Genomic DNA, 72089 nt, shown 5'->3' with positions numbered 1-72089 from the left:
AAGGACCAATCATTTCATCAATGGAGTTAACCAATTATCAACAAGTTCCGAAAAATATACAAAAGGTAGTAAAGTATTACCTCGATCTTCGTGCTCCATCGATCGAACATTTAAACTCCAATCGATCACTCTCGAACTTAAATTCAACATCAAATAATTCATCAGATACATAACAACCGAATTTACATCAGAACTAAACTTAATTGAAAAACCAAATTGAATTCGAAGATAAAACACTGAAAAAGGGCTTACTGAGTGCAAATTTGGCAAAACGGACTTCAGAATCAGACTCAGGACATTGTAAAAACATAAAATAAGACTTTACTTTTTTTTGTCAAAGTCAACGAGTTGACTCAGTTCAAGTTTACTCGATCAGGTCTAACAGACCCGATTCAGATCGGGTTGACCGGTTCAGGCCGGTCCAGACCGATTGGACTAGTTCTAGAAGTTTTCCAGGGCAGGGGAAGAAGCCACACGCATGTGGAGGCGCGTGGCGGTGGCGACGGGGTCGGGGTCGGGGTCGGGGTGGTCTGCCAATTACTCTACTAGCATCTACACACCATTTCAGACCAAAATCAAACCAAAAACATCAACCAAACCATGACAAAATAACCGAAAACATCTGGGACTTACCCATGCCGGTGATGAAGGGAAATCGGCGCTGTTTACGCAACCCATTGGTCGATATTTTAGTGGAACAGGCTGGGGAACACATTGGTGATAGCGGTGAGACGAGACAGTCATTAGATCGACAGGAATCGAGAAAAAAAAGATGCGACATGGAAGGCTTCTCAACAGTGCTTCTTTGACTCTTCCACAGCGATTGGCGGTCGATCTCAAAGAGGAAAACGAGGGGTTATGGTTGCATGAGATTGTCGGTCACGATTGTAGGGTCAGGGCACGACGACAGCCGGATCAGAGCAAAACGCGGTGGAGAGGAGATGGCTAGGGTTGGAGTATTGGGAATTAATTTGGGGAATTTTGCTTCCGATCGGGGGAATATATATTTTTCTCTGTTAACACAAAATGGAAAAATTTGAGGTTAAGTCCCTGAACTTCTCAAAGTTTCAACCCAAGATGCAAGTTTCTAAAACTTACAATTTAGTCCATTAAATTTACTTAAATCAATAAAATTTAGCCCCTAAATTGGGGTGTGACAAGTTCACTTCCTTCCAATTCTACCACCCTTCTCCTTAAAGCTTTATTCTCTTGTCTAAGACTTGTACCATCCTCATTGTGCTGCTCATGGAAAGCTTTCTCTAGATCGATGATTTGTTCCTCTAACTACTATATTTGTGATTGCCTTTGCCCCAATTCAAGACTGATCTCATCATGTTGTTTAGTCAGCTCATTAATTCGTAGAACAACATGATTTTTCTTCTTCATTCTTCTTTGCATGATTTTCAACTCCATCAAGCTTTATCTTTAAACCCTTAGTTGTATGGTGGAGACCCCGAGCCTTCAAATTCTTTTCCAACTCCCTGTAATCCCTATCCATAACATTAAAGTTTTCTTGAATCATTCGCTTTTCTCTAGTTAACTGCTTTAGAATCCCTTCATGCTTTATCACCTCAAGATCTCACATCAATTTTTCATCCAAGAACTTTCGTTGTTCAATCTCTCTATCAGTAGTAATTTTCCTCATCTCTTCTCTTAGCAACTCGACTTCGATTAGACTTCTTAATCGTTCAACCATGGTTAAACCATCCCCCAGATTCGGCTTGGGAACATTATCATTCACTCGACTGTTTCTCCATATCTCATAAACTGGTGTGAATGCTGGTTCAATAATCTTGAAATTGAGGAGGCGAGGATTCTTCCAAGCATTTTATATTTTTGAGATACGATCCCTGTAATTCGGTATTGAGAAAGCAAAATTATACTCATTCAATCCTCAGGAAGCTGGGATGAATTGGCGAGCGTTGAACAATCTAAGAACTATCAGAGGGGTATGACCAAACGCATCCCATAATCCATAACAAAGTTTTTGTTTCCACATCTATATAACACGTCCTCCTTAGGCAACTAATATGCCTTCCCAGCCACTTCAGTGTCCTTCATGTTCCTCAGAGCTTCGACCCACTCCTTCCTTTTACGAGGATCAGGGATCCTACAATTTTTTAGAAAATCTCCTAGGGGAAAGAAATCTGATTTCCAACTTCGAGCTCATCCTTTTCCCACTACCCAAGAATGGCTCCACCACCAAACTACTAGCAGTGACACACATCCTCGAATTGGCCTCCACCAGACCATCTACACTCGTTTAAAGCGCTGAACATATCTGCCAAGATAGTTGGAGCTAGATTTACCTTCTTTCCTATAACCTCAAGGAAATCTATTATTGTGATACCAATATGATCCACGTCTCTGGCGAAGATTGCCAACCCATATATTGCTAACGCGGATAAATCTGTTTTCCTCTTTGATGATGTTTTCTCGTAAATCACACTCTTTAGCTTTTCCCAAGAAATTCCATTATTCTGAGCATGCTCAGCCACCCACTCTTTTGGTTTCCCAATGAATAGCGCAATATTTGTTACAAAACCTTTGGATCGAATTGTTTCGGTGTAAATCGAGCATCTTTCAACGTTTGGTACATTTAGTAGGGTAGTGTATTCTTCAATGGTAAGAGTCATATCCACTTTACCAATTGTGAAGCATCAATAAGCAAGATTCCAGCATTCTGAAATAGCTCAGACAACGACAGTATCAATCGGGATCTTCAGCAATTCAACCATATCCCCATAAGTTGCCCGAGTATTAAATCGAACTTTATGTAAACATTACTATTGAACATAATAATTAAACTAGTATTGTCCTTTCTTTGTGTACTGTTTCTTTCTTATATTGTTCCTATTTTCTATATTGTTTACTTCACCTTCTTATTTCTTTTATTATACTATTTCTCTTATTGTACTTTTCCTTTTACTGATTCTTTTATTGTTCTATATTTTTTGTTATATTGCATCTTTTACTACACTTTTACTTTCACTGTATTATATTTTTTAGTTTCATTTTTACAGGCCAATGTATAATCATGAGAATACAAGGCAGGCGAGTCAGAAACGAGTTCTCTGTACGGTACGTAGTATAAACTGTTAGTAACTATCTGGCACATTAGTGCCCTGTGTGCAGTATAATAACTGCCTATATTTGTATGAAACATTAGTGCCATGTATGTAGCATAGCTTCCTGTGATATGTAATCGTATTGCACATTCAGTGCCTTGTGATTGCACCGTAGATGTGGCACATTAGTGCCTTGTGATTGCACCATAGGTGTGGAACATTCGATGCCATGTGAATGTACATGTACTGTAGAATACAACAACACTGTATCTATGATCTTGAATACATAAATCTATCTGGAAACTATCCTATACACGAATGTAAGAGATCACAATCAAAATGACTCCATCTCATGTATCATTGACTCTCAAGACTTATACACTAGGCTTTTATTTAAATATATCCTTTTTCATATAAAACATTTATAGGAAGATTATCTAAAAATATCATTTATCTATATCCGATACTAAATTCTTTGCCAAATCAAAAACTAACTTGATTCTACCAAATTAACCTTCCAAGTCCCTAAGATTTATTTATTTAAACTCCACATATCATCTCATACTAAATTTCTTCTTTAATTCATAATATCTTCATATTTACCATTTAGTCCTTTAACTTCTACATTATACCAAATCTGTACCAGTAAATTTATATTCAACTTCAATATAGTACTTAAATAATTTCACATTTTCCATTTAAGTTCCCACCCTTTTTCCTATTTTGCGATTTAGCCTTTACACTCTACAACCATCCTAATATTTTGATTATAAATCCATAATACCATAATTTTAACCATAGGATAAATTGTTTTAGAATTTCATCTCAATTTTTCTATTTATTTCACTATAGTCCTTTATGTCATTAGATCCTAAATTCAATCATCATAAAAAATTCAAATATTCCATAAATTTTAAATAAGTCCTTCTAATTTCGTAAGTTTTCAATTTGATCCAAATTATCATCCAATTATAAAATTTAGCAATCCAACATTCAATTTCAACATAATAAATCAATTATTAAACAATTACACATTAATATTCATATTTCTCAATTTATACTATTAAGTCCCTATACTTCCACAATTTTCCGAATTTGTCCAAATCACATTTTAAGCATGTAGAATCACTCATACATCATTTCTATCCCTTGTATAATTTTCCAAAAAAATTTCCTTATTTCTTTCACTTTGGTCGAATACCTTTAACTTTTCCTAGCATTGGTTAAATTTTGATTCAAGCATGAATTCATCCTCTAAACAAAATTTCCATGAAACTCTCATAATTTCATCATATGATGAATGCCATAATTATCATGCTAAGATAATAGACTTGGATCATTTTAAATAATTAAGATAACATATAACATAAGAGCATCATAAAATGCATAATTTGCCTCAATTTCATATTCTGACAGTTTGCACTACCCTCAAAGAAATATTATTCTATATTAATTTAGGCACTTAAACATTATTCTGTTTATACCATTAGAAACTATACTCAAATAAAAATCTAACCATATAAGGCAATTTTTATAGTTCAGCTAGTACAATTTATGAAGAATTTTCTAATCTAGCTTACAAAATATGTTTTTAGCAGAATCTGACCTATCATCTGTTAAAAATTCATTTTTTTATACACTTCTAAATCTGTAACCTTTTTTTAAAAAAACAAAACTAGACTAATTTAAAAACTCAACGGTATAAAAATCAACTTCTACTAATTCTTGTAGAATTTACGGTGATTTTATAAACTTACTAGTTGGGATTGTGAAGAGGCTCAAATTGACCACCGAAAAAGTGCAAAAGGGGTAATTGGCAATAATTTTGATAAGGGAGTAAGGAGAGAAAAAGATATAAAGATAAGGCATGATGATTTAAAGTGTTTCGACTTATCGACCAAGTCTACATCTCTACCTGCTCCTCACTAAGGATTTTCTAACAAATTCACTAATTTGTTCTTTCTTTTTAAAGGATCAAGAGATAACCTTTACAACTCCCTATCTTTTGAATTGGCTAAGATAGAACCAAAAACCCTTTTACAAAAGGAAAATGAATATAAACAAGAAAACCCTTACAAGGTAGGTGTTTACAAATTTAAGCTCACTAAAACACAATATTTACAAGAAAATATAAAAATAAGAATGAAAAATTCTTCTCTTTGTTTGATTTGCTTGGATAGGTGTTCTAAATATTCTTCAAGTGCCCTCAACTTGTATTTATATGTTGGAATTTTGTTGTGGCCGTTTCTAGCCGCTGGAGGATGTTTGGAGCCGTTGGGGATCAATTTCGTGCAAAATAAAGCTACCCAAACCAAGGGGTATCGATACTCCTAAAGGGAGTATCGGTACTACCTTTGTTAATATTTAAATTAACTAGTTGTTACTATCCGTTGGGGCCTTTGGGTTTCGATACTATGCCTTTTTCTATCGATACCTTTTTTGCATTATGGAATTTGAGCAATGCTGGTGGTATCAGTACTACCTAGTGAGTATCAATACTTCCCTTACTTTGGTATCGATACCATATGAACAGTAACAATACTTGTTCAATTGGTATCGATACTGTAAGAACAATATCGATACTACTTGTCAGAAAAGTGTTTTGTGCTCAATTCCAAGTTTTAAGGACTTTGAATTATTTTTGAAAAACTTTGAATAAATTCAATTCAAGTCCAAAAACATTTTGCCTTAAATTATTATATCAAAATATAGTTCAACAATCTCCCTCTTTTTGATATAACAAAACATTTGAAAAATTGTTTTTGGCAAAACTCCTCCTTACAAAAATGTTTAATGAAAAAGATATCAATTGTTGTAAAATATGTGAAAATGTTCAACACCCCTTTTTCATTAAGAAATTTAATTTTTCAAACCATACTTCTCCCCCTTTTTGTTATATAAAAAAGAATTCAACTTTAAAGTTCTAAAATAAATTTGGAGAGTAAGTGGTAAATTTGACATTAAAAGCATTTGAAAAATGTTTAGCTTTGAAATTAGCTTTGAAATTTTGAGACTTAAACAAAATTGAATTTCAACAAAGTTTAACAAACATGTTAGTTGCATATGAAATTCAATATATCCAAGTCTAAAATACTTTAAGCAATATCAATAATTGAAATTAAGTACGTATGCAGAAAGCTTTCAAAAATGTTGTGCATTTGAAGAATTTGATATCAATTGTTAGAGAGATATTTTTAACATTTAAAACACATGCATAAACATTTAAAATTTGTAAAATCAAAGCATTTGAAAAGTTGATATCAATTGTTAGAGAGATATCATTTGCATTGAAAATCAATTTTGACCAAAATTCATTATGATGAACTAAAAATTATGAAAAATCATTAAAATTTTAAAATGTTCATCATAAAACATTTTTACCATACATGAGATGAAAAACATCAATGAGGAACATTTTACATCATTTTCAACTTTAAATTTTGAAATTTACCTCTCCTAAAGAAGAAATTATCATTAAAGAAAAAGGAATTTGTGGCGGCTTGGAGTGATGAAGATGACTCCAATGAGGAAGATAAAGTAGTCAACCTATGCCTCATGGCCATCAAAGGAGATTCTGAGGTATCTTCTAACTCAAATGATTTAAATTCACATTCTTTTGATGAGTTACAAGATGCATAAACTTTTAATGATCCTTTGTTCTTTAGGAGAGGGCATTCATACTTGACATGCCCATTTCTTTGACAATTGAAGCACAACGGGGGACCTTTCTTCTTGGTTGATTCATGTTTCACTTCCTTGGAAGACATGAATCTCTTGAACTTTTTGAAGAGTTTGGTCATGTCTTCTTCTTCATCATTGTCGTCTTCATCCACCTCTTAACTTGAATCTTGATAGCTCTCATTGGTGGACTTAAAGGCAAAGCCTACCTCCTTCTTTTTCTTGTTTTGCTTCTCTTCATCTTCTTCCTCTTCCTTCACAATCAACTCATGGGTGAGAAGAGAACCAATCAATTCATCAAGAGTAGGAGACTTTAGGTCTCTAGCTTCGATAATCGTCGTCTTCTTCGATTGCCAAGACTTTGAAAGATAGTATATCATCTTCCTCACAAGCTTCTCATTAGGGATTACTTCTCCAAATCCCTTGAGACCGTTGACAATCACGCAAAAACTATCCGTCATAGCTTTGACGTCTTTATCGGGTTTCATCTTGAAATTCTCGTAGATATGATTGAGAAGACTTATCTTTGTTTATCTCACTTCATCGGTTCTATCATGAGTGACTTGGAGCTTATCCTATATTTCCTTGGCAGTGGGACAAGAGGAGACTCTTCCATATTCATCCGGGCCTAATGCACAAAAGATTATGTGCATAGCCTTGGCATTGAGCTGGAACTTCTTCTTCTCTCCATCACTCTAATCGACTATCTCACCAGTTGGAATGGTGTATCCTTTAATGATCGAATTCCAAGCTCCTAGATCGTTGGCTTGAATGAAGAGCATCATTATATTCTACCAATAGGCATAATTTACTCAATTGAAGTAGTGTGGCTTGTTGACCGGTTGTGAATCTTCAATGTAGTAGGCACCAGAGGTTGAAGCCATTTCTTTGTTTGTTACTTTGGGAATCAGTAGAGCTTCTTCTAGAAACGTCTCAAGGTGGTTAAACCTTGTAAAGAGTTGGGCTCTGATATCAATTGTTGGGATTATAAAGAAGCTCAAATTGACAACCGAAAAAGTGTAAAGGGGGTCATTGGCAATAATTTTGATAAGGGGGTAAAGAGAGCAAAATATATAAATATAAGGAACAATGATTTAAAGTGGTTCGACTTATCAACCAAGTCTGCATCCACTACCTTAGCTCCTCACTAAGGATTTTTGAACAAATTCACTAATTTGTTCTTTCTTTTTAAAAGATCAAAAGATAACCTTTACAACTCCCTATCTTTTGAATTGGCTAAGATAGAATCAAAACCCTTTTTATAAAAGGAAAAGAAATATAAAAAAGAAAACCTTTACAAGGTATATGTTTAAAAATTTAAGCTCACTAAAACACAATATTTACAAGAGAATAGAAAAATAAGAATGAAAAATTCTTCTCTTGTGTTTGATTTGCTTGGATAGGTGTTCTAAACCTTATTCAAGTGTCCTCAACTTTTATTTATATGTTGGAATGTTTTTGTGGCCGTTTCTAGCCACTGGTATTCCTAAAGGAAGTATCGGTACTACCTTTATTAATATTTAAATTAACTAGTCATTACTAGCCGTTGGGGCCTTTGGGTATCGATACTATGCCTATGATATTGATACTACTATACATAGTAGTATTGGTACCCATTTGGGTATTTGGAACCATTTTTGTATTATGGAATTTGAGCAATGCTGGTAGTATCGATACTACCTAGTGAGTATCGATACTTCCCTTACTTTGGTATCGATATCATATGAATAGTATCAGTACTTGTTCAATTGGTATCGATACTGTATGAACAATATCGATACTGTTTGTCAGAAAATTGTTTTGTGCTCAATTCAAAGTTTTAAAGACTTTGAATTATTTTTGAAAAACTTTGAACAAATTCAATTCAAGTCCAAAAACATTTTGCCTTAAATTGTTATATCAAAATATAGTTCAACAATTCATATTACCAATTTAGGTCGATTTCACTAATTTGCATCCTTAGCTTATTCATTAATTCTATTAGCTTATCAATTACCAATTTAGGTCGATTTCACTAATTTGCATCCTTAGCTTATTCACTAATTCCGTTAGCTTATCAATTACCAATTTAGGTCGATTTCACTAATTTGCATCCTTAGCTTATTCACTAATTCTATTAGCTTATCAAATGAACACATTTGCATGAATTCAAATTCTTATCATCATTTCCATGCAATCTGAATCAATTCCATATAAAAAAATCAAAATTCAATCTTTTCCATAAACCTCAACCTTAACTAAATTCATCTTTAAACATTTCCAATTGATTTTTAATCATTATTCAAACTTGAAAACAACTCTATAATATTAACAACGCAAAAATATATCCTTAAGTCATTAAAATCCAACTTACTCATCATCCAGTCTAACAATCAAACCAATGATTCAAGCATGGAAACAATGAATATTATCACCAAATGATAGAGAATTTGACATGAATCATTTTTCTATTTTATAACTTAATCCAAAAATCAAAGGAAAATGGACTAAAATGAAGAAAAAGAAGAAAACATACCTTACCCTATTTAAAGGGAGAATAAGCTTTCTTGATTTTTCTCCCAAAATATCTATGTACACATGGCTTAATTCTAATTAAAATGAATTTTAAATTCATTTTATTCCCAAAAGTCAAATATACCCTTAATGAATCTTAATATTTAACTTCATACCATCATTTCATCACCATTTTCTTAACAATATATAAATATAAAAATCATATTTATTGATTTCCATTTTTTCTCTTTCAATTTTGTAAACTTTCAATTTACTCACTTAAATTCCACTATTCCACTTTAACATAGAAAATCCACTTAATTCCACTAATCCATATTAAATTATACTGATTAAAAAGATGAATACAATATTTCTAACCCCATACTACCATCCTTCAAACTTTTATAAACTTCCGACTCGACCCGATTATTCGAATACTTTAACGAACTTTATCGCTTAATAGCTCTTTACACAAATTCCGAATCCAAATATGACTTTTATAGAGAATCCATTCTTGTGGATAAACACTTTATTTATTTACTTATTTATGGAATAAAATTTCATTTTGGGAAATTTACCATCTTAGTCCCTAAACTTTTTCCTAAATTTATATTTTTGTTACTAAACTTTCAAATTTTGTATTTTAGTCACTATTCAAAATTTTGGTGTATTACAATTCTAACCCCCTTTAAGAAAATTTTTCTTCAAATTTTCAACATATATCTACCGTAAGCAAGTAATAACATTGTCTTTTCATCTTATTATCACTTAACCGTATTAAATCAGTGATACAAACACTTTAGTAGCATGTATAAATTTTTAACATATTTTAACATTGGTTTAGCCCAAGAATCAGCTAAACCTTCAGCTCTAATACCATTAAATGTAGCACCCTTAACCCGCATTCATACCCGAATACAAGTTAAGGATGTCACATTATTTCTGTATAATAATTACTATTTGAAAGTCGAAAAATTTTTGTTTCTTATAAAATTTACAATTTCTATAAATTATATTATCACATAATATCACAATGTAATATTTTAAATTTTCAGTTCACATACGATTTTTATGCAGTAGCTAGGCAGTATCACGCTATATATCTAAAACATTTGTATTTTCTATAATCGGATTTATTCAAAACATAGCCTTTATGGTTGTTATCTACCGCAACACTACCTTCTGCTAACAATAACTATTATAATAGTTTCATACTATGCCTATAAATCTTTCTTAAGTTAAATACATATGTTTTGCCCTCAATTTAACTACAATTTAGATTAATAACTATTATATAACTATGGGAAATATCAATTAATATAAAATTTATCTTATTATGACAGTAACCACGTTCCTCTTGACATCAATCTCACCATCCTCATCCCATATTTTATTTAGTAGATCTTCCTTGATCCAATCAAACATATCTACAGAAACAAATATTAATTACAAAATCTACTTTCATTTTCAACCTATTTAACTCATACCTATTAATCGTATATATTTTAATACAAAAAATTGCATGAAAATATAGTATTGAATCATTTTATTAATTAAATAAGAATTATCTTAATTATTTAAAATGTGATTAACTTATAATTCAACTTTTCATCTATAAACCATTCAGTGTTAAATCGAACTTTATGTAAAACATTACTATCGAACATAATAATTAAACTAGTATTGTCCTTTCTTTGTGTACTATTTCTTTCTTATATTGCTCTTATTTTCTGTATTGTTCCTTTCACTATATTGTTTCCTTCACCTTACTATTTCTTTTATTATATTATTTCTCTTATTGTACAATATCTTTTACTGATTCTTTTATTGTTCTATATTTTTTTGTTGTAATGTATCTTTTACTATATTGTTACTTTCACTGTTTTATTTTTTTAGTTTCATTTTTACAGCCCAATATATAATCATAAGAATACAAGGCACATGAGTCATAAACGAGGTCTCTGTATGGTATGCAGTATAAATTGCTAGTAATTGTATGGCACATTAGTGCCCTGTGTACAGTATAATAACTGCTTGTATTAGTATGACACATTAGTGCCCTGTATACAGCATATTTGCCTATTATATGTAATTGTATGGCACATTTAGTGCACTATGATTGCACCGTAGATTCAACATGTTAGTGCCTTGTGATTGCACCATAGGTGCGGCACATTCAATGCCATGTGAATGTATTGGTACTGTAGAACACAAAAACATTGTACCTATGATCCCAAATACATAAATATATCTGGTAACAATATTGTACACGAATGTACGAGATCAGAATCAAAATCACTCCATCTCATGTACCACTGACTCTCAAGTCTTATACAGTAGACTTTTATTTAAATATTATATCCTTTTTCATATAAAACATTTATAGGAAAATTATCAAAAATCATATACTATTTAACCATGTATTAATACTTTAACTAATATAATAAATTCATATTTGTATAGATAATCTAGAAATATCATTTACATATATTTGATACTAAATTCCTTACCAAATCAAAAACTAACTTGATTCTACCAAATTAACCTTCCAAGTCCCTAAAATTTATTTATTTAAACTCCACGTATCATCTCATACTAAATTTCTACTTTAATTCATAATATCTCCATATTTACCATTTAGTCATTTATCTTCTACATTCTACCAAATCTGTCCCAATTAGTTTATATTTAACTTTAATATAGTACTTACACAATTTCACATTTGCCATTTAATTTCCTTCCCCTTTTCCATTTTTTCGATTTAGCCCTTACACTCTTACAACCTTCCAAATTCGATTATAAATCCATAATACCATAATTTTAACCATAAGATAAATTTTTTTAGAATTTCATCTTAACTTTTCTATTTTATTCACTAAAGTTTTTTTTGCCATTGAATCCTAAATTCAAGCATCATAAAAAAATTGAATCATTCCATAAATTTCAAATAAGTCCTTATAATTTCACAAGTTTTCGTTTTGATCCAAATTATCATTCAAATATAAAAATTTAGCACTCCAAAATTCAATTTCAACATAATACATCAATTATTAAACAATTACACATTAATATCTATATTTCTCAATTTATACTATTAAGTCATTCTACTTCCATAATTTTTCAAATTGGTCCAAATCGCATTTTAAGCATTTAGAATCACTCATACATCATTTCTAACCCTTGTATAATTTTCCCAAAATTTTTCCTTATTTCTTTCCCTTTGACTGAATACCTTTAAGTTTTCCTGCATTGATTACATTTTGATTCAAGCATGAATTCATCCTCTAAACAACATTTCCATGAAATTCTCATAATTTCATCATATGATAAATGTCATAATTATCATGCTAGGATAATATCTTTGGCTCATTTTAAATAATTAAGATATCATATAACATAAGAGTATTATAAAATGCATAATTTACCTCAATTTCATATTCTGGCAGTTTGCACTACCCTCAAAGAAATATTATTCTGTATTAATTTAGGAACTCAAACAATATTCTGTTTATACCATTAAAAACTCGAATACGAATATAACCATATAAGACACTTTTTCTAGTTCAACATGTGCAATTTATGACGAATTTTCTAATCCAGCTTACAGAATCTGTTTTGAGCAGAATCTAACCTATCATCTATTAAAAATTCATAACTTTTTGTATACATTTCTAAATTGGTAATTGTTTATTTTAAACAAAACAAAACTTATTTAAAAATTCAATGGTATAAAAATCATATTATACTCATTCTTGTAGAATTTTTGGTGATTTTATAAACTTACTGTTCAGTTTACCATTTTAGGCATATTTCACTAATTTGCATCCTTAGCTTATTCACTAATTCTATTAGTTTATCAAATGAACACATATGCATGAACTCAAATTCTTCTCATCATTTCCATGCAATCTCAATCAATTCCATATCAAAGAAATAAAAATTGAATCTTTTCCATAAAATGCAATCTTAACCAAATTCAACTTTAAACATTTCCAATTGATTTTAATCATTATTCAAACTTGAACACAACTCTATAATATTAACAACACAAAAATCTATACTTAAATCATTAGAATCCAACTTACTCATCATCCATTCTAACAATCAAACCAATGATTCAAGCATGGATACAATGAAATATTATCACCAAATGATAGAGAATTTGACATGGATCATTTTTCTATTTCATAACTTAATCCAAAAATCAAACCAAAAGGGACTAAAATGAAGAAAAAGAAGAAAGCATATGCAACTCATGGCAATTTGAAGGGGAAGAAGAAGCTTTCTTGATTTTTCTCCCAAAATATCTATGTACACATCGCTTAATTCTAACTAAAATGATTTTTAAATTCATTTTATTCCCAAAAGTCAAATATACCCTTAATGAATCTTAATATTTACCTTCATGTCATTCTTTCATCACCAATTTCCTAACAATAAATAAATATAAAAATCTTATTTATTCATTTCAATTTTTGCTCTTTCAATTTCCAAACTTTCAATTTGCTCAATTAAATTCCACTATTTCACTTTAACATCGAAAAACCAGTTAATTCCACTAATTCATATCAAATTATATTGACTAAAAATATAAATATAATATTTCTAACCTCATACTACCGTCCTTCAAAATTTTATAAACTTCCGATTATCTAAATATTTTACCGAACTTTATCGCTTAATAGCTTTTTACACAAATTTTGAATCCAAATATGACTTTGATAGAGAATTCATTCTTGTGGATAAACAATTTATTTATTTATAGAATAAAATTTTGTTTTGGGAAGATTATCATCTTGGTTCCTAAACCTTTTCTAAATTTATACTTTGGTTACTAAACTTTCAAATTTTGTATTTTAGTCACTATTCAAATTTTGTGGTATTATAATTCTCACACACTTTAAGAAAATTTGACCTTAAATTTTCAACATGTATCCAATGTAAGCAGTTTAGAACATTGCTTTTTCATCTTATCATCTTATTATCACTTAACCATATTAGATCAGTGATACAGACACTTTAGTGACATGTACAAACTTCAAACATATTTTAACTTCGGTTTAGGTGAAGAATTTGTTAAATCTGTAGCTCTGATACCATTAAATGTAGCACCCTTAACATGCATTCATACCCAAATACAAGTTAAGGATGTCACATTGTTGTTGTATAACAGTTACTATTCAAAAGTCGGTAAAATTTTGTTTCTTATAAAATTTACAATTTCTATAAATTATATTAATGCATAATATCACCATGTAATATTTTAAATTTTCTATTCACATCTGGTTTTTAACCAATAGCTAGGTAATTTAACATTTTTTGATATCACAATTAAAGTCGCCTAATTTAAAAAACAACCGAATATTCTTTATAACATAATATATTACTATATCCATACGAAATCACTTAGCAACTTACCATATTTTCACCTTTCTTATTACATTCTCTCATTTTGTTTTACATTTTGGTTCAACTCTTATAATATTCTTTATCTCGCTATTTATATAAAACATTTGTAATTTCTATAATCGGATTTATTCAAAACATTTGTAACAACAACTATTATTATAGTTTCATACTATGTCAATAAATTTTTCTTAAGTTAATTACATATGTTTTCCCTCAATCTAACTACAATTTAGATTAAGCAACTGTTATATAATTATGGGAAATATCAATTAATATAGAATTTATCTTATTATGACATTAACTGTGTTCCGCTTAACATCAATCTTACCATCCTCGTCCCATATTTCATTTAGTAGATCTTCCTTGATCCAGTAAAACATATCTACAGAAACCGATGTTAATTTCAAAATCTACTTTAGTTTTCAACCTATTTAACTCATACCTATTAAATCGTATATATTTTGTACAAAACATTATATGAAAATATCGTATAGAATCATTTAATTAATTAAATAATAATTATCCTAATTATTTAATATACAAGTAACTTATAATTCAACTTTTCATCTATAAACCATTATGTGTTAAATCGAACTTTATGTAAAACATTACTATCGACCATAATAATTAAACTAGTATTGTCTTTTCTTTGTGTATTGTTTCTTTCTTATATTGCTCCTATTTTCTACACTGATCCTTTCACTATATTGTTTCCTTCACCTTACTATTTCTTTTATTATACTATTTCTCTTATTGTATTGTTTCTTTTAATGATTCTTTCATTGTTCTATATTTTTTGTTGTACTTTATCTTTTACTATATTGTTACTTTCATTGTATTATATTTTTTTAGTTTCATTTTTACAGCCTCATGTATAATCATGAGAATGCAAGGTACATGAGTCAGAAACGAGTTTTGTTGTACGGTATGTAGTATAAACTGACAGTAATTGTATGGCACATTAGTGTCCTATGTGCAGTATAATAATTGCTTATATATATATGAAATATTAGTGCACTGTACGCAACAAAGTAACCTATGATATGTAATTGTATGGAACATTCAGTGTTTTTTGATTGCACCGTAGATGTGACATATTCAATGTCCTGTGAATGTACAGGTATTGTAGAACACAACAACATTGTACCTATGATACCGAATACATAAATGTATCTGATAACTATAGTGTACACGAATGTACGAGATCATAATCAGAATCAATCTATCTCATGTACCACTGACTCTCAAGTCCTATACACTAGACTTTTATTTAAATCTTATATCCTTTTTCATATAAAACATTTATAGGAAGATTATCAAAAATCATATACTATTTAACCATGTATTAATACTTTAACAAAATATAATAAATTCATATTCGTAAAGATAATCAAAAAATATCATGTACATGTACTCGATATTGATTCTACCAAATTAACCTTCCAAGTCCCTAAAATTTATTTATTTAAACTCCACATATCATCTCATACTAAATTTCTACTTCAATTCATAATATCTCCATATTTTCCATTTAGTCCTTTAACTTCTACATTCTATCAAATTTGCCCCATTTAATTTACATTCAACTTCAATATAGTACTTAAACAATTTCACATTTTCCATTTAAGTTGCTACCCTTTTTCCATTTTTGCGATTTAGCCCTTACACTCTTACAACCTTCCAAATTTATTTTATAAATCCATAATACCATAATTTTAACCATAGGATAAATTGTTTTTGAATTTCATCTCAAATTTTCTATTTTATTCACTATAGTCTTTTTTCCATTGAATCCTAAATTCAAGCATCATAAAAAATTCAAACATTCCATAAATTTCCAATAAGTCTTTATAATTTTACAAGTTTTCAATTTGATCCAAATTATCATCCAAATATGAAATTTAGCACTCTAACATTCAATTTCAACATAATACATCAATTATTAAACAACTACACTTTAATATTCATATTTATCTATTATTAAGTCCCTATACTTCCATAATTTTCTAAATTGGTTCAAATCACATTTTAGCATGTAGAATCACTAATACATCATTTCTAACCCTTTTATAATTTTCCTTATTTTTCCTTATTTTTCCCTTTGGTTGAATACCTTTAAGTTTTCCTAGCATTGATTACATTTTGATTCAAACATTAATTCATCCTCTAAACAACATTTCCATGAAATTCTCATAATTTTATCATATGATAAATTTCATAATTATCATGCTAAGATAATATTTTTGGCTCATTTTAAATAATTACGATATCATACAATAAAAGAGTATCACAAAATGTATAATTTACCTCAATTTCATATTCTGCCAGTTTGCACTACCCTATAAGAAATATTATTTTGTATTAATTTAGCCACTTAAACATTATTATGTTTCTATCATTAGAAACTAGACTCGAATACAAATCTAACTATATCAGGCACTTTTTCTAGTTCAACTTGTGCAATTTATGACGAATTTTCTAATCTAGCTTACAGAATATGTTTTGAGCAGAATCTGACCTATCATCCATTAAAAATTCATATCTTTTTTATATACACTTCTAAATCAGTAATCATTTTTTTAAACAAAACTAGACTCATTTTAAAAAATTAAACGATATAAAAAACATCTTCTACTCTGTAATACCCCAAATTTTGGTTAGTGACCAAAACATAAATTTAAAAGTTTAGTTACCAAAGTATAAAATTAGGAAAATTTTAGGGACCAAAGTGGTAATTTTCTCAAAAAATAATTTTTATTCCATAAATGGATAGTTTATTCCTGAGAGTGGGGTTTTATGTAAAATAGATTCTTGATCCGTAATTTATGTTAAAAACTAGAATGGGATAAAGTCTGGAAAAAATTCGGTAAATCGGATCGAATAGAAATTTTGAGAAAATTTGAAAGATGATAAATTAAGATTAAAAATATTATTTCCACATTTTAAAATGATTGAAAATAATATATACCATTGGATTTGAGAATTTATTTCCATGCTTAATTTGGATTGTTGGATTAAAGTGGCAAGATTGAAATTCTTGGAGAGTTGCACAGATAAAATGGTAAATGGTAAGAAATTTTGTTCATCTTTGAGTGTGAAAATATGATAAGGGTTATTTTGCATGGTATGGTTGTAAATATAAAGATTCACTAATGGTATAATAGACATTTCTCAATTAAATGAATTTAATAATCATTTAACTTAAATAAAGGATAAATTAACATGAAATTAAGCAAAAATTTCATGTAAGACTTGTTCATCTTCTCTCTTCAAGTCGTGAACCACAACAAGGTAAGATAAAGTTTTCTTTCTCATTTTTGAGCAATTTCCTTTTAATTTTGGATCCAAATGTGAAATAAAAAATTGTTCTATGCGAAAAACACTATCTTTTAGTACCATTTATGCATGTTAATCTTGCTTTATTTCAAAGATCCCAAATTCCATGGTTTATGTTCATATTAGGGTTTATGGAATTGATGATGAATATTGATGTTTTTGAGGTTGTAGAATCATTTTCAAGCTTGTTCTATGATTAAATCATGATCAAACCCTAGAAATGCTTAGATGATTTTCGGCATAACCCTAAATATAACACCCCCAACCCGTATCAGACCCGGATCCGAGTCCGAGGTGTCACATTAACTTTTCAAAACTTATATTTGTATACCAACATGAAAATTTTCCACTTTTATTCAATAAAAATTCATAATACACATTAGTAAAATAAAATATCTTCAAAACTGATCAGAGCGTATATAATTCAAAACATTAAATACATGTCAACTATTTCTAATAAACAAAATACATATAATTTCAAATTCTTTTCTAACCGACCTGTCTTGCCTTGACTATCGTTGCTTCGCTTCTCTATTTGCTTCCAGAAACCTACGTGTGAAACACTCACACGCTAAGTAGATGACTTAGTAAGACGTATAAGGTAACTATAACTCTTAACAATTAATGCATGCTTCATACTATCAAATCATAAAACCTCATATACACATTCATGTAACAAGTATATACATACACCTATATCATCATATCATATAGTATTGTATATTATTTCCTGTTCATATAATCATTTATTTTACCTTACTCAGCTTATATCACATTCTCTTGTTATCCTTTGACTCATTCCTATTACATAATTCTTAATCATATAATATCTATACAATAGTCAGCTATCTTATCTCTTATTTCCATATACTTCTATTTATCATATAACACATAGACTATTGTTACATATTCTATATCATATTCTTGTGTACTAATTCTTTATATTCTATTAGTTCATTTTTCACATAATTTGCCACATAAACATATTATTATAACTTATCAAAACTTAATTCCTATATTCTCATATGACTTCATTTCCTAGATCTTTATACTTTGTTTAATATCACCTAAGAATTTAACAAGTTTTAGATCACTATTTCATTGAAACTTGTAGAATTTCCACATATAACAATTATCTCAACTTATTTATAATATATCTTTATTAGCCCATGTACATCTATGAGAACTAAAGATATGTGAGTATATATGTTGTCACCACAACTCGTATAATTCCCACTAGGGGCACGTAGAAATTGTTCCGAAGGATAGCGTAGAAATGTCCTGAAGGACCACATATAACACATATGTCCCGAAGGACCACTCCTTAAGAACCATATACTTATTCCAGTGGACCAAATAAGTGTACCAAGTATCGCATATATGTTCCAAAGGATTATACATATATCCCGAAGGACCACGTAGAACCCTCGACTCTTGGCATGCCAACTATACCTCTAGGTCTCATGACATATAACATGGACATTAACATTTATGTTGTCACACATTCAAATAGTCACGTAGTTCACTTACACATAGATAATTTCCTTGTAGTTCACATATCACAAAGCTTATAGCTCTTGATCATTTAATCACATAACTTATATGTTCACATAGTCACATAGCTCATTCACATATACATGTTCTCATATATTGCTTGTCATATGACTTATATTCCAGGTTCATAGAATCATATAATTCATTTATATCATTTAACATAAGTTATCATACCAATTTACATTCACATAACACATTTCACATATATAGCATAACATATAACTTATGCAATAACTACATTTATATACTCTAACATGGAAAATAGACTTATCACAAGTCTTATTTCCATCCAATATCATATATCTAATATTATGCACTCTCCTGGCCTCATTAGTCAATACCGATCTCTTATCCTTCTCGATGCCTAATATTTGTCGACTTGTCCGGTCGTTGCTCTCGATCGATATCTACACAAATACACGATTTAATGAATGACGAGATTCAAATCACTTGATACGATTCCTATCAATATAAACTAATTAAACTCCAATTTAACTTTCCAACTTAAGGGGTATCGGTACACACTATAGGGTATCGGTACATCCCTTCACTGGTGTATCGGTACACTGCCTATGTATCGGTACACAAATTAGATTCGAAATTTTCATTTCAAGGGTGTATCGATACACTCTTTAATGTATCGATACACCATGAAGATGTTCTTCAAGATTGGTCTTAGTGTATCAATACATGTTCATAGTGTACCGATACATCCTACCCAGAATAGACTGTTTTCACCCAAAAATTCACTGAAACTTACTTAATTCTTCTTCCTTAACCTTCTTTTAACCCTTGAGACAACACAAATCAACTTATTTCACTTTAACTGATTATAACATCCAATATCCCATAAACATGATTGGATTTAATAATTAAACCAATAAATCAATATGTTCCAAATTCATTTCTATCATTCCGAATTTCTTATTTTGACTAATGACAAGTCAAATTCAACTTCCAATTTGAGTAATGAACTCTATTCTAAGATTTCATTCAAAAACTTTTAATCTTTAATCTCTCATAACTCATTTATCTTATGGTTTTAAGACAACCTAAACTTTTCTTAAGCTTATTTATCACCCAAGGATCATATCCCAACTTTAAATTCAACAAATAAACAACTAACAAGGAAACTCACCTTTGCTTTGGCTCTCACAGTGAAGAAAAGAAGAAGAAGGGAGAGTTCTCTGTAAACTTTTCCCTCATTTCCCACGTTTATATAGCCTATAAAAGAAAGATAAAAATCTTTCTTGTCAAATGACCATTTTACCCTTCTTTCTTTCAATCTTTACTAAACCATCATTCAAAAAATATTTCTAATTAAATCCCTAAACTTTTAACTTATTTCAAAATTAAACACCAAGCTTTCAAAATTCACATTTTAGTCACTAGCCCTATTTTAGGATGTTACAAATCTCCCCTCCTTTTAAGAAAATTCATCCTCGAATTTTCACTGAACGTATCGATAAAAACATTACCCACATATATCTTCAAATTTCTTATGCTACCTTTACTACTTCAATCTTTCGCGATTTGAACGTAATAACTTGTCTTTGATTTCCAAAGAACCTCAATCCATTCTATATATTTTTTCTTCTTCTATTGTACACTTACTTTTTGACCTTTGTAAGTCCTTGTCATATCATTTACCATGTAAACAGTATCATTCATTCTTACTCAAGGCCATAATTCAATTGATTTCCTTCATCATATAATTAAAACATACACTTTGCCAAATCAAACATTTTGCCAAATCAAACATTCTCTTTATACAACCTTACCTACTTTTCGTATTTCTGTATCAACTTATAATCCATACCTCAATATAACTTTTATCATCTCTGTTCCTTTAAACTACATCCTTTTCATTTCCTTATAGTATAAATCAAAATCTCATTATAGCATAGGTTATATCTTTTCTTTAATGTCCATATACTATTGTCATATCACTTATACTCATCTCTGAGTGCCAATCTTCATTGCATTTTCGTAACTTTGATAATCCACTTTACTTATACTGAATCTCATTCTTTACCATCTCTTGTGCTTGTATTTCCTTCTTTAAAGCCCACTTTTAAAACATACTAATATTTATTTGTTTGCCTACATCATATCTATATCATCAGAATACACAATCACATCTAGATCCACATCATACTTGATTAACTTAACTTTATCTTTCCTCAAATCTTATAACTCTACTATCCATACTATTACAGTTAATCAGTAACAACTTTTCAGTCTAGGGCATAAGACATAATCAAACTAATCATACGCATCCTTTCAGTTGAAATCCAACCAGGGTAATTTACTCACTTATTAAACCCACACTCTTATTCATATATAGTAATATTCCCTTTCTCCTTTACTACTTTACATTTCCATGATTGAAATACATAATCTTCATCAAAACATTCATATACATTCTTTCCAGTCGGAATTAACCTATCAATAATTTACTTAAATTATCAAAACCACCTCTTTCCTCATACACTATGCAATTTCCTTTGCTCAACGCAACATTCCAACTTCCTCTGTCTTATAAACTAATCACCAATATACCCATTCTTAAACTCTTATGAACTATATCTACCTCATTTTTCTTCAAATTAGATGACCAATATTCTTTCAACTTATCAAACTGCTCTCTTATCCATACACATTACGATTCTCCTGTTTCAAATTCATAAACTATGTCTTCATATTTCTGATGAACTTATCACCGAGATACTTATTATCGAACTTTTCCAAACTAATAACCACATCACTGAATCTTCTATCATTCTCATGATAATATCTGTTCACTATACTTCAACTCATACGTATAGTATCTAAACTACTTTATCTAACTTCTTCACTTCAGAACAATGGAGATCATATAACATTATTCTAACATGCTTTCAATTTTCTCAAAACAACCTTTGTTGTTCCAAAGCATTTCCTGAGGTATACGCTCTTCATCCTGCCTGGCCAGGGTAGGTGAATTGCTACCACCATCAAGTCTATTATCTTTTATATGCTTTGAAACTTTCATTATTATACTTTTAACATAATCTTCTAATTCTACTCTATTAACAGGACAGCCCACTCCTTATTCTATCAGATCAAAAAAATTTCACTTCGTGTTGGCATGCACACATTTTAAAAACTCTTTTGCCTTTGGTTTAAGCCTAGAATCGGCTAAACATTAGCTCTGATACCATTAAATGTAACACCCCCAACTCGTTTTCGACCCTGATCCGAGTCCAAGGTGTCACATTGACTTTTCAAAACTTATATTTGTATACCAACATGAAAATTTTCCACTTTTATTCAATAAAAATTCATAATCCACATTAGTAAAATAAAATATCTTCAAAATTGATAAGAGCATATATAATTCAAAACATTAATTACATGCCAACTATTTCTAATAAACAAAATACAGATAATTCCAAATTCTTTTCTGATCTGATCATAGGATAGGAGAGACTGACATGTCTTGCCTTGACCATAGTTGCTTCGCTTCTTTATTTGCTTCCAGAAACCTACGTGTGAAACACTCACACGCTAAGTCGATGACTTAGTGAGGCGTATAAAATGTATAAGGTAACTATAACTCTTAACAGTTAATGCATGCTTCATACTATCAAATCATAAAACCTAATATACACATTCATGTAACAAGTATATACATACACCTATATCATCATATCATATAGTATTGTATACTATTTCCTGTTCATATAATCATTTATTTTACCTTACTCAGCTTATATCACATTCTCTTGTTATCCTTTGACTCATTCCTTTTACATAATTCTTAATCATATAATATCTATACGATAGTCATCTATCTTATCTCTTATTTCTATATACTTCTATTTATCATAAAACCCATAGACTCTTGTTACATATTCTATATCATATTCTTGTATACTAATTCTTTATATTCTATTAGTTCATTTTTCACATAATTTGCCACATAAACATATTATTATAACTTATCAGAACTTAATTCCTATGATATTCTCATATGACTTTATTTCCTAGATCTTTATAATATGTTTAATATCACCTAAGAATTTAATAAGTTTTAGATCACTATTTCATTTGAAACTTGTAGAATTTCCTATACAACTTATTTATGTATATATTTCCTATTTGATGTACTATTTATTTATCTCAATTATTTTATTTAAATTCTCATTTTTCTAATATAATTCCATTATACTAGTTCTCCTGCAAAGTATATTCTAACCATACAATCATAATTATACTATTCACATAATCCTATAGTTAACTACTTTTTTACATATACATATACTTGTGGAGTTCACATCATTTCTCATGTAATTACTTGTAACATATCATATAAGTTCATTTTATTCTCTTATATTCAAATATATCACACAAACATATTTCACATAGAAACTATAACATATACAACACATGCAACCAACATACTCATATCCAAATGTGCAACCACATATAACAATTATCTCAACTTATTTATAATATATCTTTATTAGCCCATGTACATCTGTGAGAACTAAAGATATGTGAGTACATAGAGGTTGTGCACATATGTTATCACCACAACTCGTATAATTCCCACTAGGGGCACGTAGAAATTGTTCCGAATGATAGCATAGAAATGTCCCGAATGACCACATATAACACATATATCCCGAAGGACCACTCCTTAAGAACCATATACTTATTCCAGTGGACCAAATAAGTGTACCAAGTACCGCATATATGTTCCAAAGGATTACATATATGTCCCTAAGGACCACGTAGAACCCTCGACTCTTGGCATGCCAACTATACCTCTAGGTCTCATGACATATAACATGGGCATTAACATTTATGTTGTCACACATTCAAATAGTCACGTAGTTCACTTACACGTAGATAATTTCCTATTAGTTCACATATCACATAGCTTATAGCTCTTGATCATTTAATCATATAACTCATATGTTCACATAGTCACATAGCTCATTCACATATATATGTTCTCATATATTGCATGTCATATGACTTATATTCCAGGTTCATAGCATCATATAATTCATTTATATCATTTAACATAAGTTATCATACCAATTTACATTCACATAACATATTTCACATACATAGCATAACATATAACTTATGCAATAACTTATGACACATACACTTACATTTATATACTTTAACATGGAAAATAGACTTATCACAAGTCTTATTTCCATCCAATATCATATATCTAATATTATGCACTCACCTGGCCTCACTAGTCAATACCGATCTATTATCCTTCTCGATGTCTAATATTTGTCGACTTGTCCGGTCGTTGCTCTCGATCGATATCTACACAAATACACGATTTAATGAATGACGAGATTCAAATCACTTGATACGATTCTTATCAATATAAACTAATTAAACTCCAATTTAACTTTCCAGCTTAAGGGGTATCGGTACACACTATAGGGTATCGGTACATCCCTTCACTGGTGTATCGGTACACTGCCTATGTATCGGTACACAAATTAGATTCAAAATTTTCATTTCAAGGGGGGTATCGATATACTCTTTAATGTATCAATACACCATGAAGATGTTCTTCAAGATTGGTCTTTGTGTATCAGTACCTGTTCATAGTGTACTGATACATCCTACCCATAACAGACTGTTTTCACCCGAAAATTCACTTAAACTTAGGGTGTGTTTGTTTGCCGTAATTGGAATTACGGAATTGGTTTTCCCCGAATTCCCGTGTTTGTTTCACGTAATTCGTTTTCCGGAAAATGTTTTCCCGTGTTTGGTTTCACGTAATTCATTTTCCGGAAAATGTTTTCCCGTGTTTGTTTCACGTAATTGGTTTTCCAGAATGTAATTCATTTTCCGAATTTTTCACTTCAAAGAATAAATACTCAAAATAATTTTATTTTATGAATTTAATATTAATAAAATATTTTAATATCATTTTCATCAAAATATTATTTATTTATTTATTTATTTATTAATATTTATAATAATATAATATTATATTTTTAATATTATATAAAATAATCAATTATATTATAATAATATAAGATATTATATTTTTATTTTAATAATATATAATAAATTTTTTTATATATTTAATAATGAATAATATTATTTATATATTTAAATAATATTTTAATAAAGATATTTAAAATATACTAATTAATATTTTTAAAATATAATATAACAATATTACTTTAATAAATAATTTATATAATTTATAATATTTTATTTCACTAAAATATACAAAAATTAATATTTTTATTAATAAAATTATAAAAATAATATTTAATAATAAATAAATTATTTTAATATTTTAAAATAATAATATTAAGTTTTATGATAAATAATATTATTTATTATATTTAATATTTGTAATAAATAATTTTTAAAAAACTCTTCAACTAGTGGAAAAATGTTTAAATAACATCTTCCAAACATCATAAAACGTTTTCCAGATATTTTTCAGAAAAAATGTAATTCATTTTACATAAAACATTTTCCGGAAAACGTTTTCCAGAAATGTAATTCATTTTCCAGAATTCAAATTCCAGTAATTCATTTTCCAGTTCCAGTAATTCAAATTTCAATAATTCATTTTCCGGAAAACCAATTACAGCCAAACAAACAGACCCTTACTTAATTCTTCTTTCTTAACCTTCTTTTCCCTTGAGACTTAACTATACTTACACAAATCAACTTATTTCACTTTAACTCATCATAACATCCTATATCCCATAAACATGCTTGTATTCCATAATTAAACCAATAAATCAATATGTTCCAAATTCATTTCTATCATTCTGAATTTCTTATTTTGACTGATGACAAGTCAAATTCAACTTCCAATTCGAGTAATGAACTATATTCTAAGATTTCATTCGAAAACTCTTAATCTTTAATCTCTCATAACTCCTTCATCATGTGGTTTTAAGACAACCTAAACTTTTCTTAAGCTTATTTATCACCCAAGGATCATATCCCAACTTTAAATTCAACAAATAAACAACTAACAAGGAAACTCACCTTTGCTTTGGCTTTCACGGTGAAGAGAAAGAAGAAGAAGGGAGAGTTCTCTGGAAACTTTTCCCTCATTTCTCACGTTTATATATCCTATAAAAGAAAGATAAAAATCTTTCTTGTCAAATGACCATTTTATCCTTATTTCTTTCAATCTTTACTAAACCATCCTTCACAAAATATTTCTAATTAAATCCCTAAACTTTTAACTTATTTTAAAATTAAACACAAAGGTTTCAAAATTCACATTTTAGTCACTAGCCGTGTTTTAGGATGTTACACTAAATTTAGGGGAACTTTATGTTTTAATGAAATTTGATTAGGAGTTTGATTGTAGATATTTTACAAGGTTGAATAGAGGTTGATTTCATGCTCGAATCCAATCAAAATTGAGTAAAATAATGAAAACCATAGTATTGAGTTTTTAAATCATTCGACCTAAGCTTGAAAAAGGGAGAAAAATTTTGGAAAAATTATGTAGGGGTTGGAAATGATGTAGGAAGTATTCTATAAGCCTTAGAAAAATTTGGGGATCATTTTGTAATTTTATGAAAGTTAGGGGACCTATTCAACAATTATGGAAAAGTTATGGGTGAATGTGTGATTGTTCAAAATTTGTTGTACCTTTCTGGAAATTACGGGTTGAGTAATGAAATTTAAGTTAGAAGGTGAAATTGGATCATTTTGGAAGTTTGACAAGTTAGGTGACTATTATGGAAATTTTAAATAGTTTGGGGGATTTAAAGATGATTTTACAATTTTAAATGTAGTTGGATGGTAATTATTCCAATGCTGGAATTTTATTATGGAAATTTAAGAGAGTTGAAAGGCCATTTTACATAAATTGGGAAGTTGGTGCCAAAATTAAAAGGAATTCACAATCGTTGAAGTAATTGGATATTGAATAAGTTTCGAATATATTTATGGATTTTTGTTTTTGGAAATGTATTTATGTTAGAAAGATCCTACAATGTTTCGATATAAAATTTGTGACTTTGTGCATATCGTGATTGATTTCGTGATCGAAGCAAAATTAGTTTAAAAATGAACAAATTGGAAGTAGTGAGGCTATTATTTTGCTATATGTATAAAGTGTCAAGGTGAGTGCAATGAATGCATGAAATTATATATAGGTGTGATATACATCATTATGAAGACTTGCGATGAGTCTACCTTATTTATGTTGGCATGATATTTATGTCATTTATCATATTATTGGCATATCCTCAATATGTCAATATTGAAAATATAATGCATTGGTTACTAATATACATGATGTTATGCCATGGTTAATATTTCGGGTATGAACTGATCAATGCTAAATTATGTTGGTATACATTACCTTTTCAATGGATAAGTTAATTAAAGACTATATGCCCAAGTATATTATTGAGGGTCAGTGGTATTAATGGCATGCCATAGAGTCTAGCAACTGCACATTAGGTAGCACTAGAGTGTCTAGCGAGGCACATAGTGCGTGTCTTAGAGTGTCTAGCGAAGACACATGGTACAAGATACTAGAGTGTATATACATGTCACTTAGTGTATAAGGTGGGCACGACCCGACCTCATGTGAAAGCACTAAAAGTGCTATATTTGACTCTTATACCGGGGTCCTCACATATTGATATTTTGGGATATGGTTTGTTAGAAATATTAGTATACGTATACGGGTCGTGGATGTTACATATTCATTCTTGTAGAATTTATGGTGATTTTATAAACTTACTATTCAGATTACCTATTTAGGTAGAATTTGCATCCTTAGCTTATTCACTAATTCTATTAGCTTATCAAATGAACATATATGCATGAATTCAAATTCTTATCATCATTTCCATGCAATCTGAATCAATTCCATGTATAAAAAAAATCAAAATTCAATCTTTTCCATAAATTGCAACCTTAACCAAATTCATCTTTAAACATTTCCAATTGATTTTAATCGTTATTCAAACTTGAAAACAACTCTATAATATTAACAACACAAAAATCTATCCTTAAATCATTAAAATCCAACTTACTCATCATCCACTCTAACAATCGAACCAATGATTCAAGCATGGAAACAATGAAATATTATAACCAAATGATAGAGAACTTGACACGGGTCATTTTTCTATTTCATAACTTAATCCAAAAATCAAAGGAAAATGGACTAAAATGAAGAAAAATAAGAAAACATACCTTGCCCTATTTTCAATGGAACTCACGGCAATTTAAAGGGGAAGAAGAAGCTTTCTTGATTTTTCTCCCAAAATATCATTGTATACATGGCTTAATTCTAATTAAAATGAATTTTAAATTCATTTTAGTCCCAAACGTCAAATATACCCTTAATGAATCGTAATATATACCTCTATGCCATCCTTTCATCATCATTTTCTTAACAATAAATAAATATAGAAATCATATTCACTGATTTCCATTTTTCTCTTTCAATTTTCCAAACTTTCAATTTACTCACTTAAATTCCACTATTCCATTTTAACATGGAAAATCAACTTAATTCCACTAATCCATATTAAATTATACTGACTAAAAATATAAATATAATATTTATAACCCCATACTACCATCCTTCAAACTTTTATAAACTTTTGATTCGATCAGATTATCTGAATATTTTATCAAACTTTATCACTTAATAGCTCTTTACACAAATTCTGAATCCAAATATGACTTTCATGGAGAATCCATTCTTATGGATAAACAATTTATTTATTTAAAGAATAAAATTTCTAATTGGGAAAATCACCATCTTAGTCCCTAAACTTTTCCCAAATTTATACTTTGCTACTAAACTTTCAAAATTTATATTTTAGTCACTATTCAAATTTTGGGGCATTAAAATTATCACCCCTTTTAAGAAAATTTATCCTCGAATTTTCAACACGTATCCAATGTAAGCAAGTAAGAGCATTGCTTTTTCATCTTATCATCTTATTATTACTTGACCATATTATATTAGTGATACAGAAACTTTAGTAGCATGTAGAAACTTTTAACATATTTTAACTTCGTTTTAAGTTGAGAATTAGCTAAAACTGCAGCTATGATACCATTAAATGTAGCACCATTAACCTGCATTCGTACCCGAATATAAGTTAAGGAATTCACATTGTTTCTGTATAACAGTTACTATTCAAAAGGCAGTAAAATTTTGTTTCTTATAAAATTTACAATTTCTATCAACTATATTATCGGATAATATCACCATATAATATTTTAAATTTTCAATTCACATCCGGTTTTTAGGTTGTAGCTAGGCAATTTAACAATGTTTCATACCACAATTAAAGCTGCCTAATTTAAAAATCAACCAAATATTCTTTATAACATAATTTATTACTATATTCATACGAAACCACTTAGCAACTTACCAAACTTACCATATTTTCTCCTTTTTTATTACATTTTCTCGTATTACTTTACATTTTGGTTCAACTCTTATAATATTCTTTATCTCGCTATATATATAAAACATTTGTATTTTCTATAATCGGATTTATTCAAAACATATGTTTTGCCCTCAATTTAACTACAATTTAGATTAAGCAATTGTTATATAACTATGGGAAATATCAATTAATATAAAATTTATCTTATTATGACATTAACCACGTTCCTCTTGACATCATTCTTACCATCCTCATCCCATATTTTATTTAGAAGATATTCCTTGATCCAGTCAAACATATCTACAGAAAATGATGTTAATTACAAAATCTACTTTCGTTTTTAACTTATTTATCTCATACCTATTAAGTCGTATATATTTTAGTACAAAACATTGAACGAAAATATAGTATAGAATCATTTAATTAATTAAACAATAATTATCCTAATTATTTAATATGTGAGTAACTTATAATTCCACTTTTCATCTATAAACCATTCAGTGTTAAATTGAACTTTATGTAAAACTTTACTATCGAACATAATAATTAAACTAGTATTGTCTTTTCTTTGTGTATTATTTCTTTCTTATATTGTTTTTATTTTCTGTAATGTTCCTTTCACTATATTGTTTCCTTCACTTTACTATTTCTTTTATTATACTATTTCTATTATTGTATTGTTTCTTTTACTGATTCTTTTATTGTTCTATATTTTTTGTCAAAATAGTTTTGATAAATTCATCAATTTCACTCATGTGAAAAATTGTAGGAAAAAAAGTGAATTACATTGATAGATTTAATATTATATTAAACTCACATTCCTTTTTAATATTACAAATTAATATATATTTTAAATTTGACTATTATTATGATAATTATTCTTTGGATATTCCAAATTAAAAAGTATTTATTATCTTTTTAACATTGAATATGAAAGATAATTATAAACTTTTGAATATTTCAAATTAAAATAATATCTATTTAATTTTGAATAGTGAAAGATATCTATATCTTTGAATATTTCAAATTAAAAGATATTATTATCTGTTTAAATTTGAATATTAAAAGATATTTTATCTAAGTAAATCTCTCACGAAAATTCCCTCTAAATATTGTGCTAACCTACTAGGTTAAACACATGTATTCAAAAATTCAGAACAAATTTTGATATCTTAGAATTCAAGATTTTGAAAGAATTTTTTTTTCTCTTCCACTAGTCTTCCGGTGATAGATGAAAGCAATAATAGTTCATGATCTCCATACCTGTGCTACTGTACTTGATCACCTATTGGTTGTATCTTGAGAGACAGACGACCAACGAACTTGAGCATAAAAGGAATGGTCAAAAATATGTCTTAAGGAAATTGTCTAATTTCTTCTCGGATTGTTATATTGCGTAACAATCTTAAGACAAATTATTATCTCATTCTTTTACCTTTGTTAATACGAGATGATTTGAAAATTGTGAGAAATTTGAGATAGTAAATAAATTTGTTCTAGGATTTATCCTATCGTTTTAGCAGGTTTGCTAAAATCTCAAAGTGGACAAACTTCTTTATTAGAAATTGTCGTGAAAGTAAGTTTGGTTACTAATTTTGTTTCAGAACATTGATTATGTCCAATAAAAAATCAAAAATAAATGAGAAATAATTTTTGCTTATTAGAATTTTTGATTTCGTATTTGAAATCGATTGCGCTTAACAGAATTATTTTTTATTACTATTTATAATAGAAATTGTTTGAAAATAACAACTTTGTTACTGATTTAGTTTCTCACTAAATTTTGTTAGTAAAATAAATCAGAATTTATTTTCGGTTTATTGTTGGAATTATTATTAATTTTAATTTCATATGTTAAATGAAATCATGATTTTCGGTGGCCATGAGTTATAATGAGAAGCTTGTGAAATTCTGTGAATAGAATTTCTAGATGTTACAACATAAGATGCTGTTCTATTTAGTCTTTTTGAATTTGACCAAATATCGAACGACCCTCCTATTATTAGAGAGGATGAGGTAAACATTTTTGTCGTGTTTACTATTGTTAAAGTTTGATCTGACTTCCTATATTGGAAACACATCCTGAATGTATTATCGGATACAATATATAAGGTGTATAGTATCAATAAGATGGATAAAAGAATTGTGGATAATATTAGATCATAGATACGAAACGGAAGATATTGGTACTAATTAATTATTAGTGACCAAGTTCTTAAAATTTGTAATAATGGCATAGACTAATGAGAATAAATATTTTATTACCTCCATTGATGATAATAAAAATATTGTTGTGTTAGAGAGAAATTTATTCTTTATAAATAAGAAGTTGAAAACCAACTTAATAAAAAGATTAAAATTGTAAGAAATAATAGTGGTGGTAAAAACATTGAATCATTTGATTATTATTATCCACAATGTGATATTATTAACAGAGTAACACCATCATACTCTCCTCAATCAAATGGAGTAGCCGAAAGGAAAATCGGACTCTAAAAGAAATGATGAACACAACACTATGAAGTTCTGAGTTATTACAGAACATGTGGGGGAGAGGAAAAGCTATTCTATCAACTAATTACCTTTTAAATAAAGTTTTTCAAAAAATAACAAGACACCATATAAGTTATGGAAAGGTCAAAAACCTTCCAATAAATACTTGAAAATGTGGGCGTGTCTTGAGAAGATAATGTTCATATTACCAAAACAAATGAAAATAGGTCATAAAAGATGGAATGTATTTTCTTTGACTATCATACTATCTTAGAAGGATAGATTGATGCTAGTTGGAATTTGATATTCAGGATATCAACGGCACAAATGATGAATATGTTTCACATTAGGAGGAGAAGTCGTGTCATGGAAACCCTTAAGAAAACAATTATAACCAGATTCATAATAGAATCTGAGTTTGTAGCTCTAGATAAGAATGGAGAATAAGTTGAATGGCTTTGGAATTTCTTGGAGGATATTCTTGAAAGGCTGAAACATATGCCCACAATATGCATATACTGTGACTAGTATAGAATTTCAATATAATGGTAAGTCGAGACATATGCGTCGTCAACATAATACCATAGACAATTGATCTCAAATGGAGTTATCTTTGCTGATTTTTAAAAAAAAATCAAAGGATAACATTGTGGATTCGTTAAACAAATGGTTAAATCAAGATTAAGTTAATAAAACATCTAAAGGAATGAGACTAAAGCCCATGAAATTTAAAGGCTTTATGTGAATGAAACCCCTACCTAGTTAACTGGAGATTCCAAGATCTAAGTTCAAAGGGACAACCTAATTGCATAAATCGTGTACATTCACTATAAAGGTCTCTCATCTTAATTCTATTCCTATGATGTAAACATTGATCAAATTGGGCTAAGAAAAGCTTTTAATGACCATTGTGTGCTTCGGTGAGCCAAGCAACATAAGTCGCCTAAGTAAGAGTGAAGTAGGGTCGCTTCAAGGAGACTATTGGTCATAGTTCTTTCAAACTCTTGCAGAACTAGACGATGTTCATGGCTTTAAGGACATACCCATGAGAACTAAAATTATTGTCAAAGAGGTAGCTGTGTGAAGTATATCATCTTTTACACAAGTGGCAAAATACTTCAAAGACATCCCATCTACTTTTAGCTAGTAAAGTAAATATATTGTCATAAGGAAAGTTCAAAGGAGAACACCTACTTATCCTTTGCAACTATTCGATCATAGAATTCATCACCACATTTTGTTAAAATATTTTTGATAAAATCATCAATTTCACTCATGTGAGGGATTGTTGGAAAAAGAGTGAATTTCATTGATAGATTTAATATGTATATTAAACTCATATTCCTTTTGATTATTAAAAAATATACATTTTAAATTTGAATATTAGTATGATAATTATTCTTTGGATATATCAAATTAAAAAGTATTTATTATCTTTTTTGACATTGATTATTAAAGATAATTATATCCTTTTGAATATTTCAAATTAAAATAATATCTATTTAATTTTGAATATAAAAAGATATCTATATCTTTTGAATATTTTAAATTAAAAGATATTATTATATGTTTAAATTTGAATATTAAAAGATATTTGATTTGAGTAAATCTCTCTCGGAAATCCCCTCTAAATATTGTGCTAACCTACTAGGTTAAACACATGTATTCAAGAATTCAGAACAAGTTTTGATATCTTAGAAGTCAAGAACTTGAAAGAAAAAAAAATTCTCTTCCACTAGTCTTCAGATGATATATGAAGGCAAGGATAGTTCATTATCTCCGCAGTTGTGCTACTGTAGTTGATCATCTAGTTGTTGTATCTTGAGAGACAGACGACCAACGAACTCGAACATTAAAGGAGTGGTCAAAATTCTATCTTAAGAAAACTGTCTGATTTCGTCTCGGATTGTTATTTTGATTTACATATGTTACAGTGCTTTAAGGTGACTTATCTTGAGGTGATGAATAGTCTAAAAAATAAGACTGGAGACTTGTTGACTATTGGAAACTTATGATGTTGTGTCTTGCTTTAGTTCTTTAAAGTTTGCGTTTGCAACTAGGGAATTGATCTTGCGTCTAATGATTATGATCATCCTCCATGCATTCACCAAAATGTGATGGCTGATTGAAAGTTAAAATTTCCAATTTTATTATCTTAACCCAATCAACATCTTTGACGTTTTTCCAAATGTATACCTTGAAAGATACATTTGGGGAAGATGAGATCTTGCATGATTTTTTTACTGGAGTGAACCATCAATTTGTTTTGCATGAATGAATAACATGTTTAACAGCATGGAATTTATGAAGAGGGTGTGGATGTATTATTTCACTGTCCGTGAGTTCGAGTTCGTGAAGTGCGCACTAATATCTATCACAGAAGTTTTGTTGAATATTGGGTTTTCCTAGGCCACTAAAATTGGCCCGTTATTTGAAAAATGTTAGAATGTTTCGTTCATATTAAATTTGTGGAAGAGACAAATGATATCAATTCAGAGAAGCTTAGGAAAGATCTTGTCATATCTAGTGTGATCATATAATCAATAAAATGATTGATGTAATTAGATAGGATTTGGTTATTTTTCTTTAGATTAGGGGATTTGTGTTCATCTTAATTGTTCATGTAAATTTATTTAAATTATTGTATGGGGATTCAAATATAAATAAAGGTAGTTTATTTTATTCATTTAGTGGTGAATAAAACTCAGAACATTCACTTAAACTTTTCTCTTGTTTCGTGAGCAGCTATCTTCCTTTGTTTTTGCTTCAGCGTTCATCTAAGCATCCAAGCTTAGAAAATGACCGAGAAATGTTTTAAGACCACACGTTATACTAGACCAAAACTCTAAGGACGTCATAATTACTTTTTGTTAAATCAATTACTCATATTTCAATACTAGGTTAACATCCCTATCCAATATTATGCTACTTTTTTCCCTATTTGATGATACTTAATTTTTATTTAGCATCACATTTAAATGTTTAATTTTAGGGGAAAAACACTTTAGAAGAATAAGAAATTTTAAATTAGAGGAAATATCTTTGAAAATGATTTTTTTTATATAAAGTTAAAAATTTTAATTTTATGTTTAAAAAACAATTATTAAAAGTCAAAATTATGATTTTAATGTTTATTTGTTATCCTTAGTATGTTTATTTTTAAAATTTTATATTTCTTTGGTACATAGGATAATAGAACGACTGCGTTTTAGGGCTCCACCATCTTAAAAAAGAAATTCCCAACATATCAGCTTGCAGGGTGGAAAGTAGTTGATGAGGTGGTTCTTTGAGTTCATGCAACCCCTCAGCTTTGTCTAACGTCATTTTCGTCAATCGATTCTTTCCTTAACGCTTCGATTACCTATTTAGCGTCGGACTCTTCAATGAGCGATCTTGCTCCCAGGGATTTCGCAATCGTCGTTCCTTGTTGTAATCCCCAAACTTCAGTGGATTTGTCGATATTTAGCATGAATCCGTTGAACCATCTACAATTTTCATTCCTGATAAGACCACCCGCCGCTGCCAATCCAGAGGTCGAACTTTTATAATTGTAATAAATAATTTATCTGTAGGTTTACAACTTTTATATTGTTACTTTTTTGGATAAAAAAATTATTTTAAATTATATATTTTTTCACAAGACACGTAAAATCATTACAATTTATTTTTTTAAGAATATTTTAATGATATTTTATATACTATAAATATTAATTAATATAAATATATATATAATTACAACATGACATAAAAACACATTTTTGACATAAATGCTAAACATTCAAATTTTTAAACTATTTTTAAACTCTTCTTCAAAATATATTTTTTCATAATAAAAAATTACCTAAATTATATTTTTTTTATTTAGATGTTTAAATTTTTTCTATGTTATCCTTTTAAGTTTCTGGCTCATCACAATCATTAAAAAATTCTTTTATCTTACACATGTCTTGTTTATAAAATTTCAAAATGTTATTAAAAACTAAAACTTATAAGTTTATTTTAAAAAATTCAATTTTTTCTCAATTCTTAAAAACCCAAAATTTAAAAAAAAAAATCCTATTTTCAAATCTCTTTACCCACCTCGTCGATCTTCTTTTATTGTTATTGTCTTCGATGAACAACCACATGATCGAATCTCCAATGTCATTATCATTTTCGTCGATCTAAACCCACAAAAGAAAAATTAAATTTTAAATCCCTAAATTCTAAATATTCAAAGCCGTCGTCACCTTAGTGATTGACAGCAAGGAAGACGGCAATGATCATGATTGTGGTGACGACCGACAAGGGAGATGACAAGGTGGAATAGCATTAGGGTCAAACATTTTAGGGATTCTGGTTTTTTGAAATTTTAGAAAAAAAATAAAGGTTTTTAAAAATATAAGAATATTTTAAGCTTTTAAAAATGTTTAAGAAAATATAAACGCAACACGTATTAGATAACGGATTTTTTTAACGGTCGTTACGACGTAGATATTATAAATAATATATCGGAATCGTTAGGCATTTGCATTGATTGAAAAAAATTCGACACCTAAATGGTGAAAGAGATGTAGTTTTGACATTTTTTTTATCTTGAAAGTATTCCTTACTCGTTCCACTTATGAAATCGTTGTTCCTTTATCAGCACCAACCTCTCAATGGAAGTAGAGTGGAAAAAGATTTAAAAAGGTTGTTGGAAGAACTAAATACACTGGATCCTTTGGGAAGTTTTAAATGTCAAACTTCGCTTTAACTTGTAGATGGATAAAGAGAAAATCTACTAGAGTTAATTGATCAAAATATCTCCTTTTTTCCCATAATTTTGCTACTGGAGGAGGACATACTGCTTGTTCACATCCCAAGCTAGCATTGATTTGATTTCATTACTAGCGTGTCAAAAGCATGGTTTGAATATTTTTAAGCCTACTTTTATGTCATTGCAATTGGAGTAATCGGGGATATGATACGCAAAGACATTCTTCTAATACTCAAATAGATGAGTTTATAATGCAAATACGGATGAACGTGTTAATGCTCCAACATTATAAATCATATTTCTATATTTAGTGATCTCGAAATATGGGTGCCCTAATTTATTCAGATTTCGTGCTTATCAAAAGTTCCAAGTACTCATTGACATGGAATGAAGAAACCACCAATACAAGTGATACAACGTCGAACAAAAAAGACAGCATTTATAACAATAATTTGATTGCTACTTCCACAAGCAATCACAAGACGAAGAATTGTTACTTCCAAAGCCCATCAATATAAGCAAAATTCTCACACATTTTTGCAACACGACACTGATAAAAAGGACACATAAAATTGAAGGTGAAAGAACATACATGAAAATGAACCATGTCAATATTCAACAGCCGATGCCGGATTTCAAGACTGAGGCTTCTCCCACTTGAGGGGCTTCACAACTTCCCAGGTGAAGTCTGGGTCATCCCTTCCAAAGCGTCCATAGGCAGCTGTCTTCAAAAACTGCCCATTGCCACCCCTCTTGAGATCAAGGTTGATGGTGATCATACCAGGCCTGAAGTCAAAGTTCTCCTTTACAATTTGGAGGATTTCCTTGTCCGGAATCTTTCCGGTTCCGTAGCTGTCTACAAAGACAGACAAGGGCTCAGGCACACCAATAGCATAAGAGACTTGCACGATGCACCTTCGGGCAAGAGCATTCGCTACAATGCTCTTGGCAGCCTGCCTGACGATGTAAGCACCACTCCTATCTACCTTGGTAGGGTCCTTCCCAGAGAAAGCACCACCACCATGGGCTCCCCATCCACCGTAGGTGTCGATAATGATCTTCCGTCCTGTGAGACCTGCATCACCGTGAGAACCACCAATGACAAAGCGGCCAGATGGGTTAAGGTGGAAGATTGTCTTCTCATCAAGGTACTTCTCAGGGATGACGGGCTTGATAACATGCTCTTTGAGGTCAGAAGCAATTTCATCGTTTGTAACAGTTTCATCATGCTGGGTGGAAATGAGGACAGTGTGAACGCGAACTGGAACCATGGCACCCTTGTCATTGTAGTACTCAACAGTAACCTGGGTTTTACCGTCAGGCCTTAGCCAAGGGCAGGTGCCATTCTTCCTAACCTCAGTAAGACGTGCCCCAAGCTTAGTTGCAAGGACATGGCTAAGGGGCATCAACTCAGAGGTTTCATCGGTGGCATAACCAAACATATGGCCCTGGTCACCGGCTCCAATTTCTTCTGGGCGTTTGGTAAAGTGGCCATACACACCCTGGGCAATATCAGGGCTCTGCTGCTCGATATTGACTAGGACTTTGCAGTTGTCGGCATCAAGACCCACATCATTAGAAACAAATCCAATGGTGCGGCATGTGTCACAGACAATCTTCTCATAGTCGACATTGGCTTTGGTTGTAATCTCTCCGAAGACCATAACCATGTTGGTCTTGGTGCATGTTTCGCAGGCAACCTTGCTGTCAGGGTCCAGGGCAAGGCAAGCATCGAGCACAGCGTCAGAGATCTGATCGCAAAGCTTGTCGGGGTGACCCTCGTTTACGGATTCAGATGTGAATAGAAAGGTCTCCATTCTAAGGAGCTGCTAATTGCAAGAACACCATAGAATCTTTAGTACAATTGCAAAACAGAAACTTGATTAAATGAATCTTAATTAGTTTGGTCAGCCAATAGAGTATGCAGCTTCTAATAAAAGACCATAAGAATAAAAGGATAAAATCAAAAATAATATAAAATATGACTCTTTCATGCTTTTATGGAACAGTTCAAAAGCGGTAGAATCAACATAAAACACAGTAGCGCCTTGTTTTCTAGGAAGATTATATTTTGAATAGGGTCAGTGAACAATAATTTAAAAATAACATACTTTTTTAAAGCATGTATGTTCTTGTAATTTAAGAGTTATGTTATTCAGTGATGTTGGGAAATAAAACGAGTAATTTTCCTATAATTAGATTAGTGAGAATGCGAAATAAAAGAGAAAACATAATGCCCAAAATTGATAACGGAGTTCAACCAATTTTGTCTACGTCTCCCGACTGCTGCAGATCTTTTACTAAAGAGAGAAAATTTACAGGTGTTTACAAAACACTCACAACTCACAAGAAAGCTCTCTAGTATTGGGAGAAATGAATGATTTGAGATGATTTTGAAGCTAAATGAGTAAGGCTATTTATAGTTGAAGCTTAAGGACTAATCTTTGAAAATATCCTAAAGTATAGGGACTAAATTATAATTATCTCTATTATCATTTTCAACAAAATTTGGCACCGAATTCGGTGCCCCTTTATTGAAATCTATTTAGGTGGTGCCCCATTTTTTGACTTTACAATATCTCACTTTGTTGGAAACATTTTGATATTTCGATATAACAAATTAAGATAAATGAATTTTAAGATTTTCTAAAAAAAAAAAGATTTTCTAAGTATATTCGATATAATTATTCGAATATCAAAATATTACTCCAAATCTTTCAAAAGTCATTTTTAATCCTTACTCAAGTGTAAAATTAAGTTTTAATCTTAAAATTATTTCAAATAATTTTACAAAGTATTTCAAACCGTTTCAAAGCCAAAAATTCCAGAATATCCAGAGGGAACCGATTCCCCCTGAATGGTTTGGCTCCGAGAAAAATAAAATGCTCGGAGGGAACTGATTCCCCCCAAGGGGGTACCGATTCTCCCTGTTTAACGGTCAAAATATTTGAATTTTACACTTAGGGAACCGATTCCCCATGAGGGGGTATCGATTCCCCCCACGCTCTAAGTTGTTGTATTAATGGTTTTCACACTTAAACGGCTCCATTGACTTCACTAATCATCCCCAACGTTCAGAATCAATTGAGGGAGTATTTAAACAAGTTCTGAAGCCTTTGATCAACAAGAAATCATAGAGAAACAAGAGAGAAAGCATCAAACACCAAGTTTATGCAAATCAAGCCAATTTTCCTTTCAATATTCATTTGCTTTCAAGAACACCATTTGTGTCATTTGTATTTTTTTTAAGTATTCTTTTCTTGTTCTAGAATTGTGCAAACATCTTACCTTGTGAGGTTTTCCTTGTAAGTTTGCAAATTTGTGTATTTCTCTTTGAAAAAGAGTGTGCTCAAGAATTTGGGGTATAATTCTTGAGGGAGTTGTAAGGTTACTCTTTGTCCTCAAAAGAAAGAGACTTTGGTTGAGAAAGTCGAACCACTCTAAATCGTTGTGCAAATATTTTCAATTTTCTACAAAAGCTTCCACCAAAATTTTAATTTCCAATTCACCCCCTCCTGGCCATTTCCATCAATCGATTAACCCAACAATTGGTATCAGAGCCTCACCCATTTGAAGGTTTAATCGCCTCTTGAGTCGATCCGAGAAGAGTTAAATCGATAAAGATGGCGTCTACTTCCGGTTCATTCTCCATGGAAGAATCCATACCTATTGACGTGCCTCCACACTTCAATGGAACAAATTATCGTCATTGGAAGAGGTGTGTGATGATATTCATCAAAGCATTTGATATGGAAGCTTGGATGATAATCAAGAAAGGATATTCCTCTCCTACTAAGAAGGCAAAGAAGTGGAGTGTTCAAGAACGGAAGGAAACTCAACAAAACTCAAAGGCTATGCACATGTTGTGTTGTGCAATTGATCCTAATGTATATAAAGGAGTTTCTTCTTGTTCAAGTGCCAAGGAAATGTGGGATAAGCTTGAGGAGATCTATAAAGACAAGGAAGAAGAAGAACCAATAAAAGTGATGTCTCTATTAGCTCTCACAGATCCAAAGGTATATTCTAACTCACATATATCAAATTCAAAATCTTTTAATGAGTTACAAGATGCTTATGATAAATTATTTTCGGAGTTTGAGACCATAAACTCCAAATACAATAAATTGATTTCTAAATTTATTGCTAAAAATGATCTTCGTTTGAAAGCTAAAACAGACTTGGAAAATCAAAATGAAATGTTGAGAAAGGAGTTAGAGCTTTCAAAAATAAAATCTGAAAACTTTGAAAAAGAAATTTTCAAATTAAACAAACTTCTTCTAGAAATGAAAATGGATTTTGAAAATCAAAATGAAATCTTGAAGAATGATTTAGAACTCTCAAAAATAAAATTTGAAAGTATTGAAAAAGAAAATTTCAATTTGAAAGATAATCTTGAATTTTTAACAAGAGAAAAAAGAGATCATTCTAAATAATTCATCTAGTTCAATAATGACAGTATGTTCACATTGTCATTATCATGGTCATAAGGAACATGTTTGTCCTTTAAAGAAAGGAAAACGATTTAAAATTAGACAAGTATGGGTTCCAAAAGGAACAAGAGGCATTGAAACTAATGTTCAAGGATCCAAAGCAATTTGGATACCAAAATCTACTTAAATGTCTCTTGTAGGTGTGTGAGAGAAATGGTGATAAAGATGATGATATTCAAGATGCTCTAGCCACACATAAAAAGGGAATGGGTAACCTCTAAACTTAATGTTTTTATTATTTGGTTGCTCATTTAGTTTATGCATGCATGAGGTTTTAAAATGTTGAATTATGTTTTATCTCATGTATGTTAAAAAAATATTGTATGATGAACATGGTAATTTTTGGTAATGTTTTATAAACTCTAGTTCATCATATTATTTTTTGGTCAAAATTGTTTTTAAAATGTAATTGATATCTCTTTAACAATTGATATCGATTTTTCAGGAACTTTGGTTTTGCAAAATTTTGACCTGAAATTTTTCTTAATGTTTATGCATAGATTTTTGTTTAAATATTATAAAGTTTTAATGCATAACATTTTCAAAAACTTTATGCATGTACTCTTAATCTCTATAATCAACAATGCATAATGTTTTATATGTGAATGGGTTAAAAACATAATCTTTTGAAAAATAAATTTGATAAAAGATACAATTTTTTATTTTAAATGATTGCAAAATTGATTGACAATGCATCTATTTTCGATTATGCTTGTTGGTCATAAAATAGGGATATATACATGATGCATTTAGATTTTATTGATATGACTATTTTGTGCCTAGTAACTAGGGATGAGCATGATAATTTGTTATGGCATAGGAGACTAAGACATGCTAGTATGAGTGTTTTGCAACGGTTAGTTCAAGGAGAATTGGTTCGAGGGCTGCCTAAACTAAAATTTGATAATGATAAAATCTGTGATGCTTGTGCTAAAGGAAAACAAAAGCGAGTTTCTTTTAAATCCATTAATGATGTGTCAACTAGTAGAGTATTACAATTGATCCACTTAGATCTTTTTGGGTCATCTAGAACTACTAGCTTGGGTGGAAAACAATATGCATTTGTCTTGGTAGATGACTATTATAGATATACTTGGGTTCTATTCTTAAGTACTAAAAAATTCATCACGTTTTCAAAAATAATCCAAAACGAAAAAGGTTACTCTATAACTAATGTTAGGAGTGATCATGGAACTGAATTTGAAAATCTTGGATTTACTGAGTTTTGTAATTCTAATGGTATTAGCCATAATTTTTCATCACCTAGAACCCCTCAACAAAATGGAGTTGTTGAGAGGAAAAATCGAACTTTAGAAGAAATAGCTAGAACCATGCTTTGTGAAAACAATTTGCCAAAGTATTTTTTGGCGGAAGCCACAAATACCGCTTGTTATGTTATTAATCGAGTAATGATTAGGCCTATTTTAAAGAAAACTCCATATGAACTTTTCAAAAATAAAAAGCCTAACATTAGTTATTTTCATCCTTTTGGATGTAAGTGTTTTGTTTTAAACAACGGTAAAGATAATCTTGGCAAATTTGATGCTAAAAGTGATGAAGGAATTGTTTTGGGTTATTCCTTAAATTCCAAAGCTTATCGAGTATTTAATAAAAGAAATTTGGTTGTAGAAGAGTTTATACATGTTGTTTTCGATGATAATCTCCTTTCGAGGAAGGATTCTTGTTTGAATGATGATGTAAGTATTATAAATACAAATGACGTTAGACATGACGTTGGAGAATCATCATCAAAGGAAGAAACGAAAGATGAGGAAACTCATGATCCTCTCGAGAATCCAACCATTGAAGAAAGGGAAGTATCTTATCCAAGAGAGTACAACTATGTCAAGGATGGTGAGATTATAGGTGATCCATCCAAAGTGGTAACAACTCGATCTTCTCTTAGAAATATTTGTAATTATGTTGCATTTATCTCATGCATAGAGCCTAAGAATATTAAATAAGCATTAAATGATGAACATTGGATTATGGCTATGCAAGAAGAGTTAAATCAATTTGAGAGAAGTAAAGTATGGACATTAGTTGAAAGGCCTAGTAATTAAATCTATTGTAGGTACTAGATGGGTATTTAGGAATAAGCTTGATGAGAGTGGTAATATAGTGAGAAACAAGGCTAGACTTGTTGCTCAAGTGTATACTCAAGAAGAGGGCATAGACTATGATGAAATACTCTCCCGTAGCTAGGATGGAAGCAATTAGAATGTTATTAGCATTTGCATGTTTTCATGAATTTAAATTATATCAAATGGATGTTAAAAGAGCATTTTTAAATGGTTTTATAAAAGAAGAAGTGTATGTGGAACAACTTCCAGGTTTTGAAGATTCAAAATTTCTGGATCATGTTCTTAAATTGACAAAAGCACTTTATGGTTTAAAACAAGCTCCTAGAGATTGGTATGAAAGATTGTCAAACTTTTTAATTGAAAAAGGTTTTTCAAAAGGGAAGGTTGACACTACATTGTTTTTAAAGCATAAAGGTAAAGATTTATTAATAGTTCAAATTTGTGTTGATGATATAATATTTGGTTCTAATAATGATGTTCTTTGCCAAGAATTTTCTAAGCTAATGTAAAGTGAATTTGAGATAAGCATGATGGGGGAGCTCTCATTTTTCTTGGGACTCCAAATCAAGCAAAGCTTGACATAGATGAAGGAGGTAAATGTGTGGATGTTAAATTATATAGGTCAATGATTGGTTCTTTGTTCTATCTAAACTGCAAGTAGACAGGACATTATGTTTAGTGTTTGCTTATGTGCTAGATTTCAATCATGCCCTAAGGAATCACATTTACTAGCTGTTAAGAGAATCTTTAGATACCTTAAGGACACTCCTAGTTTAGGACTTTGGTATCCTAGAGACTCTAGCTTTAGCTTGCATGCCTTTTCTGATGCGGATTATGGAGGATGCAAATTAGATAGGAAAAGCACCTCTGGTACTTGCCAATTCCTTGGAAATATGCTGATTTCTTGGTTTTCAAAGAAACAAAATTGTGTTACATTATCTACCACTGAAGTCGAATACATTTCAGCTGGTAGTTGTTGTGCACAATTTTTATGGATGAAACAACAACTTTTTGATTATGTAATTGAAGTAGGTACCATTCCTATTAAGTGTGACAATAATAGTGCTTATTTTTTCTCACTAAAATCTATCCAACACTAGAACTAAGCACATTGAAATAAGACATCATTTCATTAGAGACCATGTCGCTAAGGAATATGTAGTTCTAGAATTTGTTAATACTTTGCACCAATTAGCGGATACTTTACAAACCTTAGACAAGGAAAGATGTTGGACACTTAGGAGAGAAATTAGATTTAACTGACATATCTTCACTTAGTGTTTAAATAATTTTAGCACTTTTAAGAATAAATGAAAAATGCTTATAATTTTGATTGCATTCTTTCTATTAGTTAGGGGGAGTTTATGATTCTTTGTGAAAAATTGATTATATGTTCAATAAATTTTAATGATAAATTCGATTGATTGAACATAGTTAATTTTTTCGTAATATGAGTTGTCAATACCACTAGAGAAAATTAATTTAGCATTTTGAGTGTTTAAAATCAAATTTTAGTAGTTTTAGTGCAAAGGGAATCGATACCCCCTTGAAGGGGAACTGATTCCCCCTTTGAATGGGAACCGATTCCCTCCTTGAGGGAATCGATACCTCCCATGGGTTCTGGATATATCACGACCAGAAAACACATTCTCTCAAAACCTCTCTTCTTTCTTAAACGTCGTTCATCCTCTCTTTCTCTCTAAATCTCCATTTTTGCAAAAATCATCATATGCAAGTCGGAATTAGATCGTTCTTCAACTTCTAATCCTTGCAAACAACATCACATTCTCATAAAATCCAAATTTTAAAGGTAATATTTCAAAATCCTCTATTTCATTGATTTTTGAACTTAGGACTAGTTTTGATTAGTTCTAAGATGAACATTACATCGGGCATTGGTTATATGATAATTTTACAACCAATTTCGTCAATAACACTCAATTTTTCAAAACTATCTTTAAATTTTGAAATAAAAAAAATGAAAAATGTTGTTTTAATTGATGTTTTTGATTCAATTATGTTTTCATAAAAATTATACGTATTATAATTTTCAAACATTATTTTCCAAATAGTTTTTCAAAATATTTCCCTTTAGGATTCGATTTAGAGAACCTTGAAATATTGAGGACTCATTTGAGTTTTGGGTTTGATTATATTGCATACATGTGTTTAAATTTGTAGGTTACATATTCTATTCCGATTCTTAAACCATGTCAAATCCTAAACGACCTAGGATATTGTCTAGTAGCTCAAGTCAAAATCGACCTATTCCTCCACCCAATCCAAATAACCCAAATATGACCATTATGAACTCTTGTTTCAACGTACCTGGTTGTGGACAAGATCTATACCATATGTACCATACTTGTTTTGAGTCATACAAAATCTGGCAAGAGCGTATCCCTTCGATCCAAGCTATAGAAAATATGGACTTCCAATATCTTCCTACTCTTAAATCCTAGAAGTTTGATAAACTCTTTAAACTCAAACCTTTGGTTTATCATCAATTAGTCCGCATTTGTCTATTCCAATGTGGTATGTGTCCAAAACGAGCTCCGATCTTAAACTATAGGAATTCGATCCTATCTTTTAGGACAATTCATTTTTATTGACTCCGGCACAGTCGCTACCCATTTTGGACTAGATAACTCAGGTTTAATGAAAAAGAGATTGTGGATTCACCCTATAAGTCTAAGGATAATGAGAGTACCCTAAGAACTCATCGTGATAGATTCCTTCATTATTTGATCTCTTGGTGGTTTAGACCACTCGAAGGTATGTACTCCTCCCTTAGAAACATATATATATGGTGGATATATTGTATCCAACATAAAAAAAAGATTAATCTGCCATAGATCATCTTTAGTGAGTTTCCATAAACATTGTTCCTTCCAAGAATATAGAAACCTTGGTTTATTGTTGTCTCCTTAGTAATTTGTTTATCAAACTCGGTCTTTGGGTCAATGGGTTTATCGTCCTGAACTCAGAACTTTTAATTGTGAAACATATTGATGTTCATGGATTGTTTTATTTTGGGTGTTTGAATTTGTTGGATAATTGGATATTTGAACTTACATGCTTATATATTTGGTTTGATTTTCACTTTCATTTTTAGCTTAATGTTTATTTTTGCATCATTTACATATTAGTTGCATTATGACCAATTTTTGTCATTTCACATTGCTTATGAATGTTGGATTATGGAACTAATGGCTAATATTTCTCTTGATTATGATCTTAGCAGCTTACGCTATATTTAGTTATCAATTGGCTAATTGTTTTTCAAAAACTTGTTTAAAATCTTTTAAAGGTCTTTTTGATTTAACAAAAAGGGAGAGAAATGTTTGTGTTTTTAAAGGGGAGAAGTGTTAGAGTAAGAGGGAGTAATTTCAAAACTTGATTTCAAAATCTTAAAATTACTAAAATGTTTTGTTATATCAAAAAGGGGGAGATTGTTGAAAACATTTTGATATTTCGATATAACAAATTAAGATAAATGAATTTTAAGATTTTCCAAAAAATGATTTTCTAAGTATATTCGATATAATTATTCGAATATCAAAATATTACTCCAAATCTTTCAAAAGTCATTTTTAATCCTTACTCAAGTGTAAAATTAAATTTTAATCTTAAAATTATTTCAAATAATTTTACAAAGTATTTCGAACCGTTTCAAAGCCAAAAATTCCAGAATGTCTAGAGGGAACCGATTCCCCCCCAAGGGGGTACCGATTCCCCCCTGAATGGTTTGGCTCCGAGAAAAACAGAATGCTCAGAGGGAACCGATTCCCCCCAAGGGGGTACCGATTCCCCCCTGTTTAACGGTCGAAATATTTGAATTTTACACTTAGGGAACCGATTCCCCATGAGGGGGTATCGATTCCCCCCATGCTCCAAGTTGTTGTATTAATGGTTTTCACACTTAAACTGCTCCACTGACTCCACTAATCATCCCCAACATTCAGAATCAATTGAGGGAGTATTTAAACAAGTTCTGAAGCCTTTGATCAACAAGAAATCATAGAGAAACAAGAGAGAAAGCATCAAACACCAAGTTTGTGCAAATCAAGCCAATTTTCCTTCCAATATTCATTTTTCTTTCAAGAACACCATTTGTGCTCATTTGTAATTATTTTTTAGTGTTCTTTTTCTTGTTCTAGAACTGTGTAAACATCTTACCTTGTGAGGTTTTCCTTGTAAGTTTGCAAATTTGTGTATTTCTCTTTGAAAAAGAGTGTGCTCAAGAATTTGGGGTATAATTCTTGAGGGAGTTGTAAGGTTACTCTTTGTCCTCAAAAGAAAGAACAAATTAGTGAATTTGTTGGAAAATCCTTAGTGTGGATAGCTAAGGTAGTGGACGTAGACTTTGGTTGAGAAATTCGAACCACTCTAAATCGTTGTGCAAATATTTTCAATTTTCTGCAAAAGCTTCCACCAAAATTTTAATTGCCAATTCACCCCCTCTTGGCCATTTCCATCAATCGATTAACTCAACACACTTGAAGACTAATTTTTAATCTATCTTCACACCTCGATCAATTGAGCAACATTTCTGATCTTGTTACTCTAGCATGCCAGCTGAAGCTGAACACAACTTCAGTTTGTCCATAGTCACCGTCTTTGTTAACATGTCTGACGGATTTTGAGCTCCACTAATCTTTTCAAGTTTCAAAATCCCATATTTTAGAAGAGACCGGATAAAATGATATCGCAATTGTATGTGCTTCGTCCTGGAATGAAAAGACGGATTCTTCGCTAGATAGATAGCACTTTGACTATCGCAATACAAGACATTGTTTTCTTGTTTCTTGCCTAACTCTTCCAAGAAACTTTGGAGCCAAACCATCTCCTTGTTGGCTTTCGTAACAACGACATATTCTACTTCAATTGTGGAGAGAGCAACTATCTTCTGTAGTTGAGAAACCCAACTCACTGCAGTACCTCCTAGAGTATAGACATACCCTGTAATGCTTCTTCTGATGTCAAAATTTCTGGCTAAGTCAGCATCTACATAGTCTGTCAGTATCGTATCTCCACCTTTGAAACAAAAGTCTTTGTTTGTAGTACCCCGCATATATCTGAGGATCCATTTGACTGCTTCCCAGTGTACCTTTCCCGGATTATTCATGTACCTGCTAACAGCTCCCACTTCTTGAGCAATATCTGGTCTAGTACAAACCATGGCATACATCATACTTCCAATTGTTGAGGCATACGGTACCTTCACCATGTATGCACGTTCTTCCTCCGTCTTTGGTGACTGTTCTTTGGAGAGTCTAAATTGAATACCTAAAGGTGTACTTATTGGTTTAACATCTTGCATGTTGAACCTGGAGAGTACTTTGTTGATGTACTCAGCCTGTGATAACATCAAAGTCCCCGACTTTGTGTCTCTCTTAATCATCATCCCAAGAATCTGCTTTGTAGCTCCCAGATCTTTCATTACAAACTGCTTCGACAATTTTTACTTCAAGTTTATAATCTCTTGCATGTCTAAGCCTGCAACGAGCATGTCATCAACGTACAACAATAAAATAATGAAGTTGTTGTAGAACTTCTTGATGTAACAACAATGATCTATTTGGCATCTGGTAAAACCACTGCTACTCATGAAACTATCGAACTTCTTGTACTACTGTCTTGGAGGTTGTTTTAAACCATACAAGCTCATCTTCAACCTGCATACCAGGTTTTTCTTCTCTGCCTTCTGGCTGCCTCATATAGATTTCTTCCTTCAAATCACCATGAAGGAAAGCTGTCTTCACATCTAACTGCTCAAGATGTAAATTCTCTGCAGCTATAATTTTCAACACCAGTCTGATTGTAGACAGTTTTACGACTGGAGAGAAAACTTCATTGTAACCAATACCTTCTTTTTGCTGAAAACCTTTAACAACCAATCTTTCTTTGTAGCGTTTGCTCCCATCGTGCTCTTCTTTGATCCTGTAATTCCACTTGTTATGGAGCGCTTTCTTGCCTAGTAGTAATTCAGCTAATTCCCACGTCTGATTTGACATAAGCGAGTCTATCTCATCTTTCATGAAAGACTCCCATTTTACTGAATCCTCCACCTGCATTGCTTCATTATAGCACTCTGGTTCACCATTGTTAGTCAGTAACAAGTAGTACAAAGAAGGCGAATAACGCTGGGTTGGTTTAGGAATTCTAGAGGAGCGTCTCAGTTCTGGTGTTCATGGTTCTTCTTGAACTGCTTCAGGACTGATCTGAACATCATTTCTAGAAATCTCCTCAAACTCAACAAATTCATTTGTTCAGCTTCGGTGTTAGAGCTACTTGATTCTATGGTTGACCTGTCTTTGTACATCACATTCTCATTGAAAATGACATCTCTGCTTCTGATGATCTTCCGATTTTCATAATCCCAAAACCGATAACCGAACTCATCACCACCATAACCAACAAAGACATATTTGTTGAACTTGGCATCAAGTTTACTTCTTTCAACAGAATTTATGTGTTCCTAAGAAATACAACCATACACTCTTAAGTGTGAAAGGTTTATTTCTTTCTTGCTCCAAACTTCCTATGGTATTCTACTATCCAAGGGAACTGAGGGCCCATGGTTGATCAGGTAAGCTGCAGTGTTGATAGCTTCATCCCATAGCAATTTGGGCAATCCGACATGTATCCTCATGCTTCTGGCACGTTCATTCAAAGATCTGTTCATACGCTCTTCTACGACATTCTGCTGCGATGTCATGGGAACTATTGTCTCCATCTTAATCTCATTGTTTGCGCAGAAATCTCTGAATCTACTATTTTTTTACTCTTCTTCATTATCAGACCTCAACCGCTTAACTTTCAAACCAGACTCATTTTCCATCATGGCTTTTCATTTTCTGAAGGTATCAAAGACTTCTGAAAATAGACACACACCTTCCTTGTAGAATCATCGATGAAGGTGACATAATATAATGAGCCTGCAAGAGATGGAACTGGAGATGATCCCCATACATCAGTATGAACCAACTCTAACTTTTCTGCCTTGGGTGTCTTGCCAATCTTTGCAAAACTGACTTTCTTTTATTTGTCAAAGATGCAATCTTCACATAGTCTGACATCTATATTCTTTAGATCTGGCAGTTTCCCTTTTGACAAAAGTCTATTCATCCCTTTCTCGCTCATATGGCCAAGCCTTTGGTGCCATAGGTTTGATTTTCCATCAGCATCTGCTACTGCAATGATATTCTCTAAATTTGAGGTTTCATAGAGAGTATCAGTCTTCTTACCACGAGCAATGACGAGTTCTCCTTTGGTAATCTTTCATTCACAGCCTGAAAATGTTGTACTATATCATTCTCCATCAAGCTGTCCTACAGAAACCAAATTTCTTTTGAGGCAAGGAATATGTCTCACTCCTTTCAGCTTCCAGGTGGTCTGGTCTGGCAACTTTAATCGGATGTCTCCTTTTTCGACTATCTTCAAGGTTTCATCATCAGCTAGATGAACCTTCCCAAAATCACCACTACATAGTTCTCCATGATTTCTTGGCATGGGGTGGAGTGAAAAGATGCCCTTGAATCCAAAATTCATGATTCAATCGGACTGTTGACGCTTAGAATCATGATATCACCTGTCTCCTCTGTCATGTTGGCAGATTTCTATGCGTCGGTATCTTTCTTCGGTGCTCGGCAATCTCTTTTAAAGTAACCCTTCTTGCCGCAATTATAACAGTTAAAATCTTTCTTTCATGTTCTTGATTTTCCCCTTCTAGATTTTGATCTGCCACGATTTGAATTTCTTTCTGAAGTTCTCCCTCTAGACTCCGTGTGCAAGGCTGAGGAGCTTGATGCTTCACCCGATTCTCTCCGTCGAATTTCTTCACTAATACCAGATTTCGAACATCATTGAATTTCAATTTATTGTTTCCCGATGAGCTGTTGACTGCTGTAACAGTATAATTCCAACTGTCTGGTAGAGATGATAAGAGAATTAAAGCTCGAACTTCATCATCGAATTCAATTTCCACGGAAAATCAACTGGGTTGTGATTGTGTTGAGTTCATTTAGGTGTTGAGCCATTGATGCCCCTTTCGTCATCCGCAAATTGAATAATCGCCTCATCAAGTGAACTTTGTTTGAGGCCGATGGCATCTCATACATACTGGAGAGAGCCGCCATAAGACCCGCCGTGGTCTTTTCCTTTGCTATGTTGAAAGAAACATTGTGGGATAACGTCAGTCGAATAACTCCGAGGGCTTGTCTGTCGAGAAGAGCCCAGTCTTCATTCTTCATGACCTCTTGTTGCTTTCCTAAGAGAGGTTGATATAGATTTTTCTAATACAGAAAATCTTCAACTTGCATCTTCCAAAAGTCAAAGTCTACACAATCGAACTTCTTAATTTTTCACATTTTCTTCGTCTGTAGCCATCGCTCCCACTCGAATCTGGCTTCTTTTGGATCATTTCTGATAATTCTTGCGAACCACTGTGTATTAAAACACGTCCGTCGACAAATTCGTATCGCCAACCAAATTTTATTATTCACGAAATTTACTATTCATGTAAATAGTAAACTCGCAGAAAAACCGAAATAATTCACCACCAAAAACTCTGATACAAGTTGTTGAGAAATAAAACGAGTAATTTCCTATATCCAGATTAGTGAGAATGCAAAATAAAAGCGAAAAATAATACCCGAAAATGATAATGAAGTTCAGCCAATTTTACCTACGTCTCCAGACTGATACAGATCTTTTACTAAAGAGAAAAAATTTACAAGTATTTATAAAATACTCACAACTCGTAAGAAAACTCTCTAGTATTAGGAGAAAAAAATAATTTGAGATGATTTTAAAGCTAAATGGATAAGAGTATTTATAATTGAAGTTTAAAGACTAATTTTTAAAAATACTCTAAAGTGCAGTGACTAAATAACAATTATTCATATTATCATTTTAAACAAAATTAAACACCGAATTTGATATTCCTTTGTTGAAATCCATTTAGCCTATGCTCCTCTTTTTTGACTTTACAATTAACACACTAAAACAATTGTAAAATAAAAAAAAATACGACCTAAATGAATTTTAATAAAAGAGCATTAAATTTGGTGTTCAATTTTGTTGAAAATGATAATAAAAATAATTACAATTTAATCACTCCATTTTAAAGAGTTTTTTTATGAGTTATGATTGTTTTGTAAACACTTGTAAATTTTTTTTCTTTAGTAAAAATTTTACAACATTCTAGAAAGGTAGATAAAATTAGTTAAATTTCTTTATCAATTTCAGATATTATTTTTTCGTTTTTATTTCACATATCTGATTATAAAAAAATTACTCGTTCTATTTCTCAACGACTGAAATTTCTCACTCTTAAACCGATAACCATAAGTATTTATGGAACTATTGAACAAGTTCAGCAGATTTGTTATCAGAAGGAAAAAAAAAACACCCGCCTACAAACTAAAAGACACATATCAAGTAGAAATGGCTGCAGGGGTTTAAGCCTGCGCAGAAACGACCGACAGGCATATAAATCATAGCTAATATTTTTAATTCAATTTGGAAGATCGAAAATGATGTAAAATTTGCAGATCCAGTAGATCCTACTCAAAAGCGAATTATTTTTTTTTCAGGGGAAAAATTCAATCAAAGTTTAAGCCATCGACCACCAATATTAACTTATTGTCTCAAAGCTTTACTCCAAAACAAAATGAAGTTTCTTGCAGTAGAACTTCCATAAAATAAAATAAAAAACCATATTCGAAATTCAAAATCACGCATCTTGTACACACTTAAAACTCCAAAATAAACAGAAAACAGCCTAGATCTTCAAATGTTTCACCAAAACTTCAGCATAAAACGAGATAGAAACAAATAATACAAAATGAGAACACTCACTTCCCTCGGCTACTACAAACAACAAAGCAAAAATCTCTGATCAAATACGACAGATCAAATCAACAGACGAAAGAAACAAAATCTTTAATAAAAGCAGGTAGAAAAGGCAACCTGTTATAATGAATTACGGCGTATGGAGTTTTAAGTTTAGAGAAAAGAATAGTGTTGAGCAGACCAGAGCACTTAAGCAGCGGAACTCAACGGCACAATGAAATTAGCCTCAAAACAGGGCCTTTTATAGAGAAAACGAATTTGGGTTACTGGGTACTGGTTTAGTCGGTATGGTGTTGGGTAGGTGTTTGGTAAAATAGTATTAGAGTGTGGGAAGACCGCACGTAGTCGTTGGATGTCAGGAGATTGTCCGATTGTAACTTGTGATGATTTGGTTTTGGGGTTGGTGGAAGAGAAAGACATTTTGATTTTTTTTAGGCTAAACTACATATTTAGTGCCTCAACTATCATCATTCCATTTTGGCTATTCAACTATTTTTTATTTTAAAATCATATCCAATATTATATTTTGATTTCATTTTAATCATTCAACGTTAAAAAATTAATTGTGATGATTATGTGTCATCATAAGGTAATGTCACATCATCATTGAAAAATAAAAAAAATATCTTGCCAGCATATTTGTGATTTTTTAATGGTAGATGACCAAAATATAACAGTATGTACGATTATAAAAAATAGTTAATTAACCAAAACAGAACAAAAGCTATAGTTGGGATACTAAACTTGTATTTTATTCTTTTTTTTATCCACTGTTTAAAAATAGCATTGATATTGATGTATCACCATAAAATAATATCACATCACCGTTAAAAAATAAAAATTTCACGTCAACAATTTTTTAATTTTTTAACAGATGATGGTCAAAATAAAATCAAAACATAACATTAGTGATTATTTTAAAAAAAATAATTGAATGACTAAAACATAACCAAAGTGATAATTTGATGACTAAATATGTAGTTTACCAATTTTTTTATGGTCAAAACTCAATTTATATAAAAGGATTGGCTTTTTTATTTGGTTTAAATGTCCCATTGCCTCTTAACTATACCATTTGTTATGGTTTCTACTTAAAGTAATTTTTTTAAATGTTTTACTTCTCAATTATAAATCATTACCTCAATTATAAATCATTATCTTGATTACCTCAAACTATTAACACCGTTAAAAATAATATTCACGGATCAATAAGAAGATATTGTCACCCTTAATATTTATTTTTATCTAAATAAATAAAAATATATTAAATAAAATAAAATTTATAGTATACCAAAAATATCTTTTTCCCCTCCCTTCCCCTCCCCTCCCCTCCCCCGTAACATCGCCATCGCTAACTTCAACACCTACATTTTTGTTTTCTTTATATTTCATCTCACTCCAGCTCTCCATAATCTTCAAAAATGAAAACTCATCCCCATCGTTGCATCACCATCATACATGCCACCTTCTCATACCGCTCTGCAACATAAATTTACAAGTTAAACAACTCAGAACACGCTTGAAAGATCCATCAGTGACAGAATTTATAAAAATGAATCAAACAAGAAAAAAAGTGAATTAGAAAAACACTCATTAAAAGTTGCATCAAACAAAAGCAAAAACAAACAAAACTTTAAATATGTTTGTGAAGGAGCTTGCAAAGTCCATAATGGCAGAATTTATGGATCTTCATAAAACAAAATTTAAAAAAAAATACTAATTTAAATTTGAATCAAACTAAAGAATATAAGTACAACAAATTTGAAACATGTAGGCGAAAAAAATACTCATTTCTCTTGGATGCGGCATAAGATCAAACACATCAAGAACAACAACAAAAACCCATATCAAAGTAGTACTATCTCTTACAAGTTATCTCTATATATATATTCATATAAAACTAAACAGATTTGCAGATCAAAAGCAAAGAAGGGAAGAAAGTTTACCAACGAAATTAACAAGAGCAAGTATGGCTGAATCTCAAAGAAGCCTCCAGTACCAAAAGCCAACACCCAACGAGAAAAACGTACACCAAGGATACCCTTTGAAAGCTTGAATGCATCAGAAACTTGGTTTAGAAGAAAGGATTCTTAAACCCCACAACATAGGGCAAAAAGAGAGAGATTGAACAAAGAGGAAAAAAAGAGAGAAAGAATTGAAATATTTTGTTTGAATTGAGCTTGAAACTAAGGATGAGCACGAGACTCGAATTAGACGGGTTCTGACCTAATTCAACTAGATCGAGTATGTTTTTTTTAAAAAAAAACTCAGGTTTGGATTGGATCAAGTTTTTTTGAAGGTGATATTCGGGTCGGATCGGATTCGGGTTTAGCGTGAAAAATATCCGACCCGACCTAAACCAAAAAATAATTTTATCTTATATATTTAGGAATAATTACAATAAAACCCTCTATATATTATTTTTTCAATTAAATCACTGATTTTAATGAATAAAAATAATATTTTCTATTATTTTGGATTGAATTTAGATTTTATCTCAAAAAAATTAGATTGAATTCGAATCGGATTTATTTGTCCAAAACCTAACTCAAACCCAACTCATGTTCAACTCTACTTGAAACATAACACAAGAGCACCTATATACTTGGTTGGAGAAAACAAGAAGTATGTCATATCAAGAGTTTTGGGATTGGAAATCAAAGCTGCTTTGCTTTGAAAAGCTTTATCTTCGGTGAAATCTCTGAGAAGTTACAGAGGTGATGGGGTAGGAGGGTGGTGTTGCTGGTGGAGATAGAAAAGAGGAGTAATTTCAGTAGTTTATTTATTTTATTTTATTTTATTATTTTTATTTATTTAGATAAATAAAATAAAAATTAAGAGGTGATTCATGTGTTTTGATTGATATGTGAATTTTATTTTTAGCAGTGTTAACAATTTGAGATAAACGAAATAACGGTTTATAATTGATGAGACAAAACATCTTAAAATATACTTTAAGAAATAACTTGATACAAATAATATAATTTAAAAGATAATGAGACATTTAAGCCGTTTTTTTCTTAAATGGATTTTAACGATAAACTTTGGACACTCACCAACTTTCTTTTCTTAAAAAATAAATTATAAATTTACAAAGAATATAATGACTTGAATATGTTCTCTGACATTCTTAAGTGTTGATGTCTTGTGTTTGCTTTTTTACACCCTTGACTTCTTTTTCCTTCCATTTTAGAGATCCACTTGCGCAATTTTTATTTTCAAAAAGCCGGCCTTCAAAGAAGGGTGGTGGCGCAGTTGGTTAGCGATTAAATCTCATTGCTGTTGTGTCATCCTGAAGTCGAGAGTTCGAGCCTCTCTCACCCCACGGTTGATATTCCTTCTCTTTTTAATCACCAAAGATACAGAGACGTGAACCGCATATTGGGATGGGAAAGTCTTGCGACAGTCTTAATATTAAAGAAAAAAGTTATTAGTTTTGTTATTATTCTTTTAATAAAATCAGTAAAAAAATTATTGGAAAAAATTATTATTTTTATCAGTTTTGTTATTATTAGATGTTTTATCGATTTTGTTAATATATCCAATAAAGCATAATCGATTTTATTATTTTTTTTTACCAATTTTATTATTATTAAATACTTATCAAAAATGTTAAAAAATTAATTTTTTAAATAAAAATAATAATATTTAAGGTAACTTTTTATTGATTTTATTATTAATAATAATAAAACTGATAACAATTTTCATTAACCGTATTTTAAGGTAAAACTCCCCGTATTGTGATTCAAGTTTACATGAAGCAATAATCTTGAAACCCGTGCAGGGTCATGTCATGTCAGGTTTGATATTTTCTCTTTATCTTTATTTTTAAAAGAGTAAACTGTACTAGAGACTAAATTATGATAAAAAATTAATATAATAATTAAACTTTTAATTAAATCAATCAGATTATTCGTAGTTAATTTTTAATAGAGGTAGTGTCGTGTCGATTAATAAAATTATTATAATTATATATTTGATCTTTAATATTTATATATTCTATTAATGTAGTCACTATTTTAATTCAATTAAATAAATTTAATTATCTAATTAGAATGTAACACGTATCAATACATAATTTAAATATTTTATTTATGAATTTTAAATTATTTAACTAAATGAAAATAAGAGACAAACCTGCTTTTAAGGAGAATGGAACCAATGTTAAGGGTAAAGTAACAACAACAACAACAACAAAATCCTATTCCTATATGCAATGAGATAAAGGGGAGGTAGGGTAGTAGGATGTCCTCCAACGCCAGATTGAGAGCAGCTTCCGTGGAAGACCTCCGACAGTAAAAAAAAAAGATAAAAAGATAAAATACAATGCATGTTTAAATAAATAAATAAAATACGTATGTGAACAATCTTCATATGCAGTCTTCATATGAACGTCTGTAATGGGAAGTAATCCCTATAAATAAACCCCTACGTAAAAATATCTGCATATAGACAGAAACGTAAGACCCGACTAAAATTATAAAGAGGAAACATGAAGAGCAGTATACACAGAATTCGATAGCAGGCTTCGAGAAGGGATAAAGTCAAATGGGTTAAAACCTAAAACTAAGGCAACACTACTCTGCTACCTTAGTTCTAGTCCTTCATTAATTCCAATGATAGAAACGTATAAAAAGTATAAGTGATGAAATTACTACAAAGGCATTAAAAGAAGACAAAGATAATACATCCAATAGATGTGACTCGCCCTACTCGGCTATCTTGGTCTTAAGTCGCCATAATTTCCTATCAGAGGTCATGTCCTCAATAAGGACTAAATCATTGGACCCAAGCACCCAAATCATTGGACCAAAGGTCATAATGGTTTAAACTTACAATAATTTGTATCTGACTTGTAAAAGTTTGTTAATGATAAAAAATTAAACTAATTATTTATTTAAATAAATTATTTTTTCTTTAACCATTAATCGAACTAAAATTTATTTGAAAATTAAAAAAAATATTTTTTAAATAAATTATTTTTTAACCGTTAATCGAACCAACCTTTATTTATTTAAATAAATTATTTTCCTTACAACAAATTATTTGTTTAAACAAATTATTATTTAAATTAATTGTAAACTATTTTTAATTAAAAATATTCAATTGTTATATAAATTATAAAATTTTAAAAAAATTTGGTTAATTCAAAAATTGATCGAATTAACCGAAATTTGTTCGGTTCAGTTAATAATTTTCAAATAAATTTCGGTTCGATTAACGATTAAATGAAAAATAATTTATTTAAACTAATAATTTCTTTAATTTTTTATCATTAACAAATTTTTACAAGTCAAATACAAATTGTTGTAAGTTTAAACCATTGAGGACATTTGGCCCAATTGTTTGGGCGCTTGGTTGCTTTACCCCTGGTTCGATTCTCTTTAAAATCAGGTTTGTCCATTTATTTTCATTTCAATTGGGTGGTGACACGTGTTACCACCCAATTAGATAGAAAAATCATTTAATTAAATAATTTAAAATTCATAAATAAAACATTCCACTCATGTATTGACACATGTCACGTTCTAATTAGATAATTAAATTTATTTAATTGAATTAAAATAGTGACTAAATTGATAGAATATGTAAATATTAAGGACCAAATATATAATTATGCAAATTTTATTAACGGACATGTCACCACCTCTGTTAAAACTTAACGGCCGATGGTTTGATTGAATTAATTAAATAGTTGGATGGTCTGATTGATTCAATTGAAAGTTCGGTGGTAACATTGATTTTTTACCATAGTTTAGTGGTCTCCTGTGTAGTTTACCTTTTTTAAAAATACCAAAAAATGTTGGTATTTTAGTGAAATCTTTAAAAATAATTATGTTTAGTGAAATTTTACAAAAATATATATTTTTTTATGAAATATTAAAAAATAAACTTTACGGAATTTTTAAAATATATAATTTGATGATTTTTTTTTAAAAAATATATAATTTGATGAATTGTTTTAAAAAGAAAATTTAATGGAAATTTGTAATACATATTAATGAATTTTTTAATATATATAATGATTTTTTTAAAAAAATTGCATACTAAAAATGAGGAGTGAGCATTAAACTGTGATGCCAGGGAACACCAGCTGATGTAAGAAATATATAATCTCCATTCTTATTTTCTGTGCTTGGGATTACTGTGCCGGCATATAATATATAGGTTGATTGGAAAATTTGTTATCGGAGAAGTATGATGTGCGACAGTTTAATATAGGCTAAATATGTTATCGGTTTTGTTATTATTTTTTTTAACAAAATCCGTAAAATGACCGGAAACATTATTATTTATACCGGAAATGTTATTATTAGGCTCTTTACCGGGTTTGATAATATATCCGGTAGAAAAAAATAATATTTTAGGTAGCGCTTTACCGGATATATTATCAAGCTCGGTAAAGCACTCAATAATGTTTTGGGTAGAAATAATAATATTTCTAGTAATTTTTTACCGATTTTGTTAAAAAAAATAACAAAATCAAAAATATCTTTCCTTAATCGTATATTAAGACTGTTATACCGTAAAATTTTCCTATGTTAGTAAACAGTGGAGCTTGATATATCCTGCAGTGCATGTGGATGGATGAAGCATTTATTAGCTAAAATTTGATTAACCTTAACCGGAGACAAACAGTGAAGGATTAACACTAATATAATGACTCTACTTTGTTAATTGGGGTTGGTGAGTTGGATTCAACAGCTTTAGAAATTTGAGGCAGCTCAAACTTTGACATCATATTAATACCAAATTGGTTCACACTTTCACCAACCATGATGAAAATGAAAGCCCAGTGGAGTTGGCGTAACCTGCTGACGTGGGCCGTAGGAATCAACAAAACCTGAAGATTTCATGGTTGCAGCCCGGGATTTCCCAAAAGCTTGGGAGGATAACCGCCACGTGTCGGTTGCAGGAAGTTGCTAACATGACTTGTCGGTTAAAATATGTGTCTTTTGTTAAAAATTAAATAATAGCTAAGTATTTAGTTAAGACTGATATTTATGTCTCTTTCTCTTTTTTTTTATTTTTCTCATTATCCTCTCTCTTTTTTTTTCATATTTAATCGACAGGCAACGTTGCGAAGACATTAATTTTAATATTAGTCGTTAACTGTTTATTTATGTTTTATTTTTATGTTGTATTTATGCTTTATTTTTATATTGCATTTATGATTTTTCATTTGTTCTTTTAGCATGTTTTCAGTTTTTAGTTTTTGTCAATTGTTCTAACTAATTCTTTCATTTATCATTTTAGGGTTAGATTTGAAAGTAACTCAATTTATCAAAATGATATTTATTTGTTATCATGTTGGGAAAATGTCATAAATATGTGCGTAATTTACATTTATCAGTATAAATTTTATTGTAATTTTATATATTTTTATTTTTTTTAATAAAACTGTCTACTTCAATTAAAAAATTATCTTTTGAGTTTAAAGTTAGGAGAAAATATTTTAAATTGACTCTGAAAGTTTTTTAAATTGAATTTTTTAATCTTTGATGTTTTTTATTAATAATCTTTGATATTTAAATAAATAGTAATATTTTACAAAATAATTTTTCAAATAAATTAGAGAATGAAGTCAAACTTGATTAAAGTTGGGATTCCAATAGTAATATTATAATAACCTCAATTTCAATAGGAAACTGAAAAATTAATAGTTTCAAGTTAATACTGAAACTAATCAGAAATTTACGATTTCATCCTTAAAAAATGATGTTTTTGCAATTTTCGTTGACTGAGAACCCCGATTAAAGTAAATTCTAAAATGATATTATTTGGGATAGTATCGAATAATTTGGTGGTGCTAATTTTGTGTTTTTGACATAATTCTCATGAATGGAGTACTGTTATTGTGCTTCCGCTGATGTATGTACAATTTATTAAAATGAAAGTTTGAGGGTCGGTTATAGGAGTGTTCAAAAATACTTGACCTGATTGATTCGATCGACCGACTTGTCAATTCGATTAAAAATATAAGATATTTATAATGAAAATACTCAATTTTTCGGGTTAAATATACGGTCTACTATTTTTTTTTTGGTTTTTGAGTCGAACCAAGGTCAAAAAATGTTATTCAACGAGTACATGTAATCACCATTTTTCTCATAACGCGAGTTCACCCAAATTCGATAAGGATCCGACCCGAAATTAACCCGAGCCCAAACCACCAATTTCTCCACTTCCACCTCTTTCACCGTAGTTGAATTCAAAGCAAACACAATTATTACAATTATTTTCACTTTTATCATTTTGTTTTAGAAAAAGTAAAAAGTAAAAACAAATAATGATATAAAGAGCAAAAGCAAAAAAGCAAGTAAAAAAAAAAGCAAACAGAAAAGCTAAAAAAAAGTAAGGAAAATATGTAAAGATCAGGGGCTATAAGTATCCAAACAAAAAATGTAATAGGGGACTTTTTACGATCCATATCAAAAAGGGCACTAAAATAGAGGCAGTATTTTTTTAAGGTATTTTTTTTACAGTTTCAAAAACCCCTTGCATGCAATAAAAATATACAAGTCTAAAAGAAGGGTCGGGTAGTAGTTTACCTGAATCAGAGGAAACCTTCACGGTGGTCGGAGTTTGTAGGAATCGAATAGTCGGGGTTAGATTTATAGTTGTTTGGTTTTGTTTAGGAAAGTTTTAGCCTAGATTAGGAGACTAGAGTTGTAGATCTAAACGAAATGATCATTTTGAATGAATTTGGAGATTCCGACATCTTTTCAATGTCCATTGACTTTTACATTAATATTTTGTATTAAATGCTTACACGCCATATATATCATGATATTATGTTCACATATATTATTCCTTTTAATTTAGCATATCATTTATTATAGTATGAATATATTACATTCCATGTGTGAGCGATTTTATATTTAATGTATATTCAAATTATTAAAATTTATTTCGCTTTCCAAGTATTAGATTTTGTATGATATGGTTTGGTTATAGGCGTAAGTTTAAATATATTTCACACATATTATAGACATCTCATGGTTTTATAATTTGTATAACCCCTTTTACTATGTTTTTTTACGACTAGCCCCTACTATCTCTTGCTTTATGATTTAGTCTTAGAACAAGTTTTTTTTTATTTTAGATTAAACTTTTAGATTTAGCTTTTCTTTAATTTAATCCACATTTAGTAAATTAGATTTGTGAATTTAGCCCATAGATTCAAGTCTTTTCACACTTTAGTCCTCAAATTTTTTATTTTATTTTGACATAATTAATTAAATCTGTTAGAGCCTCCATTTTAACTTAGATTTCAAATTAGTCTCTTAATTTAGGGTATAATTCGAGCCGACCCTCTCGTAAACACTCGAGGGTCCATCTCGGTTATTCAATTCAATAATTATTTAAAATCAAATAGGATTAATACTAGAAATTACATTTTTAGATTTAAGCCCCTAGGTTCTTTAATTTTCATAATTTGTTTTCGTAAGTTAGAAATAGCCTTAATTTACTACTAGTATAATTAGGATAAATAAAATTTTGCTTGATCGCATTGTTTTTATAAATCTGAGGCACTGTTCACTTATTAAGGAATTAATAGTATACATCCCGCGATCATGCTCAGGGGGTGACTACTGGTAATTCCCTGAATAAGTCAACATCATTTTCAAAACCGCATCATGGTTTTCTAAAAACAAGGCAATGTTCGGTTATTAGACATAATAGTTGATCTCTCGCATTTACACTCGGGGGCGAATGCTATCGATCTCAATAAACGAATACCCTTTTCAAACTTTGCATCCTTAATGACTTTTAAATTAAATTAAGACCGAACTCAAAATTTATAATTTTAAATATAGGGTAATCAACTAGGTACCAATTTTTGGGCGCTTGTGGGGGTGCTAATCCTTCCCCACGCATAACCGACTCCCGAACCTGATTTCTGGATTTTCTTAGACCCCAAAATATGGTATTTTAATAAAAATAAAATGTTTTATTAAAATCACCCAGTTTTTATGGTGTCCCAATCTCACCTTAAATGATTGGTGGCGACCCCTCACATTTTGATAAATCTTTTCAAAGAGAAAACCCCCAAGTCGGTATCAGTCTTTCCCCTCCCGGGCAAAAAACGGTGTTGACAGCTTGGCGACTCCGCTGGGAACTTTTGATTTTAAAACAAATTGAGAGTCGAGCCACGAGTTGGTTACCCTATATTTATTATTTGGAAATTACAAGTTCGATCTTATTTAATTTACTGTTCATTATATTATTTCTAAAAAGAAAAAAATAAATTTCTCTCTGATTAATGCTTACATTTTTGTGAATATTTAGGATTGTTGCATATCATAGCTCTAAACTAGAGCTCGAACCCTGTTTACCTAAGTAGAGAGAAACATCGCACCTCACGAGAAGTATTGGGCTTTCTTGTGTGGGTCTGACAAAGTATCTCTGGAAAGCATCATAAGTTGCCTATACGGATATTAGATATGAGGTACGCTTTTATTAGTGTGATCCCCTAAGTTGAACCCGATTCACAAGTCTGTAATGGGATATAATCAGGGGCAACCTTAACAGGTTGGAAAGATGGCTTGGGAACCTTTGCTAGAAACTAGCCTCGTATAGAGAATTTAGTAAGCCTACCCCGCTAGAGCCATGTGGATAGCCTAGGAGAACTAGAACACATGAGGTTAGGATTATTAATTTTCTTTGTATGTTTTTTTTTCAGTCTCAACTTTGAGTCATATTTATTTATTTTTGTTAAGATTACATTTCTGGACTAATCATTTCAACTAACTTGATTCTTGTTGTCTTGTTTCTACTAACATTGATTTCCTTTTGTATGCTTTTATTGCATTTTTGCATGTATCATTGTCATATCACATCATTTCATAAACGGTATTGATTCCCAGATTACCTAGTTATTATAAAAAGAGCTTAAGGCAGTAATGTCTTCCGATGGGACTGAGAATACATTCAGTATTTAGACCTAGTCCGAGTAAGGGAAGATGCGGTTTAGAGACAACCTTGTCACTACCGAAGAATTAGTTTTTCCAGATAAGGTAATTATCTGAGCCCTAGACTGAGAGAGAAAAGAGATGAGGCTAACCAGGAATTGGCGCAGAGGCGAACACAAATTGAGCAGCTCGAAGCACATCTGCTCAGTTTGGATGAGACTTTTTAGAACCTTACAACAGTAATGGATTCCATCTTCAAAAAGAAAATGAGATGTTGAAGAAGAGGATAATGGAGCTAGAAGGAGCAGGGTTGATCCACTCATCCACACAATAGATTACCAGACAGGAAAATACGGCCTTAAAAGCCAAGATTACTGAGCTAGAAGTTACAGTACAAAGATATCATCGGTGAATTCAGCAGTTAGAGGAGAGCCGACCATTGACTAATCTAAAACTTGGAATCGTACTATGGCAAGCTTAGGACACTATTCAGAGACAACATGATGCAATGGTGAATCAGGTCAATGGTGTTGCTCGTCAAGTCTACGAATTATCTGAAGAATCGGCAGCCTTAAGAGAACAACACATCATGAGTTTGATGATAGAGCTCGAAAGACTAGGGGATAGGGCAAGATTCTATGTTTAGTTTCCATGTTGATTATTCTTTTTGACTAAGTTCTTAGACGTTGTGTGTTGTTGAGTACCTTTTGTATAAACTAAGTTATTTTGGAATCAATATCGGGTTGCACTTGCATCTGCATTTGCATTTCTTGATTTTGCATTTACCCTTATATCTTACTTATTTTTTATACGTCTTAACTTGTTTTCTTTTTGCCTTTCTCTTTATTGCATCATATTTTCATGACATGCACAAAAGGGTGTCAATTCCAAGTAGTCACCAATTAAAATGTTTTCACCATGGAAAAGGGGTTTCATAATCAGGTAAATCGTGATACAAACAAGAAATGGCATTGGAAAGAAGTTCCAATAAAAACAGTGAGTTATACGTCCGAGGATCGCTTATCTGATGAAGAACAAAGAGAACTGCAGCAAATGAGGGAACAAATGTCCAAAATAATGGATAGAATAACCGTGCTGGCCAAAGGAAAATAGGTTTATGCGCAAAAAGAAAAAGAACTCGACAAAAATAAAACTGTAACACAAGAGGCTACTTGTGAACAAAGTGACCCATACAAACTTAAGGAGCCTCATGTAATCATTGCCCGCATCAACAAGTTATCAGTAGGTACAAAAGACACAATGACAAATATAAAATTTCAAGGAAAGATGAAGGAAGAAAAAACACATAATCACTTCAAATGGGAGACACATCTTATGAATGACCGAGAGATAGGAGGGAGTGCACCTGACTTTGATCTTGTTCCTATCGTATATGGAGATTTGTACAGTAAGTTTCTAGAAGCACGAGAAGTGACCCCACAGTATGTGAAACCTCTGCAACCTCCGTATCCGGAGTGGTACAATGACAATGCCAACTGTAAATATCACGCATGAGCTTAAGGACATTATATCGATACATGTGTTGCCTTTAAGCGTCGATTTTATTGCCTGATAGAGCATGAAATACTGGAATTCGAGACGGAATGTCATCCTGGTTCAATAACCAAACATCTGGTTAAAGTGAAGCCAATGGAGTCCAATGACAAAAGCATCAGTGAGAATAACCAAAATGAAGAGCATTTATTGAAATACGAAGCTTAAATACATCAGCTACAGAGAAAAAAGGACATTCTGAACAAAGAATTAGAAGCCATGAAAGATGGTTTTTACAGAATCAATCAAGCCTTCCAAATTATGGGTTTAGGAATACCCCAGATGAATGGGCAAAAGAGGCCTCTAAATTGAAGAATGATGTTGAACGATGGAAAAAAAATTGCAAAATGCATGAAGGACGGGCTAATAAGTACTCTTGAGATCTGCAGATTGCACAAGGTGAACGTATGGAAGCCTTACAAAATTTGGGGCTTTGGTAATGGAAGAATGAATTGTGGACAACCGATTTGATCGACTCAGAAACCAAGCTAGAAGCTAGTAAAACTGAAAATAAAACATTGACCGAGCTGATAGTTGACTGTAAGAACTTTGCACGAGAACTTTATGACCGTGTCTAGTCTTTTGAGAAAAAAATGGCCAATATCGCCAACAGATTCAAGAGTTGAAATGTAAAATGGAGAAAAAAGACAACACGACGAATGAGGCGATTACTCAAGCAAGCAACGTGGCTCACAAGTTGGTCAACTTAGCTACCTTTGCAAGGGATTTGAAGCAGATTGATGGCTCAGCACCAGACCATGCCTGGAAGATACCTGGCTCCTAAATGAGATAGAAACAATTAGGAATTAAAGTTATTCATTATCTATAGTTTGGTTATTCGATGTACTAAAACCTTTTGTGATCGATGAAAATCATTTTAAGATGGTAACTCAGGATTTACACCTTTCTTTTGCATGCATTGCATTTATTTTAATTTAATTTTTATACATTTCTAATATAAAAAATCATCAAATTAATTTTTGAAAGGTTACATGACAGTAATACCAAGATCACCCATTTACATTTCTCTTCCACTCTCGATGGATAAGAGGTTAGAAGAAATAGAGCAGTCCCAAAGAAAGTTACGGGATCAAATGAGATGTCAAATGGCCACGCTGCAATAGATGATGAGGAGTCAAGCCTTAGTCTCTCAAGAAGAAGTATTGGGTTAGATGACTGGAGTGTTGGCTACATTGGCTGTCAACCAATAAAAGGTGTCTGCTAAAAGACATCAACTAATTGGCACATCAAGGTTGGTTGATCACCCTGGGGCGTCCTATTTGGATAAGGGGAAAGATCTCGCGGTCACCGAGCATTTCAAAGGAAAAATTAAGCAGTTAGAAGGGTTGATTGAGGCAATAAAAGTTGGTGAGGCGTTCCGTGAAAACTTAAATGCTAGAGAGCTAAGCTTAGTCCCCATCTTGGTTATTCCCCAAGAGTTTAGGGTACCTGAGTTTGAAAAGTATAATGGTACAAGTTGCCCTTTAATTCATTTGAAGATATTCTGCAGAAAGATTGAGGGGTACTTGAATGACGATGATTTATTGATTCATTGCTTCCACGACAGTCTTACTGGACCGGCAATGGTGTGGTATAACCGCTTGAGCAAAGAGCAAATTAAGTCATAATTCGATTTGGCCAATGCCTTCCTAGATCAATACAAATACGTCAGAGACTTGGCTCCAAATCGTCAGGGTCTCCAGAAATTAAAGATGAAAGCTACTGAAGGCTTTAGAGAATACGCACTGAGATGGAGAAACATGGCAGCTCAAGTAAAGCCTCTGATGCTAAAAAAAGAAATGTCACGTATGTTTCATAGCACCCTTCTGGATCCCTTCTTTGAGTTGTTGCTTACGGATTCAACGAATGATTTTGAAGATCTTGTGTCAAGTAGGAAACAAATAGAGTATGCAATCGCCAAGGGGAATTTGAAGACTGCCTCCGAAAGATCAGATACTCAAAAATCAAAAGATAATGAGGTAAATGAATGTCAAGTCCAGAGCCTCCGCAGCCGCAAGAGAGGGAGAACAATTAGTTGCTCGGATCAATCAAAGAAGACAGTTAGGTTCGATTATAAAAAATAGTTAATTAACCAAAACATAACAAAAGCTATAGTTGGGATACTAAACTTGCATTTTATTCTTTTTTTTCATCCACTCTTTAAAAATAACATTGATATTGATGTATCACCATAAAATAATATCACGTCATCGTTGAAAAATAAAAATTTCACGTCAACAATTTTGTTAATTTTTTAACAGATGATGGTCAAAATAAAATCAAAACATAACGTTAGTGATTATTTTGAAAAAAATAATTGAATGACTAAAACATAACCAAAGTGATAATTTGATGACTAAATATGTAGTTACCAATTTTTTTATGGTCAAAACTCAATTTATATAAAAGCATTGGTTTTTTTTGGTTTGTTTAAATGTCCCATTGCCCTTGAATTATACCATTTATTATGGTTGCTACTTAAAGTATTTTTTTTAATGTTTTGCCTTTCAATTATAAATTATTACCTCAATTATAAATCATTATCCTGATTACCCCAAACTATTAACACCTTTAAAAATAATATTCATGGATCAATAAGAAGATATCGTGTCACCCTTAATATTTATTTTTATCTAAATAAATAAAATTATATTAAATAAAATAAAATTTATAGTATATCAAAAATATCCTTTCCCCACCCCACCCCTACCGTAACATCACCATCTCTAACTTCAACACCTACATTTTTGCTTTCTCTATATTTCTTATCTCTCTCCAGCTCTCCATAATCTTCAAAAAAGAAAACTCATCCGCATCATTGCATCACCATCATACATGCCACCTTCTCATACCGCTCTACAACACAAATTTACAAGTTAAACAACTCAGAACACACTTGAAAGATCCATCAGTGGTAGAATTTATAAAAAAGACTCAAACAAGAAAAAAAGTGAATTAGAAAAACACTCATTGAAAATTGCATCAAACAAAAGCAAAAACAAACAAAACTTGAAATATGTTTGTGAAGGAGCTTGCAAAGTCCATCAATGGCAGAATTTATGGATCTTCATAAAACAAAATTTAAAAAAAATATTAATTTAAATTTGAATCAAACTAAAGAATATAAGTACAACAAATTTGAAACATGTACGTGAAAAAAATACTCATTTCTCTTGGATGCGGCATAAGATCAAACACATCAAGAACAACAACAAAAACCCATATTGAAGTCGTATTATCTCTTATAATGTAGACACCTATTTTTCTCTGGGTCGAAAAACACTTATTAAATATTATTATTATTATTTAAAACCTACCACTACATCTCCACCCATACCACTATCCACCAAATCATCCACTAAGCATTAAATAAAAACCCACTCAACTTTTCCACTACTCCATGATTTATGCCACCATTCCATATTTTCTTCCATTTTTTTATTTCTCCACTCATAATAATTATTTTCTTATGATATATAGGTAATATACTAGATACAAAAGAGAGAAGCCAAACGTGGGGAGGCAAAAAAAAAAAAAAGACCAGGTAGCAAAACGTGAGGAAGCCATACGGGGAGATGAAAAGAAAAAAAATAGAAAACAACACTTCTTACAATTTGTCAGATTCTCGCCGGTGATCGAGATTTCCGATCAATATTCTGAACGGTCAAAAGTTGCGCAAGGCCAGCAAGAACAACATACTAAAAATTTAGGACGATCGACGGTGGATGGCGGTGGATCGGAGAAAACAAAACCGAAAATTTTTTGGCCTCTGGTCGACGATCGGGACCTCCGATCAATATTCCGAACGGTAAAAAGTTGTGCGATGTCAACACGAACAACATACTGAAAAATCAAGACGATTGGACGGTGGACGGTGGCGAATCGGAGAAAACAAATCCGGACGGTTTTTGGCCTCCGGTCGGCGATCAAAAACTCCGATCAATATTCCGAACATTCAAAAGTTGCGCGATATCAACACGAACAACATACTAAACAATCAAGACGATCGGACGGTGTCGGATCAGAGAAAACAAATCCGGACGGTTTTAGGCCTCTTGTCAGCGATCGGGTTCTCCGATCAACGTTCCGAACGGTGAAAAGTTGTGCGATGTCAACACAAACAACATATTAAAAAAGTAGGACGATCGGACGGTGGACGACGACAGATCAAAGAAAATAAATCTAAACGATTATCTTTGTATTTTCTGATTTTGGCACTTTAGTTTATGTTATTTTATTTTAACCTTTTAATTTCTGTTTTTACCATTTTAATCCTTTAAGTTCATGTTTTTGCTAGATCTATTATTCAAGTAAAATAGTTTCTTTAATTAATTAATTTGAAGCAAGTTATTAATATTTAATAAATGTATCATATTTTAACTTGATATTTGATTCAGGAATTTTACCATTACAACAACGTGTAAGCGAAACAGTACCAATTGTGGGCACTGTGGGGTGCTAATCCTTCCCCACGTGTAATCGACTCCCGAACCCGTGTTAATCGAATATTTGGTAAACGCAGACCAACTTTTGTCTTAAAAAATGATTTTTTAATATTGTTTTTAAAAGACATTTTTAGGTATTCGACCTACCTAACCCAAAGGTTGATGTCGACTTTATCCAATTTAATTCAAAATTATTCATTTTCTAAAATTAAAAAGTCGTAACTATTTTTAAAACAATAAATAATTGTCCCGCCTATCAACGGTTATGTCATCCAAGTTATCTCTATATATATTCAAATAAAACTAAACAGGTTTGCAGATCAAAAGTAAAGAAGGGAAGAAAGTTTACCAACGAAATTAACAAGAGCAAGTATGGTTGAATCTCAAAGAAGCCTCCAGTACCAAAAGCCAACACCCAACGAGAAAAACGTAGACCAAGGATACCCTTTGAAAGCTTGAATGCATCATAAACTTGGTTTACAAGAAAGGATTCTTAAACCCCACAACATAGGGCAAAAAGAGAGAGATTGAACAAAGAGGAAAAAAAGGAGAGAATTGAAAGATTTTGTTTGAATTGAGCTTGAAACTAGGATGGGCACGAGACTAGAATCTGACGATTTTTGATTCGATTCAATCTGATCGGGTCGGGTTTTTTTTAAAAAAATCGAGTTCGGGTCAGGTCGGGTATTTTAAAGGTTTTGTTCGGTCATATTGGGTCGTATTCGGGTTTAGAGTGAAAAATATCCGATCCGACCCGACCCTAAAAAGATAATTTTACTTTATATATTTAAAAATAATTACAATAAAAACCGCTATATATTATTATTTTAATTAAATCATTGTTTTTATTGAATAAAAATAATATTTTTTATTATTTTGGATCGGATTTGAATTTTATCTCAAAAAGTTAGGTTAAGTTCGGGCCAAATGGAAGATATATATTTTCAAATCAGATTAGATGAAAGATGTAAAATTTTCGAGTTAAATCGAGTCGAGTTAGACGAAACCCGACCCAAACCGACCTATGCACGTCCCTACTTGAAACATAACAATAAGAGTACCTATATACTTAGTTGGAGAAAACAAGAAGGATGTCATATCAATCAAGAGTTTTGGGATTGGAAATCAAAGCTGCTTTGCTTTGAGAAGTTACAGAGGTGATGGGGTTGGGGTTGGGGAAGGAGGGTGGTGTTGCTGGTGGAGATAGAAAATAAGGTAATTTCAGTAGTTTATTTATTTTATTTTATTTTATTATTTAATTTTTATTTATTTAGATAAAAAAAATAAAAATTAAGAGGTGATTGGTGTGTTTTGATTTGTCTATAAATTTTAATTTTAAAGGTGTTAACGGTTTAAGGTAAATGGAATAACAATTTATAATTGAGAAATAAAACATCTTAAAACATACCTTAAGAGATAAGTCGATATAAATAATATAGTTCAAGAGATAATAATACATTTAAGCCATTTTTTTCTTAAATGGCTTTTAACGATAAACTTTGGACACTCACAACTTTCTTTTCTTAAAAATAAA

At 31.0% G+C, this 72089-nt stretch overlaps 1 protein-coding gene and 1 long non-coding RNA gene across 2 annotated transcripts; one reads left to right on the top strand and one right to left on the bottom strand.

Annotated features, from left to right (window-relative positions):
- Window positions 1–33879: 33879 nt before the first annotated feature.
- On the top strand, window positions 33880–61859 carry LOC120183137. The gene is made up of 3 exons (XR_005521916.1): window positions 33880–33893; window positions 53231–53432; window positions 61847–61859. It is a non-coding gene; the product is annotated as an uncharacterized LOC120183137 (long non-coding RNA).
- Window positions 37806–53859, bottom strand: LOC120183136 (S-adenosylmethionine synthase 2-like). Its single transcript, XM_039187896.1, has 2 exons — window positions 53758–53859; window positions 37806–39034 (listed from the first exon to the last, which is right to left on the bottom strand). Exon 2 carries the CDS (start codon window positions 39023–39025, stop codon window positions 37844–37846), a length of 1182 nt encoding a protein of 393 aa, XP_039043827.1. The 5' UTR covers window positions 39026–39034; window positions 53758–53859; the 3' UTR covers window positions 37806–37843.
- Window positions 61860–72089: the final 10230 nt, after the last annotated feature.

This window comes from Hibiscus syriacus, unplaced genomic scaffold (genome assembly GCF_006381635.1).
Source record: "Hibiscus syriacus cultivar Baekdansim isolate YM2019G1 unplaced genomic scaffold, ASM638163v2 tig00112738_pilon, whole genome shotgun sequence".
Taxonomy (NCBI): Eukaryota; Viridiplantae; Streptophyta; class Magnoliopsida; order Malvales; family Malvaceae; genus Hibiscus; species Hibiscus syriacus.
This window is presented reverse-complemented; position numbering and strand designations above follow the sequence as displayed.

Coding starts and splice junctions, on each gene's coding strand:
- LOC120183136 (XM_039187896.1), bottom strand. CDS start 39,025: ATGGAGACCTTTCTATTCACATCTGAATCCGTAAACGAGGGTCACCCC.